Genomic DNA, 72,089 nt, shown 5'->3' with positions numbered 1-72,089 from the left:
ATGTCTGAAGATGGGTGTAATCCCGAAACGTGTAACATGGGAGAATTGTCATTATACACATAGATTCACGTTCAATAATACCCACTTGTCTCGGACATTTTTATTTGATCCACTGTGTAGAACTGTAGCCTGGTTTCTGTATTTGTTGCAGATATCTTTTGCTGCCTGTATTTCATCATCTATAATAGTAGAGTTCCACAGACAGTATCCAGTCGAAATTGTTAAAAACTTCATCTTATTCAACAGATACTATAGACGTAGGTTTCTTTAACTTAGCATCCTGTATAGTTCTGGAACCCAAACTGATCTCCGTCTGCGTCGTTTCTTACCTGTCTTATGTCTCCGCTGTAGATTGTTCGTGTTCGTATTTTGCTACTATGGCGTAGTAACCTAATGGTTCGAGAGTATATCTCTCAGCATCGGTCTCTTATAGTAGTGAGGCTATTACTTTCTTCTTGAAGTCTGAAGAATATCGCTTGCCGCATATATCCCGTATACGAACTGAAATGTTTTGTAACTGCTAATTCTCCCACAGTTCAAAGTCTGATACAGAGAGCACAAGGTATCTTGACTACCCTGTCGTCTAGATATTTCACATCAATCTAAGACTCTTCAACAGGAAAATGATTATGTAAAAATGCTCTATCCTTCTGAAAATACTTATCAAGTACTCATATTTGTTTTAAATCAACTTGTGGGTTTTTCCTTCATATAAGAATAATTCGGTAAATTCATAACTGTTACTTATACAGAGTAGGATGGTTACATTCTGTGACTATTCTGTTCCATTTCGTTTGGGATCTGACCCGATCAATTGTTTTGATTTTACAGTGCACTACAAAATTAAACAAATTCACGTCTGCGGAATTGGACCCATTATACGAGTATTAACGCGCCTCCGAGTGACTGTGAGTATGGTCATCGATTAGTGTATCTGATGGTAATTTATTGTTCCAGGCCATATTCCGAGCAAGTGTGCGAACATTCTCTGTTATAAATTGAGCTGATGAAATTTAAATTGTAATGTAATCTGTGTCGAATGCAAGGCACCTTTTCTGGTTGTGTGTGCATTAGTCATTGCATTAGCAGGCGCTGTTATATCGCCCCTTTTGATTCTCAAGTAATCTTCAGGAGTGTTAAGCTTGTAACTTGTATGAGTAATCGCTTCCACAATACGTCTGTAGCCTTATTTGGACAGATTACTGTTCCAGTCTGATGTGTGTTGGCAGGGTAATTTTGGCAGTGGACGACGTGTTCTTGATTCCTAGGCCCAGAGCAGAGACGTGTTTTCTTTCTACAGTGCCGATACTTCCATCATCGCATGATGCCTATGTTGGCCCGCAATCTGACGCCTCTACCAGCCGCCTCGTGTAGGCTCAAGTTAAGTAAATTTGATCATTTCATACATGCCACGGTAGAGTGTCGCCATTCAATCAAGAACTCTTGACCTATTCAGTATTGTGAATTCAGCAAGCACATAAGCTCTGAAGTATGTTCTGCAAGCCCAAAGTTCGTCATCAATATACCTGCTCCTTAACTACTCGTTCAAAACTTGCACTCTTATTGCTAGTTCTGAAGTGCGCTAAGTTTTAAAGCCTTTTACTTATGCATATGAAATTTTGAGCTTTTCCTTTTTATCTGAAGTCGTCAAATAACTCCACTCATTGTAAAACTTACCTGCTTTGTGCCTATTGGCCGTGATGGTTGCCTGTTGTATTTGCCAGCTTATCTAGTATTTTTGGGGGTTTGGTTATTTATGGAAATGCCATTGTCAATGTTTCTGCTTGTTTGTACCAGTTGGGACTCACATTTAAGTCGCATGTCTTCCTAGCTCATCGTGTATTTTGGGGGACTGTATATTTATTTCAGGGTCAATGTCATGCTTCTGCTGGTGTGTAAGAGATGGGAGTCACATTTTAAATTGTATCCCCTCCCAGATTTGCTTGCATTTTGGGGGGTTGTGTACTTATTGCTTATGAGATTTTTATTTATACTTATAGATTGTCCTGGGCTTTCCAACACACATAATCAGAAGCGTGATTTTTCATCCATTCTGTGTTTTGGGTGGGCGTTGTTTATTTGTTTAACATCTTATGCACGCTTTGGAATTGTTGGTACATTGGCAGTCATTTTTAATTCATTTTACTGATAAAACTCACTTTGTTGTACCCACTTGTAGCCCCACCTAAATGGCACGACTTTTTGCGTGTTTTTGGGGGGATTGTATATTCCTGGTTTCAAGCCCAGTTCTTAATGGTATGAATTTTTAAGCTACTTGATTAATGATATGATGCTGCTGAAGTTTTTTAAATTATTGTGAGTGTTTTGTTTTACCCAGGATTTAAACTGCAATTATAATAATTGTTCTTAGGCAGTTAAGATATTCCATAAAGCAACAAAACGAAATATGTGTGTCCACCTTCCATGTGTTTTTCCTTCAAATCATACCAAGTATCGTTGTGCGTTGCGAGTCATCACCCACGTTGAAATCACTTGATTTTTCCATTTTTTTTCTACGGGTGACTGAGAATATGTTTCAGACACAAGACCGCTCAGGACTGACACGGAAAGGTGTTAAGGGTGGCATAAAGGGCGCCAATGAAATCAAACATTTCCTTGCAGATTTCCACATATTTGGCGGTCGAAAACGACAGTTCTCAGTGCGATGAGCAACAGGACGACATTACTGACAGCCTTTGACATTTCTGACAACCCTCTGAGACTTCAGCCCTTCTCTAATGACATCGTGTGGCAGCAGTCCCACTGACTGTGCTCGCACCACCTTGGAGTGCAGTGCGAACACAGTTTTTGCCCTGGTGTACAGGATGGTGCCTCCAGGGATCGTTAAAAATCATTCGACGAAATCTGAACCTGGAGCGAAGCGGCAAACTCTGCTTACGCTTTTTCAGCACTTCTTTTGCGTGACCTCCTGTGCCAAGATCAAAGGGAAGTGCTACGTTGACAAATGCGTGAATAAAATGACAAACGGTCCACCCAGTTTGGCAGCACCTTCGGTGTCTTCCGCTCGCCTCTGCTGTGAACTGAGCTCTGGCCTTTTTTCGCATGTGTCGACGCCTTGCTGTTGGAAGCGTCGCCGACTCTGAGGGTGTTGTTACAGTTTGCCACGCTTTTTCACCATACAAAGGGAAGTTGTAGGCTCCTTTGAGAAAAACTTCGAACCTCTACGTTTCAATGAGAAAATGTGATTGTTAAACTGTGTTTTCAAGTTTGCCTTGGATTTGTATGTTCATGCTATTGATTTTTATTTAGCATCTGGTTTCCTTTCTTTCGATTCACTGATCGATCACACCCATGTATCTGTGTTAGCATTTTAAACTCTTATGACTGTAAGAGTGTCATGATGGTCTTTCTGTTGGAAAAATTTCCGTACTAACTCCCCCACCGCATTCGGATTTCAGGGAGAGGAGTGGCAAAGGGAAGTTGACCATGAGAAAAAGAATAAATAAAAAGCGCAAAGCTAATGTTCTAAGAGTCGGGCTATGGAATGTCAGAAATTTGAAAGCGGCAGGGAAGCTAAAAAATGTGAAAAGGGAAATGGGATAGCTCGCTGAAGATATAGTATGCGTCAGTGAACTAAAACGAAGAGAAGAGAAGGATTTCTCGTCAGGTGAGCATATGGTAATATCAAGAGCAGCACAAAATGGTACAACGGGAGTAGCCTTTTTTATATTTATAGCAACATAGAACAGACAGCGAGCTACTGTGAACAGTTCGGTGACAGATCTGTTCTCATTATAATCCACAGCAAACCAACACCGAAAACGGTAGTTCAGGTGCATATGACGACATTGCAGGGTAATTCAGTACGTATAGTGACACGAAAATCTGATAGTTATGGGGGTTCGGTCCGCGGTTGGAGGGAAAGAAGCAGAAGAAAATATTATCAGAGAATGTCGGCTTGGGAGTACGAATTAGAAAGGAGAAAGACTAACTGAGTTTTGGAATAATTTTCAGATGTTAACAGCGAATACTCTGTCCAAGAGTAACAAGAGGAGGAAGTACGCGTGGGAAAAAGGATCGGGAGTTACATGGATATTTCATTTGCATTACATCATGGACAGGTAGCTAGATATTGGATTCTACGATGTACCCAGGGGTATTTATAGATTCGGATCACAATTTAGACTAAGCTGAAGATTAAGGGGCTAGTCAGGAAGAACAATGCGCAAAGAAGTTGGATGTGAAAGTAGTAAGGAATGAAGACATACGCTTGCAGCTCGCTAAGCCTATAGACACTGCGATTATGAGTAGCGCAGTATACAGTTCAGTTGAAGAGGAATGGACATCACTAAGAATGTCAGTCACAGAAGTTGGAGAGAAAAACGTAGGTGCAGGGTAGGTAAATCCGGAGAAGCAATGGATAACAGCAGTTGGCCATTGATGGTTGGAATGCTGACACCAAAGTTTTCAAATAGTCTGTGTGCAACCAGTCATTCTGGCCACTGATGCGGTATACATAGGGATAGTGTCAACCCCTTCAGCATCAGCCTGAAGATGGCGCACTGAAGTGCCGGAAATGATAGCTACGAAATAAAAGAAATCATAAGGACGGCTATAGGCGTTTCATTTTCTCACAACAGTAAACGGCCGTCGTCCGCAAGACCTCCTGTCAAAAGATCGAACGTACAAAAACTAAGGTAAAGTGGTTGCACGAAAAATTTAAAGAAATAAAAAATTAATATTTTTCTGAAGGACTGACTCAGCAAATAGCAATTCCATTGTCAGATGCAGAAGAGAGAGCGGATAGGTGGGTTAAGTACATTGCAGGCCTCTATGAGGGGGAAGACTTGTCTGATGACGTGATACAAGAAGAAACAGGAGTCTGTATAGAAGAGATAGGGAATCCAGTATTAGAATAATAATTTAGAAGAGCCTTGGAATACTTAAGATCAAAAATTACAGAATGGATTGATAAAATCCCACCGGAATTCCTAAAATCATTGGTGGAAGTCCCAACAAAACGATTATTAACGTTGTTGTATAGACTGTATGAGACTGGCGATATACGTTCAGATGTTATCGAAAACATCATCCACACAATTCCCATGACTGAAAGAGCTGATAAGTGCTAGAACTATTAATCAGCCATCCTAATAGCTCATGAATCCAACTTGCTGACAAGAATAACGCGCAGAAGAATGGGAACGGAAACTGAGGATCTGTTAGACGACGATCACTTTGGCTTTAGGAAAGCTAAAGGCGTCAGAGAGACAGTTTTGAGGTTGCGGTTGATAATGGAAGCATAGGATCTACAGATCTGGAAAAATAGTTCGACAATGTCAAATGGCCAAATGGTTTAACATTCACGAAAGACTGCGAAAAATACGGATCACCTGCAGCGAAAGACGGGTAACGCGCAATAGAAGCAAGAAGCAAGAAGGAACAATACCAGAAGAGCACGTATAAAAAAATGTTTAAGACTGGGATATAGTCTAACCACTACTGTTCAATCAATATGTTGAAGAAGCAATAGTAGAAGAAAGGGTCAAGAGCGGGATTAAAATTCAAGGTGAAAGAGTATCGTTGTAAAGATTCGCTGATACCTTTGACATCCTTAGTGAAAATGAAGAATAACGGCGGGAACTGTTCAGTGGAATGTGGACTGAGAGTAAATCGAAAACAGACGAAGGTAATGAGAAGTAATAGCAATGTTAGCAGCGAGAAACTTAACATCATAATTGGTGATCAAGAAGTGGATGAAGTTAAGTAATTCTGCTACCTAAGCTACAAAATAACCCATGGCGGACGGAACAAGAAGGACATAAAAAACAGGCTAGCACTGGCAAAAAGGCGTTCCTGGCCAAGAAAAATCTACTAGAATCAAACATAGGCCTTAATTTTAATGATGAAATTTCTGAGAATTTACGTTTGGAGCACAGCATTGAAAGCAGTGAGACAGGGCCTGTGGGAAAACTGAGACAAAAGAAAAATTCTAGGTGGACTGAAAAAGTAAGGAATGAGGAGGTTCTCCGGAGAATCGGTGAGGAAAGCAAGCGAGGTAAGTAATATAAGGAAAACACTGACAAGAAGAAGGGATAGTATGATAGGGCATATGTTAAGACATCAGGAAATAACTTCCATGCTACTAGCGGGACATGTAGATGGTAAAAGTTCCAGAGGAAGACAGAGATTTGAACACATCCAGAAAATAATTCAGGGCTTAGGTTGCATATGTTTCTCTGAGATGAAGAGTTTTGCACAGGAGCGTAAAGGGTATCAGTTTCCAACGACCACAATATTTTAGGAAGCGCAGATGAAGTGATGGTGTAGGAACTGCCTCCTCTCTCCCTGTGATCGGACGCTCTCTCGGAGGTCCGCGCCCTTGTGCTGTCGTGAGCCCAGCATCTCTTCCCCCCTTCCTACATAAGCGATCCGTTCATGGTTTACGCTGCATACGCTTGCCGCCGTCACATTTATTCCAATGTATATATTATTACATTTCTTACTAGTAGTAATTACGAACATACGGCAGAGACAGTGTGGGACATATAGCAGTGTGTCCATTGCGTAGTAACAAACGTATCTGTGAGCAACTTTTACACTGACAAGAATGACTTGCCAGAATATTCGTCAAAGTTTTATTAACTGTCTACAGGCTAGTGTTAATTTACAGTCATTCATCGAAGATGTTAATGTAAATAATGTTCGTGTCTGATTTCTCACTTAGTTAACAGCTGAGTCGTGAATTGACATTCGTCGCCGAACTTCTGATGCAGATTTACTCTACCTAAGCACTTTATTTAACAGATAGAGCTGCATAGCTCGACGAAAATTAAAATCTGTGAAGAAAAATAAAAGGCGTTAATTTATTCAAATTAATATTCAGATGTGCTCCCTTCCATTACCGCTGAGACTAATTTGAATGAATTTCACTTTGTTGCTGCAGACAGCTTCATGCTACAGTCCTTCCCAGTCTTCGCACTGTAGATTGACAAATATAGCACACTACAGATCGACCTAGGTTTTTATGGTTTTTGGAACGATCAAAGGCACTGAAAGATTCGTTGAATTTTGTTGTGGGTTCTGAAAGGTGATATATGACAAGGACTGACTCAATGTTCATCACGACGGATTTCACCACATATTACAACAAGGTATGAATCCATGTTACGCACAACCATCAACCATTCGCTTCTATTTACAGTTACAATTGAGAATGTTAATTAGTAGAAAGATTGATTTCAACAATCGTTCTATGAAGCTGATGCTTCTATTTTATTTACTTCTTTCTTTTTTTCTGGTTTGTTTGATCAAGATTTAGGAATGATTTTCGCTCGACTTTTGCCACCCCGCTTTCAGGGAGGAAAATTAGTTAATAAAATGATATTCTAGAGACTAGAAATTAATTGCTTACAGACAACGCCGACAATTTTCAAAATGAGTGAATATAAACTTATATAAACTTACCATACATCACAAACTCCTGTAAATCGGATAAAAGCTCTTGAATTAATTTCACGGCAAAATTTTATATCAGTGCCCATAAATGACTGACTATAAAAAGTTTGGTACTCCTCTTTTTTGCTGATGAGCTTACAATTAAGGAAAATGAATTTCAGGTTTAATCCACCTACATTTATTAAGCGATTTTCGAGGGTCTGCTTGGATTCGGGGACATAATCTTTATGCTTCACACATTACTTGCGAAGAGAAGCGTAAAGGGGAGACAAATACTAGCCTGACCATTATATTATTGTCCTTGGCTGTAGGAGCTTAAATATTTCGTGTTGTTTATCTTTAAATGACTTTATAATGTATTATCTGTGCATAGTGCTCCATTGTATCTGTTTTCACAAAAGAAATATTGGTACTAATGTTGTTCAACTAGTGAAACTGTAGCCTGACCAAAGACGCAGTCGGCGTTACATAGTACTCCAGTTTGTATCGATAAAGAATCTGGGAGTTGACAAAGCGAACGAAAAATCTCTATCATTCCTCAACTACAGTAGGTGACTGACCACTCTTACAATAAACTGGAAAATATCTTATACAATATTCAGGTTGCTACATTTTAAAGACTGAAACTTTTAAAGATATGTTTAGAATAAATATACTCCAATTCGGTACATAAAAATTTCTATATTTTCATATTTACTTGCTTTCACAGATGAGGTTTCTGATCAAATGTACGGCATATACTACTATGTACAAACGAACATCCTTAAAAACCAAGTGGCTGAATAGATATTTGTCATATTCACAAGCCTTCGATCAACTATCGTTTGCATAGTTTCTCAGGGAGTGGGAAATTCGTAATGGTGGATTAGGAGATCACATTACCATCTCAATAGCTGAGGCGCAGTTTCACTTTCAGCCCTACTGTTACGTACAGCATATTGCACAACTGCACGATCGTATTCATAATGCTGTCCGAACTCACTATTATACCGTTCATCAGGAACGAGAAAGTGCTGTGTCTTGCGTCAGATTAGAATGAGGAAACACTTGTTTTAAGCAAAATCTCTGTCACCCTGTAGTCTTATCTTTCTGTCTACAGTGACGGATGTTGCCTAAACTGTAAAGACCACTGCCACAGTACAAATTCCATTATCCACCAGTTACTGTTCAAGAGTTAGTCCTTTCACTTTACACTATAAATTCCTGGAGAAGATGAATTCGACAGTATGTTGATCCAGTTCATCTCACTTTAGAGAACCACTGTAAAATGTTTATTTTGTAATCGGTCGAAGAACTTGTTTTCGACGCAACAGAGTGTCACTCATCTACAGTTCTACGTGTTGTAAAAGCAATGAAATTACCGACTGAGCCACGTCGCTTGATCATCGACACACAACCACCATCTATAGTTGCAGGTCTCTCTCTCGAAACTTAAGAAACGGGCTCATGTCCACAGGAATAATACTTCTCAAACTGTTCGGCTGATTTCTGACAGTAAATTTTGGCATTATTAAGTGTTTATAACACCCCAACGACCCCCTTAAAGTCAATGAAGACAGAATATCGTAATATGAAGTAGGGAAGAGTTATCTTGGCTAATACGACATCTTTGCCGACAAGCTAGCAGCAAGAAGTTTTCATAACAGCGACATTATACATCACTGAAAGTTTTTGTTATGAAAAGAGGAGGAAGAAACCTCAGATTTAATTAATGAACAAATATCCAAGTGATAATTGCAATTAATATCTTGAAAGCTAAGTCCAAGGTGATGTTAGTCAGAGATAACTTTTATGTGGAAGAGAGTTGAAAGCGCAACGAAGACATTCAATGCGCCTACAACACTCTTTCACAGAAGAAGTCGCTTGCTGGCTCTCGTCCTGTAAAGACGTGCGAGAACAATTCCTGCCTTAGTTATTGAGAGTACGGAACGCGACGAGATTGTTTTGCGTTCAGAAGTGTTTCTTGTGTGACGTGATTCACGAACTTCGGAAACCGATTTTCTAAGCAGAGACAGGAACTGATAGGCGCGTTTAACAGGGCATAACGGGTTAATTAAACTTTATTGACGAAACTAGTGCAAAATTGGACTTAACTTTCAAATAGTTGGAACTAAAGGAAGAGTGGATAGTATATCAAAGGACTATACTCAATTAGTCTCGAGTAGGACACAATTACACGACTTCACGAAGATAATACAAATACTCTGAAGAGTCAAGTTGTCGTAATTGTGAAGAAACTTAATTGTAATAGAACAGACTTTACCAACCAACTGCTTGTGCGTGTGGTGCGAAAGTTATAAAGTATTTAGTGGCCAAGGAACAATAAAGTGTTTGTTCCAAGTGAAATATCAAGCGTGGACTACATTATTAAGTGATTTAATCAATGACAGTTAACCAACGACTGTTCAGTAGGGACAATTTAATCTGAATATCAAAATACCTACGGCGTCGACAATATCAGCACACGGTTGGACTGCGGGAACGCCACATGTTCCAACAGTGGAATTTGTTTGGGTGCGGCAAGATGGGTATAAAGAAGTGAAGTCATTGTTTTCAACAATGCAATATGTATTTCCGTGAAAAGGAGGGAAGGAGGTGTACGAGTCATTGTTTTCTCCTTTAACCAAATCAGTTTCTTTAAGGGATTCACTTCCATTCAGATTATTGGTTTCTGCCTTTACAGTTATTATATTTTGTACGTGTCTTTTCTCAGGATAATTGCCTCTTTGCAAGATGGTGAAATAGCGGACATACAGATGTACATATCTGACACTGATGAGTGGTTTCGGAGGAAGAAGATTACATTTCGGAATGCAGCTTTTCATCTTCACCAGAAGGCGCAGAAAATACAATAGAACAGCAAATGGTATGCAGCCCAATTCTGATGTCAAAGGATAAATCAACTGAATGGAAGACAGAACACACCTCGATTTTACGGCATGCAGCACGTAATATAGTTCACCTGACTCGAGGATTAATAAGATACGTCACTACTCGGATTGCAAATGACTAATCAGCTTTCAAAATATCCCGTCCTTCATCAATATAAAACATTATACTCACCCATTCTATTGCTGAAGGAATGCGTTTATATGGAGACAAATGAAAAAAAAAATTGGTCTTTACTTAAATGCTTACAGAGGTATGTTGTTGTTAGCAGCAGTGTATAAGTCACTTAATGAGTCTATGGGATGAGTAAAAAGGTCTTTCAGTTATCAAAGTTACAATGGTATTAGGAACGTCCAAAGGGATATCAAGGATTATTTTTGATGACTGTGAGACCTGACTACAAAGACGAGAGCAAGACAAGTTTTACGGGAGAAATTATACAATCCCAATATGTTAAAACAAACAACCCACTTGTTACATTAAGGGGAAATTGCCCTTTACGACAGTATCTGCCTAGTACACATGCCAGGTATGGCATAAAGTGTTGGGTATTTCGTCACAGTGAAATAAGTTGTGAATGGTGTATTCAGCCACATACCAGCAAACGACCAGGTAGTGTTACTGGAAAGAACCACGGTCTTACAGTTGTTATTGTCTTGTCTTATGGCTTGAGAGGGTATAACATTCCCTGTGACAACTTTTTCACCTCCTACGAGCTAAGGAAAATGCTGATGAAGAGAAACTGTGCAGAGAAACAAGCATTCCATCCCATCAAAACTACTGCAGGCCAGGGAGATTTGTAATTATATGTGAACATTTGCTTTCAAAAAGGACACAACTCTTCTATCATACATCACAAAGAAAAATAAATGTGTTATTAAACAAACTACTCTGGACAATGATGCAAAAGTCAACGATGGTGCCAAGAAGAAACCTCAAATTATTTTAGACTGAAAATACATTGTGTTGAATTACACAATGAAGAGGAAGACAAACAGATTTCCTATTCTTGTCTTCTCAAATATCAGCGACATATTGCGAGGTGCTCTTTAATACTGAGGAATTTTGCATGAGAACGAGACATGCACTCGACCCCCCTACCACCTAATTAATTATGCGCACAATGGCAACGAAAGGAAATCACAGTGGACCCTGCTAGTTGATAAAATAAGGAGAGTATACTCACAATAATTTAATAAAATCGTAATCCACTCAGATGAAAAAGAGAACTTTATCATAATAAACAACAGGAAATGGGGGAGTCTGCTTATATCTACGAAATGATATGTGGATTAAATACTACAATGAGATTTATTATACATCAGAACGTAAAGGCACATGATTATCGACACAAACAGCAGGTAAAAGGATAGGGTATACTGAACTATTATGAGAGTAAGAGTTTGCTCGAGAACAAGGGGCTCCTACTCTCTGTGATGCAATAGAATGACGATAATGACTGGAGGTCGTAATGAATCAAATCTTGGTCTCCCGAGTATATTGCAATATAGCGATTAGTAGTGAGAGCTCGAATGGGATTACAAGGAGAAACAAGCAACGTGGACTTGTAGCAATGCGAGCGCGCGTGCTGCTGAGGGATTCTGTATAAAAATAATATGTCCTACAATGCCGAAGCCGCAAAATACTGTACCAGACCTCAAATCGTCCGCAGGAAGCGTTCTGATGATGTTGGCACCGGCTTCTGATGTGCACCAACTCTGTTTCAACGCCTGGCCTTGAGGGCTGTCCGAGAATTCTAAGTTCTGCCGAAAAAGTGCGACTAAGTCGGAAGACCATCTGGCTCCGACGAAGATCAGATCCCAAATGCTGTGCGCCCGTGCAATGCAAGGGCGAAGCCAGCATTCCTCAGCTCCGTACGATCCTCGAAAACCGCGAATCAGCATTCAGTGCTGATTCCAAAATTCCCCCATACTCCAGAATGAGATTTTCACTCTGCAGCGGAGTGTGCGCTGATATGAAACTTCCTGGCAGATTAAAACTGTGTGCCCGACCGAGACTCGAACTCGGGACCTTTGCCTTTCGCGGGCAAGTGCTCTACCAACTGAGCTACCGAAGCACGACTCACGCCCGGTACTCACAGCTTTACTTCTGCCAGTACCTCGTCTCCTACCTTCCAAACTTTACAGAAGCTCTCCTGCGAACCTTGCAGAACTAGCACTCCTGAAAGAAAGGATATTGCGGAGACATGGCTTAGCCACAGCCTGGGGGATGTTTCCAGAATGAGATTTTCACTCTGCAGCGGAGTGTGCGCTGATATGAAACTTCCTGGCAGATTAAAACTGTGTGCCCGACCGAGACTCGAACTCGGGACCTTTGCCTTTCGCGGGCAAGTGCTCGCACTTGCCCGCGAAAGGCAAAGGTCCCGAGTTCGAGTCTCGGTCGGGCACACAGTTTTAATCTGCCAGGAAGTTTCATATCAGCGCACACTCCGCTGCAGAGTGAAAATCTCATTCTGGAAACATCCCCCAGGCTGTGGCTAAGCCATGTCTCCGCAATATCCTTTCTTTCAGGAGTGCTAGTTCTGCCAGGTTCTCAGGAGACCTTCTGTAAAGTTTGGAAGGTAGGAGACGAGGTACTGGCAAAAGTAAAGCTGTGAGTACCGGGCGTGAGTCGTGCTTCGGTAGCTCAGATGGTAGAGGACTTGCCCGCGAAAGGCAAAGGTCCCGAGTTCGAGTCTCGGTCGGGCACACAGTTTTAATCTGCCAGGAAGTTTCATATCAGCGCACACTCCGCTGCAGAGTGAAAATCTCATTCTGGAAACATCCCCCAGGCTGTGGCTAAGCCATGTCTCCGCAATATCCTTTCTTTCAGGAGTGCTAGTTCTGCAAGGTTCGCAGGAGAGCTTCTGTAAAGTTTGGAAGGTAGGAGACGAGGTACTGGCAGAAGTAAAGCTGTGAGTACCGGGCGTGAGTCGTGCTTCGGTAGCTCAGATGGTAGAGGACTTGCCCGCGAAAGGCAAAGGTCCCGAGTTCGAGTCTCGGTCGGGCACACAGTTTTAATCTGCCAGGAAGTTTCATATCAGCGCACACTCCGCTGCAGAGTGAAAATCTCATTCTGGAAACATCCCCCAGGCTGTGGCTAAGCCATGTCTCCGCAATATCCTTTCTTTCAGGAGTGCTAGTTCTGCAAGGTTCGCAGGAGAGCTTCTGTAAAGTTTGGAAGGTAGGAGACGAGGTACTGGCAGAAGTAAAGCTGTGAGTACCGGGCGTGAGTCGTGCTTCGGTAGCTCAGTTGGTAGAGCACTTGCCCGCGAAAGGCAAAGGTCCCGAGTTCGAGTCTCGGTCGGGCACACAGTTTTAATCTGCCAGGAAGTTTCCCCCATACTGTCTCACAACATCATTCGCGCCAATACTGACCATTCCCTCCAACTTCGAGCAGGGATTTATGACGTCAAGGTTTAAGTTGACCAATCATGCCTCAGCTATTCAGCTCAGGACACTGAACTTGCCGTTTGACCGGCTACAAAAACCGTATGCCTTGATCACTGGCCATCCGACGCCACACATTCGCACCTAGCAGGGCACAGTCCACAAACATTCTCAGAATCATGAGGACAATGCAGTCATTCGGAGCCAGCAGTCTTCGTTACGGACGCGCTGGAACGCTGACTAAACACATAAACTGCGGCGACACTCCGACGTCTCGCAGGACGTTTCGCCCTGCATACAATAGGCAAAACTCGTCCGACATCATATTTTCAGTATCAGCAGAAGTGCAGTCCCCAACCGAAAACGCAGTGTGCAGCGATCTCCAGTGCTCGCCTCGAACACGCCACCCACGGAAGTAACCCAAATTGCATAGGAATCAAGTTTAGAGCTCTCAGTATAAATACCTCCATTACTATATCCTTTTTCGGCCTTTTATCACCGTGAAATGACATAAAACATTAATAAAATTGATGAAAATGAGAGAAGACTTCAAAAGAGGGCATGGAACCTCTCAATAATTCCATATAACTCGCATGTGCTACATGAGGCAGCCTACCCCTAATGCAAAGCAAATATCCAACAGCGAAGAAGACTACTTCTAGAAACCCTTAGAGAGCAGCTAATTGATGGGGATGTGGAGAGAAGAGAACGTCTCCCAATGGGAAATGCTGCAAGAGAAGCTGTAAAGAGAAGAACATTGTTTGAATCTGTGCTCTCCATATCAGAAGAAAATACTCCTAGGTGTAAGCAGAGAGGTGGATGGCAGCTATGTGAGGAAACTGGTAACAGAAGTTCAGTGACGCGTGTTAAATGTAAAAAATTCGCTTGCAAGAAACGTCTCACTTATATGTGTAAAAATTATAAATGAAAGATAGGCATAGTGTAGTAAAATTAACACTCACATAACTAAGCATTCTATTATCGTTTTATACTACTATGTATTTTGAATTATTAACACATTAAACTATCATAATTATGACTTTAAGTACACCCAATGTGTAAGACTACACCTACAGAAAACAGAAAAGAATTAGATCTTTGTTGACCCTAACATCTTAAGTATATGTCCAAAGTATAAACTGCAGTAGGTTTAGTCGAGTAGTGCTCATTTACAGTCCAAAGTAGTCGAGGAAACATAAATTAAAGTCAGATAAAATTCCTTGTAAATTCTTGTTTTCCACATACAGCATACTAGGCGGTCCTCAAATCGTACTTCAGTGCAGCTCCCGTAAATTTCGTAACTCTTTGTGATCATGGTATACGAATTTACCTAATCGCTATACCATGATACTGTCTCTTGTAAAACAAGTTTTAGGTAGGTAGTGTTTTTCTACAGCAATTTCTTTGATAATAGCAGTGTCTCTTCTGCCATTGGTAGATGCCAGGAGGGCACCGTTTTAGGACCAAATAACACGGCAAATAATGAGAGCAGAACGACTAAAGACCTTAATATTAAATTGTATATTCATTAGCAGCATGAGACCTGGCAAGCCGAAGCTGGTCAGTTCTTTAACGAATATTCTGACGAGTGTTTTAACGACTTGATGATACTGAACTGAAACGAAAATTCAGAAACACAAAAAGAAAAGATGTGTGTTGCCATACGCAAGTGAGTTAAACATTATGACGTAAGAGGCTTAGGTGGCGTCCACTTAGGTGGCGTCCTGTTTGGGGTGGGCGAATGCAAGTGTGGACTTATTTTGAAAACACGTATTACACAAGAACTGCAGTGGCATTAATTAATAATAAATCGAAAATATTCTGTCTAGAGCTAGTGCTTACGTAAAAGTGCATGTAATACTCTATGAAAATGAATAAAAAACTGAAAGCCATGCAATATCAGAATTTTTTGTTGCTGTTGTTATCTATAGACCAGGTAGCAATAGTAGTCTTCTTGGATGTAGCACTGCTAAGTTTCTGATGGGGATCCTCGATAGCTCGATAGTAGAAGCAGATCCAGTAGTCATTTTACTCTTTGACTGAGACTTGAGACGTGTTTCCATGAAGCCCCATTTGAAATAAACTGGAAGTGGAAAGTGCCTGCTTGTGTATCACAATGGTTGAAACACAAATGGTATATTTATACAGGATGGTTCAGCTGCCACTAACCTGGGTTGTATGCAACTCACATTGCCTTCAAAGGCCATACGCAAGACTTTCATATTCTCTCACTCGCTACGCCGTACCTAATAGTTCTGAAGGGAAAATTAACATAGCCTTTTTGCAGTAAATTTAATGTAGTTCAATTTGGTACTGGGACACGTTTTCGCTACAGGCTACAGTTTTCAAATTTTTTAAGAAATACAACAAAAATACACAAATGAACTGTTATCATCTACCTACTTTCCTACATAGCCACCAACTTTATGAACTCATTTCTTCCACCGTAGTACCAGTTTCAGTGTTCCCTCTTTGTAGAAATCTATTTGGTTGGCGTTTAGCTATCTGTGAACCGCTGGTTCTCCATATCTGTCACAAAGCACTGTTGGGACCAAACAGATGAAAGTCCGACGGTGCAGATTTCTGATTGAGTGATGGATGCTGGAACACCTCTCATCCAAATTCGTCGATTTTCTCACGAGCAGGAGCAGCAACATGGGGGCGAAGATTGTCATGAAGTTTGACGCCATCAGCATTAATGTAGTGGCGTTTGTCACGAGGGGCACGACATAACTTAACCAAAGTTCTAATGTAGGCTGCAGCATTCACACTGGTCCCGTGTTCAGCAAAGTCCACCAGTAACAATACATACATATCCCAGAACACTGTCACAAGCACTTTCCGAGCTGATTGAGTCACTTTGAATTTCTTTTTTTTTTCGTATTGGGAACCAGCATGTTTCCACTCCCTAGAGGGCTGCCTGATTTGGAGCATGTACTGCTACGAACACACCTCATCACCAGCGACGCGTTAAGTGATCCAGGCTCATCATTCGCTGGCACTTGTAGTTGTCTGTCTGGTTCTTGGACCACCAGCGATTACCAACTTTATGGAATTTCAACGTGTCATGAGCAACATTGTACACCTAACCATAGGAAATGTTGAACAGCTGCGATAACTTCACATTTGCACACGCCGGTTGTTCAATTTGCTCCCTCAATGGCTCCGACATTCTGCGGGGCTGCAGCTGTTACCCGTCGACCGGAGCGCGGTGGCACTCCTGGAAGAGAACACAGCACCTAGAGACATAGCTACGGTCTATAGAGTCGTCTCTCTTCACGCCATGCATGTCCCTGTGAATTTCATCTAGTTTACGCCCTTAGGCCCACAAATATCGAACTACACTTTGCTGCTCTTCACAAGTTGACGGTAGCAACATGCGCGCCATACTTGTTTCGTACTTCAGGCTTCTTTCGTTGGAGCTACACATGGAAACAAAATTCCCTCGGTAGTTAAAACTTCAGTCTACATCGTCGTAAAATTTCCGTATTTCTATTGCAATACCAGGGCCATAAGAAATTATTGTGTGGTACTACATGATCCTCAATCGCCTAAATAGTCTTTTAGGATTTGTCTCTTCGAAGACACTTCAGGTGCATATTCTCTTGCTTTTCAGCAGATAGCTCTAATCTAGTTTTTGCGAAGTACAGAAGAAGCCATGCAGAACATGCAATGCTCATTACGTCTCTCATTTGACACCCAATGTCAACGGAATGGTCAGTGTGTTTCCCGTTAAAAACAAAAACCATTTGTAAAGCGGAACTTTGCGTCCATTCAATAGAGTGGTCCCACATTATTGTACAGCGATATGTGTGAGATCTCATTGGATGCCCCAGTATACGACAACAACTTAACGGGCAGAGGGTGGGTGCTCGCTGCGTTTAACGACGTTATCGGGCACCACTCACTGTAAAAAATCCGCTGAAAATGATGAAAGTATTTATCTAGCTGGTCTTGGTACAGTTCGCCGGTTATATATATATATATATATGACACTCAACTCTCAGCTTAATTGAGAGCCACCAGAGATGTGGTTGGTATCAATGTTTGGCTACGTTTTTTGTCATAGGGTGCCAGCCCACAAGTATCCAAGTTGAAATAAAATATTTAAAAAAACAGTGCAGGCAGGTATTGCCGTGAAGTTTAAGATATTGAGTTACATTGGTTTATAATTTGAAAAAGTAGTTTATTACTATTTTTTCTCGAATAGTCTTCAATATATTGACTAACACCTAAGATGCAGTCTGAGGGGCTCTTAAATAGGTGCCGGGATTAAGAACTAATGCTACAACACTTCACTATAAAATTCATGTGTCGCCATCACGGCACACGACAGTCTGTTCATGGTTCACAAAATACACTGTTGCCTGCTTTTTTTTCTCATCAGTCGTCTAACTGGTTTGATTCTACCCGCCACGTATTCCTCTCCTGTGCTAACCTCTTCATCTCACAGTAGCGCTTGCAGCCTACATTCTCAATTATTTAGTGGATCTATTTCAATCTCTGTCTTCTCCTACAGTTTTTGCCCTCTACAGCACCGTCTAGTACCATGGAGGTCATTCCCTCACGTCTTAATAAGTATCCTATCATCCTATCCCTTCTCCTTATCAGTGTTTTCCACATATCCTTTCCTCTCCGATTCTGCGCAGAACCTCCTCATTCCTTACCTTATCAGTCCACATAATTTTCAACGTTCCTTCTGTAGCACTAGATCTCAAATGCTTGAGGCCGATATTTGATATTAAAAGATTTCTCTTGCCAACGAATGCGTTTTATGCCATAGCAAGTCTGGTTTTGATGTCCTCCTTACTCCCTCTGCCATTGGCACTTTACCGCATACGTAGCAGATTTCGATAACTTCATCTGCTTCGAGGCCATCTGCAGTGTTGCTGCTAAGTTTCTAGCTGTTCTCGTTTCTGCTACTTCTCATTACCTTCGTCTTTCTTCCATTTACTCTCAACCCATACTCTGTACTCATTAGACTGTTCATTCCGTTCAGTAGATCACGCAATTCTTCCTTACTTTCACTCAGGATACCAAAATCATTAGCGAATCGTATCATTGATATCAATTCACCTCGAATTTTAATTCCACCGCAGAAACTTTCTTTTATTTCTATCATTGCTTCCTCGATGTACACATAGAATAGTAGGGGCTAAAGGCTACATCTTGATCTTACACCCTTTTTAATGCGGCACTACGTTCTTGGTCGTCCTCTCTTATTATTCCCTCACTGTATATGACTCGTCTCTCCCTATAGCTCACCCCTACTTTTTTCAGAATTGCGAGCACATAGCGCCATTTTGCATTATCGAACACTTTTTTTAGGTCGACAAATCCTATGAATGTGGCTTGACTTTTCTTTAGTCTTGCTTCCATTACTAACCGCAACGGCAGAATTACCTCTCTCATGCTTTTACTTTTCCTAAAGCCAAATTGATCGTCGTCTAGCGCACCCTGAATTTTCTTTTCCATTCTTCTGTATATTATCCTTATAAGCAATTTCGATCAATGAGCTATTAAGCTGATTATGCGATAATTCTCGCACTTGTCAGCTCTTGCCGTCTTTGGAATTATGTGGATAATGTTTTTCCGAAAGTCAGATGGTATGTCGCTAGACTCATAAATTCTACACACCAACGTGAATAGCGGTTATGTTGCAAATTCCCCCAATGATTTTAGAAATTCTAATGGAATGTTATCCATCCCTTCTGCCGTATTTTACCTTCAGTCCATCAAAGCTCTTTTAAATTCTGTTTCTAAAACTGGATCTCCCATCTCCTCTAAATCGACTCCTCTTTCTTCTTCTATCACAACAGGCTTAGTGAAATTCAACTATATGTCGGCATTCCTTAGTACTTTCGTATCCCACTTCTTTGCATATTGATTCTTCCTGACTAATGCCCTGAACTTCACCCTACTCTTCATCACTACTACATTGTCATCCCAGATTACATCTGCTCCTGGGAACGCCTTACAATCCAGTATTAGATTTCTTAATCTCTGTCTGACCATGCTGTAATATGAGGTGCATTGAAGTTCTAAGGCCTTCGATTTTTTTTCTATTTAACTACTCACCCTAAATCGATGAAACTGGCGTTACTTCTCGACGTAATCGCCCTGCAGACGTACACATTTTTCACAACGCTGACGCCATGATTCCATGGCAGCGGCGAAGGCTTCTTTAGGAGTCTGTTTTGGCCACTGGAAAATCGCTGAGGCAATAGCAACACGGCTGGTGAATGTGCGGCCACTGAGAGTGTCTTTCATTGTTGGAAAAAGCCAAAAGTCACTAGGAGCCAGGTCAGGTGAGTAGGGAGCATGAGGAATCACTTCAAAGTTGTTATCACGAAGAAACTGTTGCGTAACGTTAGCTCGATGTGCGGGTGCGTTGTCTTGGTGAAACAGCACACGCGCAGCCCTTCCCGAACGTTTTTGTTGCTGTGCAGGAAGGAATTTGTTCTTCAAATCATTTTCGTAGGATGCACCTGTTACCGTAGTGCCCTTTGGAACGCAATTGGTAAGGATTACGCCCTCGCTGTCCCAGAACATGGACACCATAATTTTTTCAGCACTGGCGGTTACCCAAAATTTTTTTGGTGGCGGTGAATCTGTGTGCTTCCATTGACCTGACTGGCGTTTTGTTTCTGGATTGAAAAATGGCATCAACGTCTCATCCATTGTCACAACCGACGAAAAGAATGTCCCATTCATGTTGTCGTTGCGCGTCAACATAGCTTGGCAACATGCCACACGGGCAGCCATGTGGTCGTCTGTCAGCATTCGTGTCACCCACCTGGATGACACTTTTCGCATTTTCCGGTCGTCATGCAGGATTGTGTGCACAGAACCCACAGAAATGCCACCTCTGGAGGCGATCTGTTCAACAGTCATTCGGCGATCCCCCAAAACAATTCTCTCCACTTTCTCGATCATGTCATCAGACTGGCTTGTGCGAGCGCGAGGTTGTTTCGGTTTGTTGCCACACGATGTTCTCCCTTCATTAAACTGTCACACCCACGAACGCACTTTCGGCACATCCATAACTCCATCACCACATGTCTCCTTCAACTGTCGATGAATTTCAGTTGGTTTCACACCACGCAAATTCAGAATACGAATGATTGCACGATGTTTAAGTAAGGAAAACGTCGCCATTTTAAGTATTTAAAACAGTTCTCATTCTCGCCGCTGGCGGTAAAATTCCATCTGCTGTACGGTGCTGCCATCTCTGGGACGTATTGACAATGAACGCGGCCTCATTTTAAAACAATGCGCATGATTCTATCTCTTTCCAGTCCGGAGAAAGAAATCGGAGGCCTTAGAACTTGAATGCACCTCGTATAACTGTAATTTTCCCGTATCACCTGGCCTTTTCCAAGTATGTCTCCTCCTCTTGTGATTCTTGAAAAGGATATTCGCTATTACTAGCTGAATCTTGTTACAGAACGCAGTTACATCTTCTCCTCTCTCATTCTTTGTCCCAAGACCATATTCTCCTGTAACATTTTCATCCACTCCTTCCCCTACAACTGCATTCCAGTCCCCAAAGACTGTTAGATTTCTATCCCTCTTTACATACTATATTACCCTTTCAATATTCTAGTGTACTTCCTCTATCTGTCCATCTTTAGCTTGAGACGTCGGCAGGTATGCCTGAACTATCGTTGTCGGTGTTGATTTGCTGTCGATTCTGATAAGAACACTGAACTGTTCACACTGCCCTACCTTCCTATTCGTATCGAGTCCTACTTCTGTTATAACATTTTCTGCTGCTGTTTATATTACCCTACACTCATCTGACCAGAAATCCTTGTCTTCTTTCCAATTTACTTCGCTGACCCCTACTACATCTAGACTGAGCCTTTGCATTTCCGTTTGCCGATTTTTATTTTCAAGTTTCTGACGCTGCACGCCCCGACTCGTAGAACGTTGTCCTTCTGTTCATTAGTCAATCTTTATCTCTTGGTAACCTCCCCCTTGGCAGGCCCTCCAGGAGATCCGAATGGGGGACTATTCCGGAATCTTTTGCAATGGAGTGGTTATCATGACACTTCTTCAATTACAGGCCACAAGTCCTATGGATACACATGTGTCTTTAATACAGTGGTTTTCATTGCCTTCTGCATCCTCATGTCGTTGATTATTGATGATTCTTCCGCGTTTAGGGGTAGTTTCCCACCCCTAGGACATCGCTGCCCACCCAACAATACCCCAGCCGGGCGAAACGTCCACCTCTTAGCGTCGCATACACTCCTAACTCTTCAAAGATTGCTGCCCTATACACCCTCGGAACGGCTGCCTAACTCGAAACAATATTTGAGAAAAAAATTACGAATATTCTAAAACTGAACAGGAAGGTGCATATGATACAATGAAAAACATCTAAATTATCCGGGAAATAACAAGTCCATCTTTCGGTATCTGCCACTGTTTCTTTACAAAAAATGTTGTTGTGGCGTGACTTTGCTCTTCTCGGACTTTTTATTCTAAACATAAACAATCAAATAAAAATACATGCTTACTTTCTCGTCTACCTCTTTCAGCTTTAGAATGCTGCCGCTAGTTTCATCTCTTTAAATTTATTTATTACTAAAAACACAGTTTCTCTCAGTCGAATCCCATATCCCGACCTATCATTCAAATATGTTACATATTCTGCTAAATCGGCTATGACTGCTCGATGAAGCTCTTCTAGCCACATCCGTAAACACTTTGTTCATATTAATAGGCCAAATCATGGATGAGATATTAGCTTTTGAACTTTCGCAAGTTCACAATTTTGAAGACAACAAGAACTTTTTAGCTATTATACATTACTGGCCATTAAAATTGCTACACCAAGAAGAAATGCAGATGATAAACGGGTATTTATTGGACAAATGTATTAAAGTAAAACTGGCATGTGATTACATTTTTACGCAATTTGGGTGCATAGATCCTGAGAAATCAGTACCCGGAACAACCACCTCTGGCCCCGTTATAACGGCTTTGATACGCCAGGGCATTGAGTCAATCAGAGCTTGGATGGCTTGTACAGGTACAGCTGCGCGTGCAGCTTTAACACGATACCACAGTTCATTAAGGGTAATGACTGGCGTATTGTGAGCAGCCAGTTGCTCAGCCACCACTGACCAGACGTTTTCAATTGGTGAGAGATCTAGAGAATGTGCTGGCCAGGGTAGCAGTCGAATATGTTCTGTATCCAGAAAGGCCCGTACAGAACCTGCAAGATGCGGGCGTGCATTATCCGGCTGAAATGTAGGGTTTCGCAGGGATCGAATGAAGGGTAGAGCCACGGGTCGTAACACATGTGAAATGTAATGTTCACTGTGTCGTCAATGGGAACAAGAGGTGACCGAGACGTGTAACGAATGGCACCCCATACCATCACGCCGGGTGATAAGCCAGTATGGCGATGACGAATACACGCTTCCAAAGTGCGTTCACCGTGATGTCGCCAAACACGGATGCGACCATCGTGATGCTGTAAACAGAACCTGAATTCATCAGAAAAAATGACGTTTTGCCATTCGTGCATCCAGGTTCGTCGTTGAGTACACCATCGCAGGCGCTCCTGTCTGTGATGCAGCGTCAAGGGTAACCGTAGCCATGGTCTCCGAGCTGATAGTTCATGCAGCTGCAAACGTCGTCGAACTGTTCGTGCAGATGGTTGTTGTCTTGCAAACGTCCCAGTCTGTTGACTCGGGGATCGTGACGTGGCTGCACGATCCGTTACAGCCATGCGGATAAGAAGCCTGTCCTCTCGACTGCTAGTGATACGAGGCTGTTGAGATCTAGCACGGCGTTCCGTATTACTCTCCTGAACCCACCGATGCCGTATTCTGCTAACAGTCATTGGATGTCAACCAACGCGAACAGCAGTGTCGCGATACGAAAAATCGCAATCGCGATAGGCTACAATCCGACCTTTATCAAAGTCACATTTCTGCTTCTTACACGAGGCATCACAACAACGTTTCACCAGGCAACGCCGGTCGACTGCTATTTGTGTATGAGAAATCGGTTGGAAACTTTCCTCTTGTCAGCACGTTGTAGGTGTCGCCACCGGCGCCATCCTTGTGTGAATGTTCTGAAAAGCTAATCATTTGCATATCACAGCATCTTCTTCCTGTCAGTTAAATTTCACGTCTGTAGCACGTCATCATCATGGTGTAGCAATTTGAATGGCCAGTTATGTATATTTTTATGGCACATCCAGATAAGTTAGCTTTTCACGTTTTTCTGACTATGAGTGCCAACCCGCACCTCCATGTCATTCTTACTTCAGTTTTTATCAATTTTTTTTTGGCATATAAATTCCTCCAAGCGCAGAAACACGGCCATGCGCTCGCCTGTCAAGTTTCCGCTCGGGTTTTTCCAAGGCCGCGTAATCGCTAGCCGCTCGCCACGGCCTCGTAGCAGCTGTCAGCCACGTGCTCTGGGGCGGTAAACTGCTGCTTTCATCTCCTCCCACGGCTTGTACGCTCACAGTTTACAGAAAGACATTAGTTGCCTGCAGTAGTTTGTAACCCTTTATTTAACAAGATGTATTTGAATCATCAATAACATGCAAATCGCCGGCCGGAGTGGCCGAGCGGTTCTAGGCGCTACAGTCTGGAACTGCGCGACCGCTACGGTCGCAGATTCGAATCCTGCCTCGGGCATGGCTGTGTGTGATGTCCTTAGGTTAGTTAGGTTTAAGTAGTTCTAAGTTCTAGGGGACTGATGACCTCAGCAGTTAAGTCCCATAGTGCTCAGAGCCATTTGAACCATTTGAACATGCAAATCAATAATAACTATCTGAGATGACAGAACAGGAAGTTTAAGACAAATTAACACAAGTTACACAAGGCGTTTTAAATACCCCTTTTACCAGTTGCAGCTATTTTTTGTATAGGACAACTAATGCGGTTTTAAATTAAAAAATTGTAATTCGTAAAAATTGAACTCGAGAATACTTTAGGCGCACGTAAAATTTGTACTAGGCAAATGTGACTTCCCAGCAATCACAGAAAGAGCTATACCGTAGCAATTCGTCAACTGCTCATTAGACAGAACTTCAACCAAGGAAGGTGGCCCTTATTTAGAAAAAAAAAATTACAAGTTGAAGATTACAATTAAAAATAAGTTGAAGTTTCTTTTAAAAAAATTACCGTTTCAGCATTTCACAAGACTGGGGGATCTCTTTGACATTAAGAAATTTTCAAACAGGAAGGTTGCTATGTTAAAAATTTTTCGTAGTTCAGCATTTGACAATCAGAAGCCCCTTAGGCGTTACCACGGTCCCAAACACGAATGATATCAAAGTTTGTAAGATATACGAGTCACCAGTCTGGAGGGTCTCTTTGCCATAAGCAGTTTTCTAAACGGGAAAGGCAACAGTATTTTAAAATTTACACTTTCAGGATTACGATAAAAAGATTGTGAACGCCGTTTGGGCAGTAGAAATTTTGGAAAAGAAAGGTAACAACGATTTTGAAATTTACGGGTTCAGCAACCCACAATTAAAGAATTGAAAGATTTCCGAATCAAGGCAAATTTTAAGGCAGTAGTAATAAGTCACTGCCGGACTGGCGAAGGCAAGATTTCGCTAGGACATCTTAAGGCAGCGAACACTTTGAATTACACTGTTGTTTATATGTCATATGTATTAAGAACTTTATTTATAGAGCGATGGCGTGGCAAGTGAAGAGGCCGCGCCGCATCAGTGGCTACCGCAAAACAGGGGGCGGAACACCACGCCTCACACACGTACTCGGCCGGCGTGGACTCACCACGTCCGGTGAATCGGCGAATGGTGGGTAACACGCCCGAACCAACGGCTCCGACGGTACCAACAACTCAGACGGCCGACGGCAAACAAACAGACATGCAAGACGGAGCATAAAAAATAAGTAAATTCTCAAGGTCCGACATAACAATACCAAACGCAAATCTTACCTCAGACACTGACCAATATCTGTTACAGTGACTGCATAATTAAAACGAAGGTGATTAACCGGTTAATCGTTTAACAGTAATAACAATTAATTTGATTAAGCAGCTAAATGTTAACAAGACCCACAAATATACAGTTTGCGTAAGTAAATAAAGAAGCAGCAAGGCATACTTGAGCGCTAATACCTAAGCACGAGATCACAGATGTAATGAAATATACAACAGAAAAAAATAAATTCCTTCATTTAAGAGAGGTGCTCGGTCTCACCAAGACAATTCAACGACAGCAGAGGAAATTAGTCAACATCCATAGGGCCGCTGCCATTTGCTTATCACGACCATGGGCTTTATTACTGTTCACGCACAAGTAGGGCAAGCGAGAACATACCACCTTAAGGGTCAGGCACGATATTCGACCCGTGATAACTAATATATGTGATGCCCTAGAGCATATTACAATAACTTCATTTCACACCCAAGCAATAATGACAAAGATCACCGAAACGCTCAACAAATCGCAATAAAAAGGAAAACACAGTTTAAATATATTCAAATAGCCGTAAAGAGAGTTCACACATTGGAAGGGGGGGGGGGGGAGGAAGCGATTTAACACCTTGAGCACGGAGTGACGGAGTGGCTGGGAACAGTGGGCAAACCAGCGTAACAGGAGCAATTTCAGCACCGGAGCACATGTGCAAAAACCGATAATCAGAAGTACCTTACTCAAAAGTAAGGTAGGGCGAATGGTTACCAGAGAAAATCAACGTTATCACGACGCCCCCATCAGCTGACAGTCACTCCCAAATCCAGATAGTCAATCGAGCGCTACTGCGTAGAGCGCAATACTCGACACCAACAAAAAAAAAAAAAAAAAAAAAAAAAAAAATGTGTGTGAAATCTTATGGGACTTAACTGCTAAGGTCATCAGTCCCTACGCTTACATACCACTTAACCTAAATTATCCTAAAGACAAACACACATACCCATGCCCGAGGGAGGTCTCGAACCTCCACCGGGACCAGCCGCACAGCCCATCACTGCAGCGCCGGAGACCGCTCGGCTAATCCCGTGCAGCCTACACCAACACCCTGTACAAACAGCCGCCCACTTGGTTGAGCAATCGCCGATCAGATCTCGCAATCGTACGCTGACCGTTCGTCACACGTTTCTGTCTCTCACTGCCCACCGTCCGTCAGAAACCTGTCTCCAACTCCCTCTAACCAAAGAGCCAACTATAAGGAGGCGTAAAAAGAAAACGGATTGCGCCAGTAAGCCAAGACATAGCGGCTCAATTTGTTCCATCGATATGTATTAACAGATATAGTGAAACAGGAGAAATAATCAGTACTCCAGCAGTAACTGAGTACCAGTGCTATGCTGTGGTTGTAGACAATGTATGGCAGGGCGGCGTACGTGTCACTGCTTTGTTACTGTCCTTCTTAATATATATTGACAAAAGAAATATAGGTCTAATCTGAACCCATTATCGGATATGCATGTAAAATTCCGCTTTAAAAACCATTTTGTTTCAAACGAGAAACATACCGACGCTTTCCACTGACACTGGGCGTCGCCAAACAAGTGACTGCAGCTAGAAGTTGCGAAAACGAAGTTGTTTTTGTTGCTTCCCCCCCCCCTATCCGTTGACAGATTCCAGCTGCTCTTCATATACTGCGGGCCACTAAAGCACAATCGGCAGCTCCGTGCGCTACAGCAATAACGAACCTACTCTTCCCCGTATCTGATAGCGGTTGCCTTCTTGTGTGACCAGCGAGAAAATACACCGTCTGTCCTGCGGGTAGGGGATGGCCACGACAGCTTCGTCAGAGGCCTACTTTGAGCGTTGACTGCCCAAGGTGCCCGGCTCCTCTGCACGCCAAGCTGCATTGTGTTTCCACAGTGAAAAGTCATTTTTCACGATGACGTGTATACGTGCCAGAGGGTTTAAAAGTGTGATATGTGCTGAAGCAAAATCTTTCACACTACCACTCGAAAATGACCCAAAGACCGAAACTGGTAGTCTGAAATAAATTATGTCTACAGTGAACGGCGAATATGTTGTCCTCTAAAAAATTTTACATGACTGTGAAACCCGACCATGAGAAGTTAAGCAATTAGAAAACGAAGGATGTTCGTCAAAGCATGAAACACAATTGAAAGGGTAAAATTTCGAGAATAAACACGTTGCTCTACGAGAAACGGACGGTTTCCATATGAGATACCGTTAGATTACATTTAAGACTAAAATTTAATTTGTACTATTTCAGCTGTTAACGTTTTCTATTTGATTTTCAGCCACTGTTAGAAAGAGGTATGCACCGTCTCGTTGCTACCAGAGATGCATTAGCCGCTAACACAGTATCCCTTCTTGTAGGTCAACCTGAGTATCGTACCGGCTACAACCGCCATCTCAATGTGAGCTACACTGTCATAAGCAGCAGACTAAGAGCTACTAGAGACTCCGTGGCATGAGAACTGCTCAAAGGGACGTCCCTAGATGCCATGCCCTCTCTGGCGTTTCCATGTTGTAGACAAAATATACCAAAGTATACATATTTAAATGGGTACCATGTGTTTGCCCTGGTTAAAAACCATGAACCCTCTGTAATGTCACATCTTTGTGGGAGACATATATAACCAATTCAGTAATATATATTGGCGTCATTTTGGGTACTGTGTATCATTGAGACGCTACAAGCTGACGATTGGACAATTATTTCTCCGGCAGCCCATCCTCACCCTCTCGATCGACGTGATGAGATATCAATAAAAAAATCAATCCCTATATAGTTCCAAATTTCAGTACACTGCAACACAAAGAAACCACAGAGGTATCGAAGCTGGATGTATTCTGTGGTTCCTGTTTCCCATTTTTAGTTCTCATTTGCTTGATACGCAGTTCACAACGGCCTAAACGGAAGCGTTGAGACACCAAAACGCTTGGGGTTAGTTACGTCACATTTCTATGGTTACAATTGACAATTGCTTTTCTATAATCTCACCTTATGCAAATGATTGTGAATCTAAATTAAAACTGTTTATCTTGCGAATAATTGTGCATGTTTTCTGATACTGATCATGTTTAGATTATGAGAGCCAGAAAAACCAAATTTTAAGAGAACGTGAGACTCTGAGAAGACATGGGCGCCTCTTGCTCCCTGCTAGCGGAGAGATTGACGTTGCAGCGGGAGGCGATGAGTGCTGCGGGCCGTCTAGCTCTCAGGGGATCCTTGCTGAGGCGGACTGTGACGTCACGGGCATGCGCAGCAGGAAGCACGAGCTGACACGGTTCCCAGCTCCATGCGCCTCGTGAAATGCTTCTCCCCCTCGACAGACACAGAGTCAGTGTACTATATTCTGCGAGCAGGCTGTTAGAGAACACTACCTTGTGTCACTGTGTTCAGTACTGCTCATGAGTAATGACGAAAGGAAGACACTCAAAGTCAGTATTGTATGGGTTTTAACTGTGTATTTCAACTGAGCACTATCCATTTTGCGTGAGTTCAATCTCTTCACAATGTAGAAAATCCTTGCTTCGGAAATGACTTAGGTTAGTCACACACAGTTTTCTGGAATTCTTCAGTTTATTCCCTCAATTTGGTACCATTCTCAAGAACTTTTAGTTTGGGGCAGAGGTAATAGCCCACATGTAATAAACATGGTGAGAAACTTCTGTGGGGGGACTATAAGACACGCTGGTCAGCAACGTCACTGATATTCATTGCTGTTGGAATATCCCAGATTTTGTAGCGCGTATAGGAAAATTATCACGATGCTAAAGAGATCTCTCTGACTTCGTTCGATTTAAGCTAGCAAGAATCTCAGTATATGCTGACAGAGTCTCTTTTCTTACATTAGGAAATTTAAAAATTATTCGATATTCGCCTTTCTTCCAAATGCTGCCGAACAGGTTCAATGTCCTTCATTGTCTGAATCATTCATTACTACTTTTTAGCCATTCAAAAGCGAATTTCCACCTAAGTTTTAACTCACTCTATGCCGTCCGCGTCACGCAAAATGTCACTGTCACTAAAAAATCAGCCTTGCAGCTAAGTTTAGTTGGTACCCGCTGTTAGTTTATTTTCCGGCTGGAGTGGCCGAGCGGTTCTAGGCGCTACAGTCTGGAGCCGCGCGACCGCTGCGGTCGCAGCTTCGAATCCGGCCTCGGGCATGGATGTGTGTGATGTCCTTAGTTTTAAGTAGTTCTAAGTCCTAGGGGACTGATGACCTCAGAAGTTAAGTCCCATAGTGCTCAAAACCATTTGAACCATTTGTTAGTTTATTTTGTCTCTCTCCTGAGGTACTCATGTACAGAACCACAGGTTACGTCATACAGCCCTACACGTATTTCAACCACAATGACTTCTTCCGATCAAGATTTCTGCTGTAAAGATTTGAGACTACTAATGCTGAATATTCTTAAATAACGTATTGGGAGGGCACGAAAACCTAAAAAAATCATGTTGGACTTACGGTTGACATTCTGCATGACACAATCGCACGTACGGTACTATGTGGTCCCAGAAAATAAAAGCCTTGACTTGATTAAAAATCGGAAGGCAATATACTTTGAAATATTTGCTGACCCACAGATGGGCATCAAATACATCAATAACGATTTTTATACCATTATTGTAAATGCTGTTTGTTACCAGAGGGATGAGCTTTCAGACATATTCGTTAGAAAAGTCTCCTTTCGTCTCTTTGGCCCATCGTATGACGGCGATCTGGAAATCATCATCGTAGAAAATCATTTTCCATTCATAAACAACATGTCTACCTGAAAAAAAAAGCGTTCGACAATGTCAGATGGTGTAAGATATTGGATATTCTGAAAAGTAGGGATACGCTGTAGGGAAAGACAGACAGTATGCAATATCTACAAGAACCAAGAAGTGACCATAAGAGCGGAAGACCAAGAACTAATTGTTGGGATTAAAAAGGGTGTGACACAGGGATGTAGTCTTTTGTCCCTACTCTGCAGTCTGTACGTAGAAGAAGTAATGATGGAAATTAAGGATCTGTTCAAGAGTGACATTAAAATTCAAGATGAAAGGATATCATTGATAATATTGGTGAAGATATTGCTCTCCCTTGTGAAAGTGAATACGAGAATGTTTTGAAGAAATTAACAGTTTAATGAGTACAGACTATAGCTTGAGAGTAAATGGACGACGAATGGCATGAGAAGTAGCAGAATTGAGAACAGCAAGAAACCTAACATCAGAACTGGGGTCAATAGGTAGAGATGGTTAAGCAAATCATCTGCTCAGATAGCAAAATAATCCATGACGGACGGAGCAACGAGGACATAAACAGCAGACTAGCACTGGCAAAGAGGGCATTCTTTGGCATGGGAAGTCGACTAGTATCAAACACAGGCCTTAGTTTGATGAAGTCTGGAACACAGCATTGTACGACAGTGAGACGTGGACTGTCGGAAAACCGGAACAGAAGAGAATCCAAGCACTTGAGATGTGTTGCTACGAAAGAACGTTGAAAATAAAGTGGACTGGTGAGGTATCGCATGATGAGGTTGTTTGTATAATCAACAAGGAATGGACTTTATGGTAAACACTGACTAGAAAAAGGCACGGAATGGTAGGATGTCAGGGTACTAGAGGAAGACTGATACTGGAATGCATCCAAAACATTACTGAAGATGTAGTTGGCAAGTGCTACCTATGAGATGAATGTGGTGGAGCAGGGTAGAAATTCGTGGTGGACCGTGTCAAATCAGTCAGAAAAGCGATGAAAAAAAAGGACTCAAGCGAAGTGAAAAGATGATCATCTGAATGTGTCAGTTCAGGCCTGCAGGCGCGCTGGTTGATGATTGTGATGCTACATCTATTTTAGTAAGGAATTAAGGTACAGGGTAAAATAAAAAGAACTGCATACCGATTTTTTTCCATCCCAGAGACTAGACTGAGACGGGACTTGCATAGTATCATTCCTTATCTATGAGAATAACTTCTGACCCAGCTTAGCATTCAAGCAAATGGCTTTGATACTGTATATACTGGTGATCATCAAGATGGAACCGACCATTGTAGAAACTGCTTCGTTTGAAGAAGGACCCAAGAAGCGCAAAGATACATTCAGTGTGCAGGTAGTTAGCTGCTGGTTAGGATCATCTGGGTAATGGTAACGTAACGCATCTGGAGAGCTCCCTCAGGCCATGCTGTTAAGAAAGATGAACGTAGGTTTTTGTAGGAACTGTCGTTTAGGGTGCCAGTAGAAAACAATGCCTACCCTGGTAGTCTACTGTTTTCATTCTGGTACGGTGTTATTCAACAGGACGCAGCAGGGTTTCTCACCTTTACTACTGGCACTATCCTGGAGCAGTCAACACGTAACGTCAACACGTACCGTCTGTGTCCATAGCAGAGGACCTTATGGACTGTCGCCAGCTGTCGTCTCAACAACGTTGCAAGATGCTACGGTCTACAGGCCAGGTAACGTGCCATGCTTCTCGTTGACAATATTTCTCTTCCTTCTTCGTCTCATTCTTATAGAGGCTTTAGTGATTACAGTTTTGAAACTTTTAGTTTAACCGATGCTTGATGAATACGATATTGCAGTGCCTGTGTTATTGAGAATTACAACGCAAAGTCCCTTCTGACATGTACGCATGTCTGAAGGAACATTGCATCGTAATTCGGAGTAACAGAAACACTGCAATATCATATTAATCCGCCGACACCGGGCAAGTGAAATCCAAATAAAATGTGTGCCCTATGCTGGAATATACGTAATGGGTTACGACTGTAGATTGTACACAGATGGTTGACGGCATGTAGATAGAAGATTGGGTCTAGCAACTGGTCGTGCTCGGAGAGCTAAATGCTAAAGCGGACGCTCGCGCTAAGCGGGAATTCCGTGTTCGAGACCCGGTCCGTCAGATATTTTCACTGCATTTATTCTTCTATACGGCCTTTGGTTTTGTATATTCCCCACTACGATTACGTTTATTAATGCTTTATAACGTGTGTAATTGATCCAGAACGCTAGTGCACTGTTTACTCTCGGCTTCAGTGGTGGATATTCTTTTCTGATCCTTTTTAAATCAAGTCTAATTCGGCCTCGTCCCATTCTTATGATTGTCCCATTCATCAAAGTCCCCATAAACAGGTTCGATTAATCAGTGTTGGAAACGTCTGATTCACACTTCCAAGTAGCATCGAGTCACTTACTTCCAAAACCAGGCGGTATGACATCATCACCGTTATTGGGTTGCCATTTGTTAACGGAAGCGGTGGGCAGACGAGGTGTGACATCACATGAAGCCCAGACCGAATCACTCCTGTTGTTTTGCGTCATTGGCTGTGTAGTGGCGCACATAATCCTTTAACATCGATTCTTCTTTTCTGTATCACCATTGGTAGCTTCTCGTTCCTTGTGTCAGTTTCACGGTACGCCGCGCGGGATTAGCCGAGCGGTCTTGGGCGTTGCAGTCACGGACTGTGCGGTTGGTCCCGGCGGAGGTTCGTGTCCTCTCTCGGTCATGGGTGTGTGTGTTTCTCCTTAGGATAATTTAGGTTAAGTAGTGTGTAAGCTTAGGGACTGATGGCCTTAGCAGTCAAGTCCCATAAGATTTCACACACATTTGAACATTTTTGTTTCACGATACCACGCAGCATAAATTTATTCCGCCTGGAGCAAAAACTCAATGAAGAATTCCTTTATGGTCTCAGAATATATAGGGGGGACGTTGGAACTTATTGTTATTCTTTGCTTCCCATAGATGCAACGGGCCACCCACTTTTCGTCGCCATTCACTATGCAGTCAAGGACTTCACAGTTGTTGCGAAATACACTTAAAATGCGATTCTGTTAACTTTATATTTATGTTGACCCCATCGCACACAATTTTCTAAAACGAAGCATTTCATAATGAAAAAATCTGGAGATATATAAATTCATTTCTTTGGCCCTGTTCACCAACTCATCAGTCAGAACTGAAGGACGCCACTCCATTGTTCATAATAAACATTCGCTCTGCCACCTGTAAACCCACGACATCGCTTGTACGCATTAGTACGATGCATCACAACACTCTCATAAACAGTTACGTTTAATGAAAAATTTAAATTTTCCTTTGCAAGTAGAAACCGCGTTACCTCGCAGCTGGGAGGATTCACAATAGAATAATCATTTCAACAAGGTCCTACAACAAGAGTTTTTAACCAGCTGAGACAAACGAACGAGCGTTCAACTGCCAACATCTTGTACTTCGTACTAGGCTGCTAACGTTGTAACAAACATAGACTTTGAACGTTAGAAGCTCAGTATTCTTTTTTTCTGGACATTCCAGGTACCATGAAGTGTGAGGAATAGGGGTGTATGTGTTTAACATACCGTTTCACAAACATATTTGTGTTGCAGGTTATGATGGGAATATAATATATGAAGGTAGTGTGTCTTGTACAACAAGTATATTCATTGGATATCCCCATTTGGGTTCAAATCAAATGAGTCTGAGCATTATGGCACTTAACATCTGAGTTCATCAGTCCCCTAGAACTTAGAACTACTTAAACCTAACTAACCTAAGGACATCACACACATCCATGCCCGAGGCAGGATTCGAACCTGCGACTGTAGCGGTCGCGCGGTTCCAGACTGAAGCGCCTAGAACCGCTAGGCCACTGCTTACCTTTGGGTATCAGTGCGTTTTACGTACGTCTGCTTTCTGCTCGTCACCTGTAAACACGAAAGTGCGTTACAGCGAATTAAACATAAAATTAACTGTCTTTATCAACCGACGAGAGGGTTGAATACCATCAGGTAGTAACAGGAATTGGTCTCTGTATTGCTGATTAAAGAAACGAACATAAAAACAGAGGGAACAAAATTTCGTTAGAATGATACTAATTCAAGCATAATATGTTTTTCGCGTTAATCAACTCAAAATTTATTGTGAACCAAGTTTATCACTAAAGGGGTTGAATTATCTTCAACTGAATATTAATCACTTGGTCAGTTAAATGATGCGTCCGAGGACATGGAAGCTAAGATTCAGCACTTAGGCAACATCAAATTTATTGAGGACTCACCAAAAACTGTTTCATAAGGACGATTGCTTACATGTTCTTTAAACTTGTCAAGCGAAACCTCCAAACGCTACTCTTAAACGACTTAAGTAAACTAGAAAAATAGTAAATCAATTGAAACCTCTCTCTTCAGTTGAGAAGCCACTCTCTTAGCCACAGTCACTTGTAGTTTTTTGATCCGGGTCAGCTGCTCGTCCAGAAAATGCATTTACAAAACTAACTACTAATTTTAAACACATTACGTAAGCTGCTGAATACAAGGAACGCACTCTGTGTGGTGGTAGACTAAGAATCCGAGGACACAAGACAGAAGTGGTGGAAATTTAACTAAATCTCGGACTGAATCAGTGGAGAAATGCGTTAACTCTGTGCTACCTACAAAGTCCCAGAGATTTACAATGTCATCCCGGAGACTACTTGAGCATAATACTGCAAGCCACTGTTGTGGTAGTCCTGAGAAATTAACTGTTTGGCTTTGTCCTGCGAGTTGTAAGTTGTTTTCCCAAGTGGCGCAGTACAACCCTAGTAAAGAAGACAGCGTAATAATGATTCGTGAAAAGGTCATGGGATTCATACATATTTTTGTTGTAGTAGGAGAAAAATGAGGTCCTCCTACATACTACAGACAACAAGACTGGTTTCTTTCGATAAGACATTGGTTATTCACCTACTTGTTACCATGTAATGAGGAGACACTATTAACTACGAATACGGTGGGAAATTGCCCCTAAAGGCGGAAGAATCAGCAATGATCAACGACATGAGGACGCAGAAGGCAATGGAAACCACTGCATTAAAGACACGTAACGTGTATCCACAGGACATGTGGCCTGTAATTGAAGAAGTGTCATGATGATCTCTCCATTGGCAAAAGATTCCGGAATAGTCCCCCATTCGGATCTCCGGGAGGGGACTGCCAAGGGGGAGGTTACCATGAGAAAAAGATTGAATAATAACGTTCTACGAGTCGGGGCGTGGAATGTCAGAAGCTCGAACGTGGCAGGGAAACCAGAAAATCTGAAAAGGGAAATTCAAAGGCTCGATCTAGATATAGTAGGGGTCAGTGAAGTGAAGTGGAAGGAAGACAAGGATCTCTGGTCAGATGAGTATTGGGTAATATCAACACCAGCAGAAAATGGTATAACAGGTGTAGGATTCGTTATGAATAGGAAGGTAGGGCAGAGGGTGTGTTACTGTGAACAGTTCAGTGACCGGGTTGTTCTAATCAGAGTCGACAGCAGACCAACACCGACAACGATAGTTCAGGTATACATGCCGACGTCGCAAGCTGAAGATGAACAGATAGAGAAAGTGTACGAGGATATTGAAAGGGTAATGCAGTATGTAAAGGGGAACGAAAATCTAATATTCATGGGCCACTGGAATGCAGTTGTAGGGGAACGAGTAGAAGAAAACGTTACAGGAAAATATGTGCTTGGGACAAGGAGTGAAAGAGGAGAAAGACTAATTGAGTTCTGTAACAAGTTTCAGTTAGTAATAGCGAATACCCTGTTCAAGAATCACAACAGGAGAAAGTATACTTGGAAAAGGCCGGAAGATACGGGAAGATTTCAGTTAGGTTACATCATGGTCAGACAGATATTCCGAAATCAGATACTGGATTGTAAGGCGTACCCAGGAGCAGATATAGACTCAGATCACAATATAGTAGTGATGAAGAGTAGGCTGAAGTTCAAGACATTAGTCAGGAAGAATCAATACGCAAAGAAGTGGGATACGGAAGTACTAAGGAATGACGAGATACGTTTGAAGTTCTCTAACGCTATAGATACAGAAATAAGGAATAGCGCAGAAGGCAGTACAGTTGAAGAGGAATGGACATCTCTAAAAAGGACCATCACAGAAGTTGGGAAGGAAAACATAGGTACAAAGAAGGTAGCTGCGAAGAAACCATGGGTAACAGAAGAAATACTTCAGTTCATTGATGAAAGGAGGAAGTGCAAATATGTTACGGGAAAATCAGGAATACAGAAATACAAGTCGCTGAGGAATGAAATAAATAGAAAGTGCAGGGAAGCTAAGACGAAATGGCTGCAGGAAAAATGTGAAGACATCGAACAAGATATGATGGTTTGAAGGACAGACTCAGCATACAGGAAAGTCAAAACAACCTTTGGTGACATTAAAAGCAACGGTGGTAACATTAAGAGTGCAACGGGAATTCCACTGTTAAATGCAGAGGAGAGAGCAGATAGGTGGAGAGAATACATTGAAGGCCTCTATGAGGGTGAAGATTTGTCTGATGTGATAGAAGAAGAAACATGAGTCGATTTAGAGGAGATAGGGGATCCAGTATTAGAATCGGAATTTAAAAGAGCTTTGGAGGACTTACGGTCAAATAAGGCAGAATGGATAGATAACATTCCATCAGAATTTCTAAAATCATTGGGGAAGTGGCAACAAAACGACTATTCACGTTGGTGTGTAGAATATATGAGTCTGGCGATATACCATCTGACTTTCGGAAAAGCATCATCCACACAATTCCGAAGACGGCAAGAGCTTACAAGTGCGAGAATTATGGCACAATCAGCTTAACAGCTCATGCATCGAAGCTGCTTACAAAAATAATATACAGAAGAATGGAAAAGAAAATTGAGAATGCGCTAGGTGACGATCAGTTTGGCTTTAGGAAAAGAAAGGGACGAGAGATGCAATTCTGACGTTACGGCTAATAATGGAAGGAAGGCTAAAGAAAAATCAAGACACTTTCATAGGATTTGTCGACTTGGAAAAAGCGTTCGACAATATAAAATGGTGCAAGCTGTTAGAGATTCTGAAAAAAGTAGGGGTAAGCTATAGGGAGAGTCGGGTCATATACAATGTGTACAACTACCAAGAGGGAATAATTAGAGTGAACGATCTAGATCGTATTGCTCGTATTAAGAAGGGTGTAACACAAGGCTGTAGCCTTTCGCCCCTACTCTTCAATCTGTACATCGAGCAAGCAATACAACGTGAAAGGATATCAATGATACGATTCGCTGATGACATTGCTATCCTGAGTGAAAGTGAAGAAGAATTAAATGATCTGCTTAACGGAATGAACAGTCGAATGAGTACACAGTACGGTTTGAGAGTAAATCGAAGAAAGACGAAGGTGACGAGAAGTAGTAGAAATGAGAACAGCGAGAAACTTAACATCAGGATTGATGGTCACGAAGTCAATGAAGTTAAGGAATTTTGCTACCTAGGCAGTAAAATAACCAATGACGGACGGAGCAAGGAGGACAACAAAAGCAGACTCGCTATGGCAAAAAGGGCATTTCTGTCCAAGAGAAGTCTACTAATATCAAATACCGGCCTTAATTTGAGGAAGAAATTTCTGAGGATGTACGTCTGGAGTACAGCATTGTATGGTAGTGAAACATGGACTGTGGGAAAACCGGAACAGAAGAGAATCGAAGCATTTGAGATGTGGAGCTATAGACGAATGTTGAAAATTAGGTGGACTGATAAGGTAAGGAATGAGGAGGTTCTACGCAGAATCTGAGGGGAAAGGAATATGTGGAAAACACTGATAAGGAGAAGGGACGGGATGATAGGACATCTGCTAAGACGTGAGGGAATGACTCCCATGGTAGTAGAGGGAGCTGTAGAGGGCAAAAACTGTAGAGGAAGACAGAGATTGGAGTACGTCAAGCAAATAATTAAGGACGTAGGTTGCAAGTGCTACTCTGAGATGAAGAGGTTAGCACAGGAAAGGAATTCGTGGCGGGCCGCATCAAACCAGTCAGTAGACTGATGACCAAAAAAAAACAAATTGTGGTTCCAACTGCTTTGACTTTATTGATTACTGAGACCGACCGGAATGGCAGTACTGGCGTGTTCAGGAACTCCGTATAGTTTTTAGTGATTAACTTAGTGGTCCGTATTTCACCCCTTTCTTAAGTATGAATCCTTCCGCTGGTATGGCACTATCCACCACCTTTTTTTTATATCACAACTGTTAATGTAGTTTTTTGTCTTCTAGAAGTTACTGTGTGTGTTTCCAAGGTAGAGGTAGAGAAATTATAGAAAGTAGCAGGGCTATTCTTTCATGTGATTTGCGCTTTATGAAATTTGAAACACGTATGTAACGCAGCAGCGATGGCGAGGCATTGTAGCATCTGTGACCAGAGAGTATGCGCTTGACCGCGCGAGTGTTGCGAGCGGTTCTCAGTAGCAGTCAGTCAGTCGTTGCGAGTCTGTCAGTTTAGTCGTTGCGAGTCTGTAGCTCTGTCTAGTTGAGAGCAGTACTCAGTCTGTAGTCGTCATGCAGAGCGGTCGGTCAATAGTAGCAGCCCAGTGCGGTTGTGTGATGTAGGCGGTCGGCAACACTGGTCAAGATGAGGAATAAGGTATACTGTTAATTAATATAATCATTAGATAATGAAAAATTTTATTTATTGTAATTATTCTCCAACAAGTTTCCCAATAATAATTTTTTTATTTCAAAAGCTTTTTCTCAAAAATTTAATTTTTTATTGAACTAAAGATCTCGTTGCACTTCCCATTTCATTCCACTTCTTTTGAAGAAAAATTTCACCAAAATCACAAAAAAAAAGAGAATATTATTATTTGCAATGCAGTTCCTCCAAGCGGTGCGCAACAACAAGAGCAGATATGTGACATCCATTTATTCTGAGGTAAGACTTTAATTCTGATTGTTTTACACAGGGCCAAAGACCGATATTTCGGTTTAATTGAATTTTTTGTCACTGAATGGACTTTAATTTTTTGAAGGATTTATATTTTAGTCAGATTGCGAATTTCACATTTTTTGTTGCCATTGTCAGTACATTTCATTGTGGGCAGGTTACGCTTAGCGCAATGTCCATTAGCATCCCTAAGTAATATTGGCCATTCTTTTAAATTTCTGTGGGGAGGTTACACTCGGCTCCCATTTGTATTGAGCATTGTCATTGTCATTCCTTTTAAAATTACGGTGGGGAGGTTACACTTGGCGACACCCAGTCCAGGATCGAATTTCGTTGAGAGTCTTTTGAGCGACAGTCAGATATCTGCTCTTATTTGCTTAGATATAATTAGGATTTGGCGCTACGCTTTTATTAACTTGTGACTTTCTTTCAACAGGTCAACGGCAATTTGCTGCTTTGTTGTATTTGTGTGTTGCTTTTGCATTGTGCTTATTTGTTTTGTGAATAATTGTGACTATTGCAAAAATGCCGCGAAAGACTGTGAATAGTGTATCGCGAAGTATTGTGAATGAAATTACCGACTTAAACAACGTGACCGATAGTAATTGTGATACGCAACGTAATGATGACAATCCTGCGTTCACTAACAATCAGTGCATTCCAACCACTAATGATGACTTTTACCTTAATGATGAACAAACGAACTCAATTGTCTCGTCTGTTAATTTGACAATTGATGACGCAGAACGCTCTATTGTAATGAGCGCTGCCCAGCTTAACACATCCGATTCGGAAAATTCAAGCAATGTACAGACAAATCTGTCTAATGAAAATGAACAGATCACACAAAGTAGGACGGATTTATTTAATTCCGAAATAGGGACTGACAGTGTATGTTTAACTGGCAAACCTTTTTGTAAATCTCAGAATAACCAAATGGTTGCAGAAAACGAGACAATTCCAGATCCACCACTAAACAGTACAGATAATATAAACGCTAATTTTGACTTGGTACGAATTATGACAAGTTTGATACAACAGCAAAGTGAGAAAATGGACAAAAAATTTAATAAAATTGATGAAAATTTTAAACAACTTAGGGAAGATAACAAACACTTAAATGAAAAACTTGACAATAATGACGAAAATTTCAAACAACTTAGTGAACAAATTACAGCCGTTGCTGCGCAGTGCCATGACACTAAGGAACAGTTGCGCGTGGAAATTGAGGCTTGTTCACGAAAAAATAGCGAAAAAATAATGTCTGTTGCGCAAGAATTAAGGGAAATGCAAACAGCCGCGACAAATACACTCAGAGACGAAATTAGCGGAGTTGCCAAACAGTGCTCTGAAAAAGCTACACAATTACGGGACGAGTTTAGAGCAATGACGGTAGAACTTTCGCGCACTATGGACGCAAAGATAGACACGAAATTCGAACAGCAGAACACTCAGATTAACGAGCGCTTTAATCAGCACATACAGAACAGTGATACGCGTTTCCGCAGATTTATTCAGGATCAAAACAAAGTAAAACGACAAGTCATGGAAACAATCACTGCACAGAGACAAGAGGACAAACGTAAAATATTCGCGAAAGCGAAGACGTATGTAGACAATAATATTACTACAGTGTCCGACAAAATTAATACCATAGAACAATTGAACGCGGAATTACGGGATGAAATTTCTGACCTTAAATCAAGAACAGATACACACACAGTAAATATTCAAACAGTGACAGATAGATTCGAACAGTTAGATCTAACACAGGATTGTGATGTTATCAAAGCTGATGTTAAAAAACTGAGCGAAACTACGCGCAAGTTGCAAAAACAGATTAATGCGTCTGATTCTAAAACCGATGATCAGGTTAAGATATTGACTGAAAAATGTGATGAATTGGCCAGTCGTATTGATGTTATCGAAAATGCTAATGACAATAAATCAGACGATACTGCACCGGTTTCATTTATCCAAACGCCTGAATTTCAAAATTTACAGCAGATAATTAATGAGATCGATTCATCTAACAACACGTTACGTAGGAAGTTATCAAATTTACAACAAGAAGTAACAGAGTTGAAAACTATTTCAGTCACCAATACGTCACAGAATCCGCTACTTTGCGAAGATTTGTCAGACTTACGCAGCGTGTATAATGTGAGCAATTTACAGCAACTACGCGACTTAAAATCCGAAAAGCCACGCGACTTAAAATCTGAAAAGCTACGCAACTTGAAATCCGAAATGACACAGACGAACAGATTCACACACAAACCCGAACGTGTTATCAAACTGAGTGACGAGAACGTAGATTTCGAGCAATTTGTATTTGTAAGAAAATGTAAAGAATTTAATAATGACAGAACACAGGTACACGCTTTGAGGTGTATACGACAATTTGTTTTTATGCTTTCACCGCTATTGCGTGTAATGCAGAAACTAGCTTTGAACCAGATGCGACAATTTATTTTTGTATTTACAACAGCATTGCCTATAATGCAGAAACTGGAATTAGCAAGAATACAGCGATTTACTTTTGGAATTTTACCGCCATTGCCTGCAACGCAAAAGTTAAAATTTATTTGTAGTGCGTAAAGGACCTCAGGGGATTCATTACGCTTTAATGAATATGTGCCGTAGCGAGCATAGGGCCCCGAGCTGTAGTAGTGCTGTTTCATCTTTAGTTTTCTGCACTGCTGCCTTCTCTTCTACTATCCTTTATATCTATCAAAACTGCTCTTTAACTATTGCTCTTTGTAGAATTAAGAAACGTATGTAATGAAAACCGGATATGACAAATATTTTACCGAATGTGACAATTTTCAGTAGGCACTCCCGTAATGACAACTACCGCAGTAATTTTAATTACAGATAAAATCGTAATCATCAGTATGTACAAAATTATCAGCAATAGGAACCATATTTTTGTAACAATAGATGTTTTTCACCACAACAGCATGAAAGTCAGCCGCTTAGCATACCTAACCAACAATGCAGTCTACAGGGTCAACCAAACTTTAATGTTTCGCCGCGTGCACGTATAGTCCCAGCTCCAACAAATAGTGACGCATGGCAGCAAAGAAATAACTACGTACAGACAACACACTATTTCAACTCGTATCGCAATACACCGTATAGAAATTACTATCATGACAGACGTAAAAATAACGAGCACAATTTTCAGCGTACATTTAATAACAGTCGATCTTATGAGCAGCAACAACATCAGCAACAACACATTATCATGAATGATCCAGACAATAGGTGTCATCCATAGCGTAACACGTCAGTAAGAAACAACAGAACAGTTCATATAGTGGATATGCCACAACATTCTCGCGTAAATAACAGCACGTTCGATAGAATTTGACCAGACACAGTACAGATTGCATATTCCAATAACGTAAGCAATAATTTAGGCACGCAGAATCTTGTTCACGAAAATGTTATTAATTTTGACGCCATCCGACACACGTTTGCATTAAAGACAGAATCACGACGTACGTAGACGACATTCTTATTGCAAAAACTAACTGGTCTGAACACAATGTGATTTTAGAACGTCTGTTACAAACTTTCCATGCACAAGGACTTACAGTTAACCTCAGTAAATCGCACTTTGGCAAAACTTCTATAAAATTTCTTGGACACGTAATTTCAGCAGAAGGCATTGCACCTGATCCAGAAAAACTTCAAGCTCTACGTGACATTACCGTTCCTACGACGAAGAAGCAATTACGCAGTTTTTTGGGCTTAATTAATTTTTTTCGTAAATTTATTCATCACTCTGCTTTAGACACACCCAGATTATGCCATTTAACAGGTAAAAACAGTATTTGGTCTTGGGATAAGCAAGCACACTCTGAATTCATGAACCTGAAACATGCTTTGTTGAATGCACCACTTTTATCGCACCCAGATCTTACCAGAAATTTTTCCATTGCCACCGACAGTTCTAACACCGCTTTAGGCGTACATATTTTCCAGGAAATTGAAGAAGATGGTTTAACAGTTATTAAAAACATCGCATTTGCAAGTCGCATTTTGTCACCCGCTGAACGAAATTATTCCGTTACAAAATTAGAAACATTATGTGTTGTATGGGCTTTCACGAGATTTAGGCATTTTCTTTATGGCAGACACACCACCGTTTACACTGACCATAGAGCCATACAATTTTTGCTTTCAGCTAAATTTACTCACGACAGATTAAGTAGATGGAAACTGTATTTACAGGAATTTAATTTTACAATAGTTCACATTCCCGGCACACAAAATGTTATAGCAGATGCACTATCGCGTTCTCTCAGCAACAATCAGCAAGACGTAGCAACCAACTTCTGCAAAACAAATTTCAGTGTCATGTACATTCAGCAAGTTGCATTTGAAAACTTTATTTCATCGTCATTACAGGACATAGCGCAAGAACAAAATAAAGACAATGTGTGGAAAGAAATTAAACACCTTTGGCTAGATAAGAATAATGTTACGATTAGAAACCACTACACTGTACGCAATGACATTCTGTTTCGCCGCTCTCATCCTGATAGCAGCAATTGGTTATTATGCATACCTGACGAACTGGTCAACAAATTAATTTGGTACACTCATTTAAGCTACGCACATTACGGAGCAAGAAAATGTTTTCTTATACTGAGACAGAACTGTTATTTTACCAACATGGAAAAACGTATACGACGAGTTTTAGCGTCTTGTAAAATTTGCCAGAAAGCTAAATCAGACACCACTTCACATATTCCTCCGTTATATCCCATTATACCTGTTAAATTAAGACACATGGCCGCTGTAGATATTTTTGGTCCGATTCCCAGAACTAACAGAGGTTTTTGCTACATATTTGTCGCTGTTGAGCTCACTTCAAAATTTGTTACTTTCACTCCATTACGCAAAGCTACTGCTAAAACTGTTTCGAAAGCATTTGTAAAACATTTTCTATCTCATGTAGGGCATGTGATGAAAGTAATTTCTGACAATGGATCTCAATTTCGTAGTAGCGTATGGACACGCATGTTACGAGCTAGAAACATTTCTCCGATCTATATATCCAAGTACCACGCTTCTTCGAATCCTTGTGAAAGATTAATGAAAGAAATTGGTAAACTGTGTAGAATATACTGCCACAAAAGACATATTGATTGGGATACACACATACTCTCATTCCAAGATGTAATTAATTCCATTCCAAATGAATCCACTATGCTATCTCCGACTGTTATACTGAAAAACGTTGAACCACCGAACAAAATTAAAGAATTAATAGAATTTCCCAAAAGTCGTCGCCTACGACACCACGAAATAATTGACATTGCGCTGAACAACATCAAACGTGCCGCAGAGCGCCGGAGAAGACAGCAAAAACAGGTTTGTACACGTCGCGTCTTTCACGTTGGACAGAAGATACTAGTACGTACACACTATTTATCCAGCAAATTAAAAGGTAAGTGCAGTAAATTTGAACTTCTATACGCAGGTCCGTATCGGATTCGCAGCATCCCTCACCCCAATGTTGTACACGTCGAAACTTTGAGAACCAGAAAATCGAAAGGCAATCACCATATCTCAAACATTAAACCGTTTATTGAGTGAAACCACTGTATGATTCAACACACTATGATGCCATTTACTAATGCAATTAATTCACCTGACTAATTATTGATGATTATCGTATTTTTTCTTGGCAAGTGCCCGGCAAGGTAAGGTTAGCAGGTCGCTCTTCTTGTCGTTACACATCAGACCATGCATATTTTTCCAGATGAATTTACACATTTATGACTATTTCTGCAATTATATTTAGGTGACTACTTATTGATGATTATCGTATTTTTTCTTGGCAAGTGCCCGGCAAGGTAAGGTTAGCAGGTCGCTTTTCTTGTCGTTACACATCAGACCGTGCACATTTTCCACTTTTTTTGTGTATATGATTGTACTCCAGTTTTGTTTGTATGCACTATGAAATAGTTAAGATATAACACACACCAGTCGACTTTGACATTTTTCGTTGCCATATGACACCTCAAGATCGTGAATGTTTAACATTTTTTTTGCTACTGCATTGTATTATTCTGTGTACATTTTTGCATCTGAACACTGTCAACGTCTTTAACATATTACGTTTTCTGTCATGTTATGCTGTATGGTTAATTGTGTCACCATAAACCAGTCATTATTTAGTGGGTATATGATTTAAATGCAAGACATTAATCTCTGTTCATCAATTTCAGAAAGAAATGATGTATGTAAGAAATAAATTCAACAGGAATGGGAATTTCACCTACGGAATAAACGAAAGGAGATGCGATAACTTTATGAGGAAGAGTAAATGGATCAGGATTAACAAACATTAACACGAATATACTATACTCATCACAGAATAGCAGTCTTAACTAATTTTTTCTTTCAGAATACCAGGGTGATTGATGCAGGCTGTCAGACTGAACTACACATCTTAGTTTTAGTGATGAAATATGCTAGAGATAAGGAATAGTTATGTAATGAGTAATGAAGTGATTTTTTGCAGATGATAGTGAATACTGATGAATAATGATGAAGGAAATGGTATTATGAATAATGAAGTTTTTCTTTACAGGTGATGATAATGGTGAAGTTATGATGATATGGATAATGAAGTTTTTTTTTTCTTTACAGATGAGGATAATGTTGAAGTAATGTATTTATGCTACGTAGTTATTTAAGTATTTGTTGCAGTTTGCTTTGACAGCAGGTGTTACATTGCATAGTAGGATGACTGAAAGTTTTGGAAAGGACAGCTATGGAACACAATTTATACACATTTCACTACCTGTTACTTCGAAGTTCACTACTTTTCAGCATAGTGTGCGTTTCTTCTTTCAGGTCAATAATCCGTTTTTGTATTTTTTCCAGGAGAAGTTTTTCATGACACTTACTAAACCTGTTAGTTATTATACCTGTTCTAGTACTTGCATTTTTATTTTTTACCCATTTGTGTTTATCACTTCTAAATGTGATCACATGTACTGCCTTGTTACATAACCTTGCTACAGCTGACTCATGACGAATGACGTTACCTATCCTCATTTGCAGCAATAGGTCAAAAGCAAAAAGTATTATGCGTCAGCAATTAATTAGCGATCCCAACGCAATGCATTGCTAACAAAAAACATGTATTACCAGTCCCACATAATGTCACTAGTTTATGATAATTCTGAATAATACTGATCAACTCTGAATAGCATGTCACATGAGTAATGACCTCTTAATGAGACTATATTCAAAATAATGCTTTGTCACTAGCTAATAACTGCCACTGTCTATTATAATGATACTACGTATAATGCCTGTGATTATTAATGATTTGCCTGTAATTAACTGATTTTAATAATGACTTTGTAATGGTCTGAATACTACTGAAGGAGGAACACTGTTTATTGTAATGTTACCACTTATAATGCTTGTGATTACTAATGCTATGACTAATTAACTGATTTTAATAATGCCTTTGTAATGATCTGAATACTACTGAATGAGGAACACTGTTTACTGTAATGAGTACTTGTAATGCCCATGATTATTAATGCTATGACTGTAATTAACTGATTTTTAATAATGACTTCGTAATAATCTGAATAATACTGAATGATGATTTTATTCAATACTTGCTGGCCACTGAGTGCCAATAATTAATGTCACTCCACGAATTGTTATTAATTATGCCATTGATTAGCTCTTGTTTCCAATGTTGATACTTTGTAACCAGAAATGAATGTGACTGTTTAATAATGCTTTGTAATTAGGAGAAGGCTAATAATTCTTAATATATTGGAATTTCAAATGATTAATTAACGATGCCATACTTTGTTGTTGGAAATGAATGTGACTGTTTCATAATGCTTTGTAATTAGGAAAAGACTAATGATTCTTAATAGATTGGAATGACACATAATTAATTAACTATGGTACTGTTTAATAATGCTTTGTAATTAATTAAGGCTAATAATTCTTACTATATTGAAATTACAAATGATCAATTAATTAACTGTAATTAGACAAATGATGAATTAACGACAAATGATTAATTAACGGTAATTAGACAAATGATTAATTAACTGTAATTAGACAAATGATTAATTAACGACAAATGATTAATTAACTGTAATTAGGAAAAGGCTAATGATTATTGGAATGACAAATGATTAATTAACTGTAATTAGGAGAAGGTTAATGATTCTTAATTATAATCTGTAACTGAAAAGAATGCGATTATTTAATAATGCTTTGTAACTAGGAAAAGAAGATTACTGATTCTATGTAAAACAATTAATGAACATTTTTCTGTAATACTACATACTTGGTACAGAAATGTTCAATAACTAGGCTATGAATGCCACAAACTACTCATGAAGACTGTAATTGTCAATATTATGTGACTTGATGTCTTTCTCCTCATAAGCTGACTACCCTGAATTACTGCAATGTCCATTTGTCCTGTTTATCCCAGTGATCATGGAGCACTATATTTGGTTTTGCACTAATTCTACGTTGGTGTGCCTTGTAAGAGTGTGGTGTTGACACGACATGCTGTCCACCACCATGAGCGATGAAGACGTTATTATGGTCGAACTGTTTGGTGTACCTAATGTACTGCCAAAATGAAAACATGGAACATTACTACGACAGTTCAGTGTCTTTGCTACACTGATAAATTCTGATGGGAAAAGAACTTCAAGTTGTGTCACTTGGTGTTGTACTTCTGTGGAAAGATATGGACTTTCAGAGCAGCTGTGTGCAATCTAAAGTGCTACAACCATGATGCAATCCTTCCCTTTCCTATCCTGATTCTTGCCACATAAAAAAAAAAAAAAAAAAAAAAGGTTCATAGGTTATACATTTTTCGATTCGCTGAACTCCAATGCGAATACACTTATGTCACTTGTCAATATAATATTTTTGCCAGTCTGTTTATTTGTTCTGCATATGCTAAAGAATTTTTTTCAGTGCCTGTGCACTTTGTTATCTGTCAAATAATTTGTATATACTTTTCTGATTTGCTACTATGTTTTGTACTCACATTTTGTCTTTGTCTGATATATTTTGTACTTAGTGCGTGTGCACAACATTTACTTTATGTACTACATCTAATTATTCTTGCCAGTCTGTTTATTTGTTCTGCATATGCTAAAGAATTTTTTCAGTGCCTGTGCACTTTGTTATCTGTCAAAAATTTTGTATATACATTTTTCTGATTTGCTACTATGTTTTGTATTCACATTTTTGTCTTTGTCTGGTATATTTTGTACTTAGTGCGTGTGCACAACATTTAAATATTCTGTAAGTTGTAGAATTTTGTTAATTAAAGAAAAATTTTGCCGCGCTTGGCAAGTCCAAATGACTCACCATCGCTGCCAAATTTTTGCCCCCCCAGTGGAGGGTTATGAAACACGTATGTAACGCAGCAGCGATGGCGAGGCATTGTAGCATCTGTGACCAGAGAGTATGCGCTTGACCGCGCGAGTGTTGCGAGCGGTTCTCAGTAGCAGTCAGTCAGTCGTTGCGAGTCTGTCAGTTTAGTCGTTGCGAGTCTGTAGCTCTGTCTAGTTGAGAGCAGTACTCAGTCTGTAGTCGTCATGCAGAGCGGTCGGTCAATAGTAGCAGCCCAGTGCGGTTGTGTGATGTAGGCGGTCGGCAACACTGGTCAAGATGAGGAATAAGGTATACTGTTAATTAATATAATCATTAGATAATGAAAAATTTTATTTATTGTAATTATTCTCCAACAAGTTTCCCAATAATAATTTTTTTATTTCAAAAGCTTTTTCTCAAAAATTTAATTTTTTATTGAACTAAAGATCTCGTTGCACTTCCCATTTCATTCCACTTCTTTTGAAGAAAAATTTCACCAAAATCACAAAAAAAAAGAGAATATTATTATTTGCAATGCAGTTCCTCCAAGCGGTGCGCAACAACAAGAGCAGATATGTGACATCCATTTATTCTGAGGTAAGACTTTAATTCTGATTGTTTTACACAGGGCCAAAGACCGATATTTCGGTTTAATTGAATTTTTTGTCACTGAATGGACTTTAATTTTTTGAAGGATTTATATTTTAGTCAGATTGCGAATTTCACATTTTTTGTTGCCATTGTCAGTACATTTCATTGTGGGCAGGTTACGCTTAGCGCAATGTCCATTAGCATTCATAATTAAATATTGTCGTATTTCTTTCTTTCAAATTTCATTGTGGGGAGGTTACACTCGGCTCCCATTTGTATCAAGTATTGTCACTTACATTTCTTATAAAATTACGGTGGGGAGGTTACAAATTAGGATGCTGGATGGAGTTAAAAATAAGAGAAGGAAAGAGAATTAATCTAAGTTTCAGCAATAGAAATTAAAATACTTAAGAGAACATGGAACAAACAACTTGAAAAGCTATTGCTACTACTGTTACGTTAACGTAAGTGACATTTCATACGAAATTTTGTGTGACAAGTGAAACCACCACTGTCGTTATTATTGGTATTTCTCAGAAAAGAGACATGTAATATGACGGCAAAAAAGGAGCCTACAAGTTTCTTCAGTTATTCCGTACCCGGCGTTAGCCACTTATCTAATACTAGCTCCCGCACTGGTAACAAGTCTGGAGATGTTGTTTGCTACGTTTATCTGCAGTTCCAAAGACTCTCAGATAATTTACTTTGGATTAATATCAGGTGATTTTTCTCGTCAGTCGAGTTGCGATTCCTAGCCTCTACATTCACCAAAAGTGGAAAGTGTGTTTGTAGTCCTGTGACCATAGCTCCTGTCGTCTTGGAAGTAAGGCGCATCCACATTAAGCTCATCATGAAAATGCAGAGGAAGAAGGAACTCTGGATCACCAGACATGCAGAAATAAACGTCCTCGTTCATGGTCACGATAATTCGAATGCGTGCGCTCTACTGATAGTGAGGAAAATATTCCCAAAACCTCATAGAACAGTTTGTAGCCAGAACTAAACCATCTAAAAACTGCCTGTTAAACGCCACATATGTGTCTGCAGCTCCAGTTGGTTTTGAGATCGGTCATCCTTGACAAAATTTGTCTCCTACTCTACATCGCACTAGGCTAAAATCTTTTACGACAATGGTTTTTAGTTTTAAACGCCTCTGAATGGTATTCAAATTCTTGTAGATACGCAAGACAGTTGGAGTTAATACAGCACACAACGGGCAACTCCTTTTATGGGGTGATCGTCGGCACGTCCATCACCCGCTAGCTTCTGCCTGCCATTCTGTCAAGTCTCTGGGTCTCGCCAACTTCCTGTACTGATTCCGTAAACGTGCCCAACACGAACATAGTATTTCTCTGCGATGACGTCCATCGACGTTGGAAGGTCATACACTGAAGCGCCAAAGAAACTGGTATTGGCATGCGTATTCAAATGTAATCAAAAAGACAGAATACGGAGCTGCGATTGGCAACGCCTATATAAGACAACAAGTGTCTGGCGAAGTTGTTAGATCAATTACTGCTGCTACAATGGCAGGTTATCAAGATTTAAGCGAGGTAGCGATGAAGCGGGAATTTTCCCGTACGACCTTTTCACGAGCGTACCATGAATATCAGGAATCCGGTAAAACATCAGATCTCCGACATCGCTGCGACTGGAAAAAGATCCTGCAAGAACGGGGTCAACGACGACTGAAGAGAACTGTCCAGCGTGACAGAAGTGCAACTCTTCCGCAAATTGCTGCAGATTTCAGTGCTGGGCCATCAACAAATTTCAGCGGGCGAATCATTCATCGAAACATGGATGTGGGCTTTCGGAGCCGAAGGCTCACTCGTGTACCTTTGATGACAGCACGACATTAAGCTATACTGCTCCCTTGGGCCCATCAACTCCGACATGTAACTATTGATCACTGGAAACCTTACCTGGTCGGACGAGTCTCATTTTAAAATGTGTCGAGCGGATAGACGTGTACGGGCATGGGGACAACCTCATGCATCTATGGACCTTGCATGTCAGCAGGGACTGTTCATCCTGATGGAGGATCTGTAATGGTGTGGGCTGTGTGCAGCTGGAGTGATGTGGGACCTTTGATACTGCTATCTTTAATTCTGAACTGCTGAATGCAACTGAACGGAACCGCGGGACCACTACGGTCGCAGGTTCGAGTCCTGCCTCGGGCATGGATGTGTGTGATGTCCTTAGGTTAGTTAGGTTTAAGTAGTTCTAGGTTCTAGGGGACTGATGACCGCAGAGGTTAAGTCCCATAGCCCTCAGAACCATTTGAACCATTTTTTGCAACTGAACTACTGAATGATTTGCTTCTTTTTTATCATCTCAACTCTCATCTACAGAATCTTCCCTGACAGATACAGCTCAGACTCATCCTATTCATTTATGACCCACAATATACAAACGCCATGTTATCTGGCTGCAAATAATTAACACAAAAGAATGGCACTGAATCAGAAAAAATCCTAACAATAACCCATAAATGGTTAAAGTAGGCTCAAACATGGTAATTGGATGTCTCTATTGGACCCCTGGCTCAGCAGCTGTTGTGGCAGAGCACCTGAAGGAAAATTTGGAAAATATTTCGAGTAGATTTCCCGACCATGTTATAGTTCTGGGTGGAGATTTTAATTTGCCGGAAATAGGCTGGGAGACTCAAACGTTTATAACGAGCTGCAGGGACAAAGAATCCAGTGAAATCTCTTTAAGTGCATTATCTGAAAACTACCTTGAGCAGTTAAACAGAGAACCGACTCCTGGCGATAACATACTAGACCTTCTGGTGACAAACAGACCCGAACTATATGAAACAGTTAACGCAGAACAGGGAATCAGCGATCGTAAAGCCTTTACTGCATAGATGATTTCAGCCGTAAATAGAAATATTAAAAAAGGTAGGAAGATTTTTTAGTCTAACAAAAGTGACAAACAGCAGACTTCAGAGTACTTGACGGTTCAACACAAAAGTTTTGTCTCTAGTACAGATAGTGTTGAGGATCAGTGGACAAAGTTCAAAACCATCGTACAATATGCATTAGTTGAATATGTGCCAAGCAAGATCGTAAGAGATGGAAAAGAGCCACCACGGTACAACAACCGAGTTAGAAAACTGCTGCGGAAGCGAAGAGAGCTTCGCAGCAAACATGAACATAGCCAAAGCCTTGCAGACAAACAAAAATTACGTGATGCGAAATGTGGTGTGAGGAGGGCTATGCGAGAGGCGTTCAATGAATTCGAAAGTAAAGTTCTATGTACTGACTTGGCAGAAAACCCTAAGAAATTTTGGTCTGATGTCAGAGCGGTAGGTGGATCAAAAGAAACTGTCAAGGCACTCTGTGACCAAAATGATACTGAAACAGAGGATGACAGACTAAAGGCCGAAATACTAAATGTCATTTCCAAAGCTGTTGCACAGAGTAAGACTGCACTGTAGTTCCTCCTCTAGATTGTCGCACAGATCACAAAATGGTAGATATCGAAATAGACGACTGAGGGATAGAGAAACAAAATCGCTCAACAGAGGAAAGGCTTATGGACCTGATGGGATACCAGTTCGATTTTACACAGAGTACGCGAAGGAACTTGCCCCCCTTCTTGCATCGGTGTACCGTAGGTCTCTAGAAGAGCGTAGGGGTCCGAAGGATTGGAAAAGGTCACAGGTCATCCCCGTTTTTAAGAGGGGCGTCGAACAGATGTGCTGAGATATAGACCTATATCTCTAACGTCGATCAGTTGTAGGATTTTGGAACACCTATTATCTTAGAGTATAAAGACTTTTCTGGAGACTAGAAATCTACTCTCTAGGAATCAGCATGGGTTTCGAAAACGACGATCGTGTAAAACCCAGCTCGCGCTATTCGTCCACGATACTCAGAGGGCAATAGACACGGGTTCCCAGGTAGATGCCGTGTTTCTTGACTTCCGCAAGGCGTTCGATACAGTTCCCCACAGTCGTTTAATGAACAAAGTAAGAGCATATGGACTGTCAGACCATTCGTGTGATCGGATTGAAGGGCTCCTAAATAACAGAACACAGCATGTCATTCTCAGTGGAGAGAAGTCTTCCGAAGTAAGAGTGGTTTCAGGTGTGCCGCAGGGGAGTGTCGTAGGACCGTTTCTATTCGCAACATACATGAATGACCTCGTGGATAACATCGGAAGTTCACTGAGGCATTTTGCGGATGATGCTGTGGTATATCGAGAGGTTGTAACAATGGAAAATTGTACTGAAATGCTGGAGGATCTCAACGAATTGACGCATGGAGCAGGGAATAGCAATTGAATCTCAATGTAAACAAGTGTAATGTGCTGTGAATACATTGAAAGAAAGATCCTTTATCATTTAGCTACAATACAGCAGGTCAGCAACTGGAAGCAGTTAATTCCATAAATTATCTGGGAGTAGGCATTAGGAGTGATTTAAAATGGAATGATCGTATAAAGCTGATCGTCGGTAAAGCAGATGCCAGACTGAGATTCATTGGAAGAATCTTAAGGAAATGCAATCCGAAAACAAAGGAAGTAGGTTACAGTACACTTGTTCGCCCACTGCTTGAATATTGCTCACCAGTGTGGGATCCGTACCAGATAGGGTTGATACAAGAGGTAGAGAAGATCAAACGGAGAGCAGCGCGCTTCGTTACTGGATCACTTAGTAATAGCGAAAGCTTTACGGAGATGATAGATAAACTCCAGTGTCCAGTGGAAGACTTCGCAGGGGAGGCGCTCAGTAGCTCGGTACGGGCTTTTGTTGAAGTTTCGAGAACATACCTTCACCGAAGAGACCATGAGGATAAAATCAGAGAGATTAGAGCCTACACAGAGGCATACCGACAATCTTTCTTTCCACGAACAATACGAGACTGGAATAGAAGGGGAACCGATAGAGGCACTCAAAGTACCCTCCGCCACACACCGTCAGGTGGCTTGTGGAGTATGGATGTAGATGTAGGTGTACATTTCGTAAGTCACTTTTCTCATAGAAAATCTTCATGACACGAGCTACATAAAATATAGCAAGCAGCAACTACAGTTAGCTAAATAAAATGATTCAAACTACTAAAGGCTCTTACTACTAGTAGGCGTGTGGTAAGCGATAGAAAGATTTTGTTGCAGAGCGAACAATGTACTTAGCAGATTTTACCTAAATCATGTGACATCCAGTTCCAAAACTTACATAATAGTCAATAATTCCGTTTCCCAAACATTAGCAAATACATCAATCATCATTTTACAATCCATGTCAAACCAATACTAAATCTCCATGAGGCACACACGTCCAAACCGTCCGCTCACGCTAGCACTGCTCACCTTCAACATTGCTAACTATTAATTTTGTCCAATCACAGGGTCTCTTACAGACGCCGCAGAGCACTTTCTGTGATATTAATGCAGTCTATAGCGCTTCCAACATATAAACATATAAACATTCTACTTGCAATACGTCTAGATACGACTCTGATAGCTGATGTGTACGTAATCATCCTGTCTGATCACCAGCATCCATTCAGGTCCACTGTGCATTCTGACTGACTTGGGCAGTTCCATTAGGACATTGCAACAAACCACACGTCCAGGATTTCTACAGGGTGGCTCCAGGAACACTGTTCACAAACTTTCGCTGGCCACTAAACTCCCCAGACATGAACATTATTGAGCATATCAGGGATGTCTTGCAACTTGCTTTTCAGAAGAGATCTCTACGAACTTTTATTGACTGATGGACATGTCCTGTGGATACACGTCACGTGTCTTTAATGCAGTGTTTTCCATTGTCTACTGCATCCTCGTACCGTTGATCATTGCTGATTCTTCCGCCTTTAGGGGTAGTTTCCCACCCCTGGGACAAGAGAGTGCCCTGAACCTCCGTCCACTCCTCCGCCCTTTTTGACAAGCCGTGTGCAGAGTAAAAATGACTTCTTATGTCGGAAGTCTTCGGCCACCTCTGCTGAATATGAATCAAAATTTAAGCAACCGCGGGATTCTAACAGGTGACCGAAGACGTTTTTGATGATGAATCAAAGACTCTACCGCTAGACCACTTTATTTTACCTTCAATAGATTTATTTAAGGATTAGTGTTACACATTCCAAATACATATATGTACATGTACTAACCATGCACACATGCTATACATTAAGTTATTTAAACAAAAACAGTTTCATCATTGCAGTTGTATTTATGTTAAAGAAATACAACAGAAGATTGTGTTACTGACTAAATTACTAGAAAGAATTAATTTGAACATCAAGAAGAGTTTTTTAAAGACATTCAAACTTCTTCAGACAAGTATAAATTAAAAACTGCACTTTGAATAATATGCACTGCAGTATTTACAGAAGCATAATAGCACTTTATGAAGGATATCAGCAAATTTTACTGTACACAAGGAAAACTTCTCCGTGAGTGACAGGTTAAGGAATGAAACAGTGCTTCAACGTTCTCAGCTCAGTCAGACTACCTCTGAGCATTGCAGACAATTGTATGGAAGTCACCAAAACGTATACAGAATATGGGAGGTTTGTGCCCATCGCACATAGAAACAGTTTAATAATCAAATTAGACAATCTCCTAAATGCTTGAGAATGGCGGAAAAGAGATGTTATAAAGTAGACTAGCTTTCCAACAACACTTGCTGGACATTAATGGAATATTAATTATCTGAAGTGATCAGACCTTTATAATACATCTTTCACTGGAAAACTGACTTATACATCACAGTGCAAAAATGAACAGGACATTCTGCCAGCCATTCAATATTACATTATATCAGATACATTCTTATGGTTTTAAGCATTCGATAAAGTCATTTCCATAAAAACTGTCAAGTTTCATAATAATACTAGGAACAAATAACGCAGCTTTAATGTTTCGTGTTTTTACACTATTAGACACACAAAGTGACTGTCACGTAAGTTATGTACATTAGCTTGTAAAATTTCAAAAACTATTTTCTGAAGCGAAAAAAGTACACGCCAAAAATTTACAGTTAAAATTTAAATAATATCCTTATGGTAACTGCTACACATCACTGTCAACACAAACTTCTTGTTTTATATTAGCCATTGCCCATTCTTTCAAATATAATTTTTAACATATTACCGAACTTTTTAGGGGATCGAATACCTTCTAAATTTGTGGTATTTACACAACATGTGTACCTTAAACTCTATGGTGCTGTCGGGTCCTAGTTTGTTAATGACGTAATTAACCAAATTTTCCAGCAACCAGTACACAGCGTAATTTTTAGCCACTGGAAAATAGCGTGCTTCCGGCCTGTTTATCAATGACAGTGATATACTCTCTCAGGGGATGTCCTTGTAATCAGAGCAGTTTGCTCTCGGATTCACCTCCAACTATTCATATGACCACTGCAATTGTATCTATGAATTGGTGTGTCAACTTGATGGCATTGTTGACATAAATTTGTTTCACAGATCCGATTGCGTACAGTCTTTCAGTGGTACTAACTATGTTGTTAACTGTCTTGTACCATGACGTTTTTATATTAGACGTGAGCACGTTAGAGCTAATGTCTTTCCAAATCTCCGTCCAATCAACGTTTGGAAACTGTCGGTTCTATTTTGCTCCTTCCTTCACTTTTCTTTCGTTCTCGCATTATGGCTTTTGATGTCAAGTGTCGTGACCGTCTGATTTCGGCACTTACGTAACTGAACTCAACACAGCAAACCTTCATATGCCGTAAGCGACTGTTGATATTCTGCACGTCAATCGGGGGAAGCAGACTTCGAGGTGTAATAACCTCAAATAACTGGATGTTTATGCTTTCTCGCGAGTCTCTTATTAAATTAACTTGCCTTTTGATAAGATGTGCTGAGGCTTTATCCGCTATATCAGTTAACCCTAGACCACCACTGTTAGTATCTAAAGTGACTACTTTAGCAGGTACTCTGAACGCTTCACCTTCCGACAAAAAGTTTGTAATTTTGGAAATTATACTCCTCGCTATCATTCTTGGTATTGGGAACAGCTGGGCAGTGTAACAAGCTATAGCAAGGATGCGTGAGATGATATACTTTGTTCTTTGAACTTGGTTCATATATAGAATTAAATTCCCTATAATGGCACCATGCACTATATCTGCTGCAACTTTCCAATTTAAAGCCGTCATTTTCATGGGGCATGCTGTCAGGGTAATCCCAAGTGTTTTATGTCGTCGTCCTCATTTTGCCCACTCGACGTTGATGTTATCAAAACCTCTGAGATTTACCATCTTATTTTTTTTCGTTTGAATTGGCTCCAGATGCTCTACAGTACGTACTGTTGCTAGCGTGTTTACGTCTTCATTATTCCTTATAATGACCTCCATATCGTCAGTATAGGCCTTTATAACTTTTTTTATTTCTTGATTTAAGCCTGCTATCTAGCATGGCCATGTCGGAGGAAAGGTTCCAGTGAAATGGGGAACAGCGACATGGACAGATGACTTCCTTGAGGAACTCCTCGTTTTATTTGTTTGCCAACTAGGTGCTTGTATGATAAAGAGATTGAAGGAATGTTGATGAGACAAAATAACTAATTGAGGTTTATTCAGAAAGACGATATTTTAATCGTGATGGTAGATTGGAATTCGATAGTAGGACAAGGAAGAGAAGGATAAAAACCAGATGAATAGGGACTTGGGGAAGGAATGAAAGAGGCAGCCACCTGGCAGAATATTGCACACAGTATGATTTAATCAATGCAAATACTCGGTTTAAGATTCATTAAAGGAAGCTGTATACGTGGAGGAAACCTGGAGACATCTGAAAGTTTCAGGGTGACTGAGTAATGGCAAGACAGACATTTCGGAATGACATTTTAAAATGAAAGAGATATCCAAGGACAGATGTGGACTCTGACCACAACTTTGTTGGTTATGAACCGTAGATAAAATCTGAAGAAATGGTAAAGAGGTAGGAGGTTAAGGAGATGGAACCTGAAAACACTGAATAGAAACAGAGGTTGTTGAGAGTTTAAGAGGGTGTATTAGGCAATGGGTAATTAGAAGAGGGGAAAGGAATACAGTAAAAGACGAAAAATAGAATAGATGAAACAGTAAAGCCGGCCGAGATTAAAAAAATACAAATACAAGACCCAGTAGCAATCCTCGAAAAAAACATGAGATATTGAATTTAACTGATTAAAGGAGAAAATATAAACATAAAGTAAATGAAACAGGCGAAAGTGAATATAAATCTCCCAAAAATGAGACTGACGTGAAGTGTAAAATGATTAAGGAGGAATGGCTAGAAGACAAATGTAAGACTCTAGAAACATATTTCACTTGGACGGGGACAGATAAATATCGCCCACAGGGAAATTAAAGAGGCCTTTTGACAACAGAGCAGCAGCTGCATGTACTTCAAGATCTCAGTTAGCAAACCGGTCCTAACCAAAGAAGGGATCGCCTAAATGTGGAAGTAGTATATAGAGTGTCTATACAAACGAGATGGAAATGACGGATAATATGATTGAAATGTCGATGAAGATGAGGTGGTAGGTACTCCGACAAGAATTTTACATTGTACTGAAAGATCTAAGTTGATATAAGGCCCTGGGAGTAGAAAAGATTCAGTTAGAACTACTGATCACTTTGGGAGAGCCAGCCATAACAAAACTCTTCCTTCTGGTGTGCTAGATACATGAGACAGGTTAAGTTCCCTCAAACTTCAAGAAGAATGTAATAATTCCAATTCCAATGAAAGCTGTTGCTGTCAGGTGCAAAAATTACCGGACTGTCAGTTTAGTGAGTCATGGTTGCAAATACTAAAATGAATTCTTTACACAAGAATAGGCAAACTGATGGAAGTCGACCTCGTGGAAGATCGTTTTGTATTTCGGAGAAATGTAGGAAAACGAGTGGAAATACTGAGCCAACGACTTATCTTGGAAGACAAGTTCAGGAAAGACGTTTATAGCCTTTGACAATGGTGGCTGGATTACTCTGTTTGAATTTCTGAAGGTGCAGGGGCCGAGTACAGGGAGTAAAAAGCTTGTACGGAAACCAGATTGCAGTTATAGGCGTCGGGGGATATAAAAGCTCAGCAGTAGTTGAGAAGGGAGTGAAACAGGGCTGTAACCTAACCCTAAAGTTGTTCAATATATACTCTGCACAAATAGTAAGGAAAAAAAGAAAAAAATGCAGTAGGGCTTAAAGTTCAGGGAACAGAAATAAACAATTTACGATTCGCCAGTATAATTTAAATATCTCCGTATGTATTATACAATTTACTTTGATGTTCATTCATGTACATTCGCCTGCAGTTGCAATTGGTGCGTCATGAGTCCCCGAACGATCATTACATTTCCTGCAGCCACTTCTCATTGCGTTGTGCAATATGTTGCACGTTCAAACCTACACGTTGAATAATTTCCTTATGGAATCTTCTTGTTCTGAATGAACACTAATGTTGCTTACAATACTCAATTTCGGGGGCCCCTCTGTTTACTGATGTTGTGACAACGATCGCCGAAATTATAGTGCACAAACTGAATATCAAAATGAATTGTGTGATGTTGGACTGACTGTTAAGTGTCCAGATTATAAAATGAAAAGTCTCGGATTCGACCCGTGGTAGGTCGAAGAGCTTTTGTGTAACACTTGTCTCCTCATCCACCTCGGGCATCCTTTTTTAATGGGAGAATGCTGCGATGGTCAGTGGTTCAGAGTCTACGTCAATCTGTAAGCAGTAATTTAACAGATCAGGAGAAGGCCAGGGAGTGCATCTTCGAATAGCATCGTACCTTTAAACCACTCTTCAAGTTGATGATAGCTTTACAGGAGATGTTGGTATTATTACTAGAATAAATGAAGCTGCTGAAGGAACCCTGCTGATGATCTCCTCATTCCAGTGACACTAATGTGACCACGGCCTATCTTCGATGTCAGCGTGCAATCGGCACTCACAGACGGCAGGTAACAGCACTAACAGTGGAGGGTAAATAAAGCCTGTCAGGGGGATGCGGAAAACAGCGCAGTCGTTGGTACACTACAGAAACGGAGCCATTTATTTGATGTCCAAAACGCCATGCTCATTGGCTTGGCGGTAAGGGTGGAAGCATTTCCGAAACGGCTGAGTTTGTAAAGTGCCCGTGTGCCTCCGTTGCTAAAGTATACCGTGCGTGGCAAAATGGCGCTATCTAAAACCAGCGCCGAGCCACCTGTAGTGCACAGCGGGTCGTAAATGACGGCTGCGGAGATGTCTACGGCGAATAGATGTGCAACTGTTGAGGATCTGAACGCCCAGGTGAACCAAGGGGCAGTTCAGCGACCGTTGCTGCGCATGGGCCTTGTCAACAGGCGCCTGGTTCATGCACCATGCTGCTGTTCATAGGCGACGAAAGCTGGAATTGACATGCCAGTGCCGCAGCTGGACGTTGGACTACAGGTGGCCATCTCACATGAATCATGTTTTATACTCAATCTGACAGAATGGTCGTGAGTGCGTACACAGTACAAACTGCAATAATCCTCCTAATGGTCCAGGCCGAAGTGCGTTAAGTCTGGGGATGTCTTTATTGCATTCCATGGGTGATATGGTCATTCTGGAAGACATTATGGATCAACACTAGTATGCATCTAACCTTGGGGACTATGTTCACACCTACATGCAGTTTGTTTTCCCGCGGCACGATGACATCTACCAAAAGGAAATTTCCCTATGTCACCCAGTTCTCAGTGTACGTTCGAAGTGCACGAGGATAAGCTGAACTTACTCCTTTCTCCAACAAACTCCTCGGATTTAATCTCATCGAGAATCTGTGAAACTAACTCGATCGGGTTGTACGCGCCGTACATCCTCAAACGAGTAACCTAGAGCAGCTGGCCGCGGCACCAGAGTCGGCAGGACTCGACATCCCTGTCGGTGCTTTCCAGTACCTCACTGACCCTCTTCTTACACGTCTAGCAGCGGTCCGCACTGAAAAGTTGATTTTCCAGCTGATCACATTAACGTGACAAGGCAGTGTAACTCCATTACACTGTAAAAGTTGGCTGTTTAATAGCAGCTTTCATCAGGACCATTAAGTTTTATTATTTCTATATTTGATTTATATCGCAAAACACTAATTGTTGGAGTAATGCAAAGATGATTCTGCAGTTTGTATTGACCACGATGTTTGGAGGTTTAATCTGTGAGGTTTGAAGGAAGCACATTCTGACTACTGCCACTGGTAGTACGGCTGCCCGCTCACTGAGCACGCTGGCTGTTGGTTTCATGCAGATTCTGTTCTGGTGTGTTCGGAGGCGGAGACAAGTAAGACTTGTTGAACGCGGGGTGTCAATAACTCGACGCTTCGTGCGATATTGGCATGTAATAGGATTGTGCGTAGCAACACAAATCTACAATACTTGCTCAAAATGTACGTGCCGTGATTGCTAAATTTTCATTACTCCACGCTGTGAGCTTGTTATGGCCAGCGTGAGTGACGCGAATGAACTAGAATTCTACTTGCCGGTGCCGACACTTGTGGAATTGGTAGCGTCGACGCTTGGTACAGAGTCTGTTCCTAGCTAATGAACTAGAAGAATTTCATAGTCGACTCAGTTCACCTTCGTAAATGATGTGTGATTTGTTTGGAGTTTATTTTTGTATAGTGGTCACACGTTAGACTTCCACATGTTAGCTGTGCACCATTAGGACGTGTAATATCAGGCTGATTCAGTTGTCTGAAGTCAGTTGTATGACGTAGTATCAAAACATTGTCTCTCATTTCAATTCCTCTGCCTGATAATTTGTTGTTTAAATGCTTAGGAGTGATTTCAGTTCTGCAGCATTTACGTTAAAGCGCGTTGTTCTGATTTTTGTCATATATTTCACATCAAAGGTAGCATAAAATGTTCTAAATAATCATGTACATGTGTATATCCCGTTCTCCGCAAGCGTTTTTGCAGGAGTTAAAGTAAGCTGTAACACAGGTGCCGCTTGAAGACACGGTGAACTAGTGTCAACAGAGTATACATGTTTGCCGCATATTTGAATATTATAGCGACAGACAGGGGTTCACATCACCCTCGAACAGCGGCAGGGCACAAGCCATGTTGCTAAACACATTCATTATTACTGAGATGTAGGAGATGATGTTAGATATTCAATTAAATACAGTTCCTTATTGCTATGTATGCTTTCAATTGTCGCGCTTCTAAGGTAAGTGTTAACTGCTAAGTTAACTTTCTTTTACCGCCTTGTAGTCGGACTGCATTTATAATTTAATTGCATGGATCAAATATTTTGTATCTGAAATGTCGTAGCTTTCCAAATCAGGACAATGTGGGATACACCTATGCTAGTAATGAAACTTTAAACTAAGCAGGTCGTTTACATCAGGTGTACCCTTCCATAATATCCCTTCCTTAGTATTATGTTTATTACCTGCACCTGTAATTATTTTGTCTGAAATAATGACAAAATACTTCTCACAACTCCTTGAAAAGAAAAAAAAGTGGAAGGAAATATGAAATTCTACAAGATATTGCGACATGCACTGCGAACGAACAAAAAAGCTATTCTCACGAAAAATTTATGATTGACCCTACGAAGGCCGAGCAGTCTGTAGTTCAAAACTCCGAGAGAAAGGAGAACAAAGTTGTGGCGAGTAGCTGCGCATCCGGTGTGGCAGTTTGTTTTCCCTCCGCCCGGCAGCGACGCCTCCCGTAGCGTGGCGAATCGGTGGAAGCATGGTGAGGGAGATGGGGGTTGGGATGGGGGGGGGGGGGGGGCAGGATTCCTCGGCGGAATGTTTGCCTTCCTGCGAGGATTGCCGGCGCTACACACGCCGTGGAGTTCTCTGGAGCGTGCGGCACACAAACCAATCCGAGGCAGCAGCGTCTCGCCATATCCGCCACTACAGATCCGACTCAATAAGGACTCCGCAATATCAGCTTCCATGTAAGAGCCGAGACGCCTGCCACAGATTCGCGTGACACGAGTATGAAACACAGAAAAACCGTGATAAAATACGACGGCAGAAACTTACAATGAACGCAAAAAGGTATTCGGAAACTGTGCATATATTTTAATAGCTTAAGATAATTAATTTCATTCACATTACTGAAATCCTCTTATATTAGAAATGAAAAGATTAAACTTATTCAGTATACGTATTGTACAGATAGGTGACTATTAAACTACTGAAGATAAATATGGAAAACTGCGACCAGTCATTTTGAAAAACTGGTTAATGGAATGATAAACTGGGTAAATACTACCTCTGGGCGAGCTGTTTGTGCCAAGCTTAATAAAATACACTGATGGAAAAATGTTGGAACACCAACAATAGTTAATGTAGAGCAATAATATTTTGGGGATAGATTTGTCTAGGAACAAATTTAAGTGATTAATATTGCTAGACCACTGGCTAACATAAGCGTGAGATATGCCACTAGGAACTTCAAATGCTGTTCGTTAATAGCCGGCGTAAGCGCCAGAGTGTTTAATGTAAGTATTCATTTTATTGTACAGGTGCCGGATTTGAGTTTTTTGGATAGAATTCCATGCCTGTTCCTCTTTGTCAGTAGATACAGGAACGGTTAATGCTGTTTGTGGCTGACGCTGGAAATGTCATCCGATGATGTCCCACATGTGGTTGAGTGGAGACAGATACAAGACTGCTTGCTCCTGCTGTCATGCGATATCCGACCAGAGAAAATAGCTCCAGGTCTAGCACGCAGGCAGGTTGTTCCCAGGCCTTCAAATGGCCTCCTGCTAATCAACACACTGCCATCACTGGCGCTGAGGCAGTACCGGGTTTCATTAGAAAACACAACAGACGCCAACCCTGTCCTAGAACGAGCTCTCGCTTGATACGAATGAAGTTGCAAATGGTGGCGGTTTGGGGTCATTGGAATTTACGCTACACAGCGTCTGGCATAGAACTGTCCTTGAAGTAACCGATTTATAACAGTTCGCTGTGTCACCGCTGTGTCAACTGCTGCTCAGATTGCTTCTGCAGATGCAGTACGATGTGCCAAAGCCGTATGTGGAACACGGTGGTCTTCCACCTCGGCAGTGCCACATAGCCGCCCGGAGTCCGGTCTTCTTGTGACTGAGAAACATTTTTCCTAGGAAACGTTCCAGACTTACTGACCAGCAGATGGCGCTATAAACGTTAAAATATCCACGCCAACAGATGAGTGGCACACGGCTGTTCCTCATTTTGCTTCCGAGACCCCCTGCATGACTGTCTCCATGAAGCATCGCGCGCTGCTTGTATTGTCATTTACAAGGATTTCTTTATTCACATGACAGTTTCCATTTTTATTGCCTATTAATGACTTCTAACAATACATTGTCGTCGCCAAAAATGAGCCAGCATCCTCTACGTGCTTTACAACCGCCGCATACTAAATACTGACCCCCAACTCCGCGTATCCTATCCCTCCCCTCACTTATTAGCAACTTTTACATCTATATTTTCAGCCTGTACTCTATCAAAGAATGATCCTTGTCCCAGGTAACTCAGCATATTTCCTGTCGTTAACTTGTTTTTAAAATACAGTGTGACAATTATTGAACTATATCAAATAAAAGAGTCATAATTTCTGAGGGGTTTGCGTTAGGACTTTCAAACCGCACGGTTGGCCGAGCGGCATGATGGTAATTAGAATGCACCGTGTGGGTTGGTTTAGCAACGAAGCCCACTTTCATTTGGATGGGTTCGTCAATAAACAAAACTGGCGCATTTTTGGGACTGTGAATTCGCATTTCGGGATCGGGAAGTCTCTTCACCCTTAACCGATGACTGTGTGGTGCACGAAGTCCAGTCATGGAATAATCGGTGCGATAATTCCTTGAGGGCACGTGACTACCGAACGGTACGTGAGTTTTGGATGATGATTTCATCTCAGTTAATCAAAGTGACCCTGATTTCGAAACGATATGGTTCATGAAAGACAGAGCTCGACCCCATCGAAGCAGGAGAGTGTTTGATGTCCTGGAGGAGCACTTTGGGGACAGCGATCGTGCTCTGGGGTATCCAGAGGCCACTGGCAAGGCCCTCGATTGGCCTCTATAATCTCACGATCTGAACAATTACGACTCCTTTTTATGAGGCTCTGTCAAAAACAAGTTGTACAGCAATAACCCGAAAACCATTGCTGAGATGAAAATAGCCATTCAGGTGGTCAATGACAGCATCGACGTTCCGACACTTCAGCGGGTCATGCACTATTTCGCTATTCGTCGGCACCACATCATCGCCAATAACGGCAGGCATATCGAACATAGAAGAACTTAATTTTGAATATTTTTAGTTACGATTATATGTTGAATAAAGTGTGTGCACGCCCTAGCTTGTAACTAATTTATATATTTTTTCATATAGTTGAGTAACTGTAGCCGGCCGCGGTGGCCGAGCGGTTCTAGGCGCTCAGTCCGGAACTGCGGTACTGCTACGGTCACAGGTTCAAATCCTGCCTCGGGCATGGATGTGGTGACGTCCTTAGGTTAGTTAGGTTTAAGTAGTTCTAAGTTCTAGGGGACTGATGACTACAGATGTTAAGTCCCATAGTGCTCAGAGCCATTTGAACCATTTTAACCAGTAACTGTAACCCAGTAAAAACCCATTGATAAAGCAGACACCCATGCTCGTTACATAACGCTAAAAACATCTTACAGCCCCCAGTAAACTTAATATCCACGTTCAGATTTCCTCCCTCCACCACATTGCACTTCAAAAGAAACTGTCCTTGCTAATTTTTTAACCATTTTCTCCAGACCATTAGCAGACATCGGGACAATGCCCTTTTTCATGGCCTTGAGTGACCGGAACCTCTGTAGGGCTACCGGTGTATTGTGAGCGTTCTTGTAAAAGAGCTTTGCCAACTGCGCGCGATCCTTCCTGGAGACGGGCATGCATGGCGTCCCAGACGCAAAATCAGGAACAGCCGTGTGCCCCTCGTCTATTGGTGTGCATATTCTGACGCCTACAGTGTCACATATTGGTCACATTTTCTTAAATAATTTGTTCAGCGACGTTTATCCCTGCGTCGATAACATGCTGTTCAAATTTAACGGCGTACTGGGCAGTGGTTTACTTTCTACACCGTCTTGAAACTGGAACTTTAATGATGGACCCCTGTGGATATAATCAAAATAGGTGCAATAAATGTGAATCAGTAATTCATGGTCATTTCAACAAGAAAACGAGAAGAGGCTATGGTTCACTTTAAAGTTTTTATAGTAAATTTGATGGTAATTTACACAGTCTGTTCAAAAGTATGTGGACGCCTTTTGTGTACACTAATACAAAGTGTTTGCACTATTCGCCTTTATGAAGGCTTGAGCTCTGCTGGGAACGCTTTTAATGAGACGTCCAAATGTCAGAAGTGTTCTGGTAGCCACAACTTTTCCTTAGAAAAAAATTGTAAACCCACATTAACATTTAATCGGTTCTGACATGGCATTTATTTTACTCTTAGCACACCAGAGGGTCACAAAATATTACAGCAAACGTTCCGTGATATCTGTTTCTATGCGTAGATGTGGACGGTCTCTATTCTTGTGACAGTCTCTGTCCCGCCTTTACAGTGCACGAACCAAAAGTGACCATAGGTCATAACAGAGCCGTAACCCCAGACGTATGTTTCTGCGCACGACAGTTCAGAAGACACAAGGGATGGGTTCAGGAACTTTCCCTCTCGACGATCGAAGCATGGGAAGAATCGCCTGGACTGTCAAGTCGCGCTTCACGACGTGACGCACCGTTCGCAGACAGCGAGTACGCCTGAAACGATCTTAGGCAATGATCTGAGGGTTTGCAAGTAGGGTACCATGTATGTACGGCAAGCGTTGTACTTCCGAATTAGGCTTAGATCTGGCGTCATCCTGAAATTATTTACATATGATACTACTGATGCAGTCCTTGATTCTGTCATTACCCCCACCATGTTAATAAAAACATCGACGATAATTTATCTAGATGCCAGTGGCGAGTAGAGGGAGAACATTTTAAATCAGATAAAATCTAAAACCAGAACTGGGTATTATCGAACGCTTACAACCAATGTGAGTTTCACTGTATGTCATGGGGTTGCAAAAGGTGTCTCTAAGTGTTTATTGTGTTTCAGATCATATATGACCTCTGCGAAATTTCTAGCATGTTTAAATGTATTTTCAATACTGTAGACCAGCTCATGACGTTATGAGGAAACGAAAACTGGTCGTAAATATTAGAGCACTGTTATTCAGACGGTGCAACAAACGTATAAAATACAATATTAAATTGCACATCGTACAATTATCGGGACCTAAGCAATATATATTGTATATTCAGTACAAAATACTGTTTTCCATATTGAGTGAAATCAACGCAGTTGAGAGACTGCCGGCCGGGGTGGCGGAGCGGTTGCAGGCGCTACAGTCTGGGACCGCGCGACCGCTACGGTCGCAGGTTCGAATCCTGCCTCGGTCCATGATGATGTTGTAATTTTCATTTGATTGTCACCAGAGAGTGGCTTCTCGTGAGCAATGCATTTAAGTGTACTTTAGAAGTTTAGAATAATGACAGCATATTTTCGTAATGCTGGCATCCCAAGTTGTACAACGGTCTGGTAGTTTATTGCTAAACATTTATCTTCTAGGCGAATGAGTGTTTCATTGAAGATGTCGTTGAATTCGATGTCATCACTCTTACTCTCTTTGAAGGAGTCCCATAGCTGTTTTGGATTCGATGGGTCACATGTTATTAGAATAATGGTGATTAATGAAATAATAATTACATCAAAACCCTAAACTGTCGACAGGCGTTGATATACATAAACGGGACCAGTTGAAAATGTGTGCGCCGACCGGGACTAGAACCCTGACTCTCCTGCTTACATGGCAAACGCTCTATCTATCTGAGCCACCGAGGGCACAGACGATAGCGCCACTGCGGGGATTTATCCCTTGCACGGTGTCGGTGTGACCCACATTCCCAACTCTATATCCACACACTACATTCGTAGTGCCCCTGCCCATTACACTCGTTACTTGCGGCAGACAATGTTACCGAGTCCCGTAAGAGTTCGGGCAATACTTGTGCATCCAGCACAGATGAAGGTCAATGGCCGGTTAGCCTTAACTGTATGATGATGGCATCTGTTCTTTCGGACATGTCTAAAAGAACAGATACCATCTTCATATGGAGATTAAGTCTCTCAATTTTTCCTCTTAGGCTGTGCGTGAGGTTTCTTGTAGTATTAATTCCCAGTGGCTGTCATTTTCCGGTAGTCCTAAGCGTCGGCATGCCTCTATATAGGTCTGGCATAGGTAACCGTCAACAGGCTTGAGATTTGTGAAACTTGTTGGTCCCCGTATTTCGTGTAGGAATGTCCGGAGATAGAAACATTCGGCGTTGTTCGGATGGACGGTGTACACTCGGCCAATTACGCCAGTTTTCATGATTCCTCGATGATCCCTACTGAGATTTCTTGTTTTCCTTGTTGAAAGATTTTTCTTGTTGTGTTCCATGTTTAAGATGTACTGACGTCGGCATGTAGTAACGCTTTCATGAATGGATCCGTTTGGCAGTGTTGGTAAAAATCTGTTAACGCTATGTTCTGCGGTTGTTCGCTTGCGATTTTTCTGACGATGTCTTTTATGAAGTAAACTCTCTGTCCATTCTCCAAACGTACTGTTAGATGTTGCACAGTTGGTTCGAGTCGTGTATGGGTAAAACGCGAATCCGCCATGCTTCTTCTTTACTGTTGATGTATCTTCCCATTTATTACATGAAAATCTTGTCGTTTCTGTTTTGTTGTTCGCTGCCTTTGGCTACTTGAACTAGTGTTATGTCATCGTCTTTGTTCACATACTTACCGACATATCTGACGGATATAACTGCATTGCAGTTTTCTACATCTATGTGTGCTTGGTACATTTCGGAAAGTAGTGTGTTGTATGGTACTACCAACTGATTATCTATTTCCACTTCGTCGCTGCCTTGTTTTCGTATTTTTGTTGTGAAGCCGAAGTTTTTGGGTGCTCCCTTTCTGTATCTGGGATAGTCATCAACTCCGGTATGTGTGTTGTCGAAGTATGGTTTTGAGTATTCTTTGTACAATTTCCATCATTCATACATGGCGAATTGCGGTCTAATGGCCCGCACGGTCTGTAAATTCTATTTACAGAGAGAGAGAGAGAGAGAGAGCGAGAGAGAGATATTTGGAATAAATATGATTGTATGTATCACTGTCTTTGATCACTAAGCGGAAAGCATAGAAATGCTTCGAACTGACTTTTGCGTTCGTTTCTACGCCTCTTTCAGGTGTGAATTTGTTTCACATTAAAATAATATCCGCCCTCTCCGTGAAGAAATATTAATTGATGTCTCTGCATTGCGTTGTAGTTCTTCTTTTCTTCGTTGTACAATTACAATGGCGACTTCGTCTATCTGAGGTGCATTAAATAAACGTTCGTGTTCTTCACGTGGTCATTTCTCTGTTCGAATTATAACTTTATAGTCATCATAAATCATTGGGTCTAGAGTGAATCTGTTGATTGTATTTGTGTTAGATCCTCTGTACATCTCGAGATACTTCTCGTCTCAACTCACTGATATTTGTGCATCGTTCATCATTTCTGTTTCTTCATATCCGATGAAACATACTTACAGAAATTCATGGCCGACGTTGAGTAGTGGTAGTAACGATCCCATGTTGTGATGGATTCGCCCTTGGATAGTAAAAGCATAATCGATATCATCTTTGTTAGTGTTGATCTAAGCGCTAGGTGGCGCCGAAAGCAGTCATTTGGAAGCAGGTGATGTACGCTTTTATATTTTCAATTAATTGTTTCGATTCTTGAGTTTATCCGGTCATGTAATGTAAAAATTCTTGGGGTGGTGTTTCCAATGGTACTATTTGAATTTTTCCATTCATGCAACAGAATCCTGGTGTATCTCTCCTGAAATTTTTCGCGTTGCTTAATAGGCAGATGCTATCCATTTCTTGATTACGACGTGTCTGTGCTTGTTATAGTCTTTCGCCGTGTCGTAGAGGAAAGCATCATTCGTTAGGCTGTACTGTTTACTTGTCGTCGCCCGCGCTCTTCGTGGAGTGATATTTTCATGGCTGACTTGAGTTCGCAATCTTTTATTACAAGATTGTGTCACAATTCTTGATTCGTCAGACTGTTCATTTCGTTGTTCTTTGATATCTCTTGTTCTCACGGTCCTAATTCTCGTCTTTTGGGCACTTAGACGTGCTTCGCGCTCTTCGTTTGTTTCGCTTTCCCGCTGTTCTTTTTCTTTTCGCCATTTTGTTTCAGAACTGGGTAGATCTCCTCCTCTTTTATGTTTGAGCTTTGTCTAAAATATAAACCAATTCAACTTTTTACTAAGAAATACACTAGATACACTTTACACAATTTTCACACTTTATTTTCGGTTTATATTCAGGCACTGTATCACTTTGACTACTCGTGCTTCACTGTTTGTTTTCATTCACTCACTGCACGACTTTTCCGGTTCCTCTGTTCGTTACAGATAAGAAACTGACGTTCGAACCCACGACGGGTATTGCTATCTATACCACTAACAATAGGTTGCCGCACCAGTGGCGAATTCCAGAACATAAGAAAAAAAGGCTTCGTATGGTCCACAATGTCCCAGAACATTCCAGAACCTTCGAGAGTGTTCTCGAATGTTCCACAGTGATCTGGGATATTCCGGGATGTTGCCGAAAATTCCGGAATCTTACTGAGTGTTCCAGATTATTCCCGAACATTCCAGAAGATCCTGGATCATTGTGGACCATCCCGGGACATTATGGAATGGTGTGGAATGCTCCCGAATACTCTCGAGTGTTGTGGAATGTTCTCGAATAAGCTATATACTAGAAATTTATAGAGGACGAAATTTTCTAGCCCTTGTATCTTCAAATTAACGCCCTTCAGGTAAAACGGGAACCTTCTGCATAGATGGTGGATAGAGGGTTACACCACATAACTCCCTTAATCGTACTGGGACTCGCTTCTAAATTATAGGCGCACGCACATTGTACACTTATTTTTATAGTATATATTGACAAATAATCGACAGTATTACCTTTTTACAACTGACAACAGACGCAATATCCAAAATATCCAACTTTTCAGACTTCTTTACAAACAGAACAACGAAATTTCACAAGAATAGGACGAATGCAAAATTACAAAATTCCGCGACGTTTCTTAACAACTCCTCATATATTACTTACGGGGACATATGTTTTGAAGAGTTTATGGACCTGCAAAGGTGCCATAGGGAAGTTTTGCAGTGTAATAGCTAGTCAACTTAACGAGAAACACGGTACTGTTCTGGACCTTGCTATGATCTCTCGTAAGTAACAAATACAGTGCGTTCACCATTTCTGTTGCTGAAATTCATATCGTCTGTGACAGTGGAAAAGAAAATCCTTATGAGTTTAGTGATAAATACATAAACGAATTCCCCGTTCTACAATACGTTGTTGTAACATATTTTCTGATGTTGTAAATGTTGCTTGAGTCTGCACTGTGAGAGAACATCGTCATAGATCTTACGTAATAAGATGTACCTCAGTAAAGAAAAATTCAAATTACCGATTTTAACCTTGCAAGGTACAAGAAAGAACGTAAAAACTAAGAGAGAAGTATAGTTCTTCTTTCGCGGTATAAATGAAGAAAAAATTAAAAATTTTAGGCAGAATTTATGCAAGTAAAATATTAGTTTTAGGGCTGTTGCTTTACAGCAGTTACATAATACAGCAACATCAAACGCGTACAGGCGTGTAG

This window comes from Schistocerca piceifrons, chromosome 1, assembly GCF_021461385.2.
Source record: "Schistocerca piceifrons isolate TAMUIC-IGC-003096 chromosome 1, iqSchPice1.1, whole genome shotgun sequence".
NCBI classification, from domain to species: Eukaryota; Metazoa; Arthropoda; class Insecta; order Orthoptera; family Acrididae; genus Schistocerca; species Schistocerca piceifrons.
Note: the sequence above shows the minus strand (reverse complement) of the source record.